The 70213-nt window shown below is 39.5% G+C and overlaps 6 protein-coding genes across 22 annotated transcripts in view; 3 read left to right on the top strand and 3 right to left on the bottom strand.

Annotated features, from left to right (window-relative positions):
* Positions 1-3906, bottom strand: part of LOC110961692 (ATP-binding cassette sub-family C member 4-like) — an 82587-nt gene extending 78681 nt beyond the window's left edge. For all 10 annotated transcript variants that reach the window (XR_007939455.1, XR_007939451.1, XR_007939453.1 and 7 more), the window contains exons 1-2: positions 3666-3906; positions 2765-2875 (exon numbers count right to left, since the gene is read on the bottom strand). Coding sequence is in view for 2 of the 10 variants with exons in the window: in XM_051943290.1 (XP_051799250.1) it covers positions 2765-2875; positions 3666-3739 (185 nt within the window). In the remaining 8 variants the exon portion in view is untranslated. The remainder of the gene's footprint in view (positions 1-2764; positions 2876-3665) is intronic.
* A 10501-nt stretch (positions 3907-14407) lies between these two features.
* cldn10a (claudin 10a) lies at positions 14408-18814 on the top strand. The gene is made up of 5 exons (XM_051943445.1): positions 14408-15301; positions 16475-16636; positions 16727-16808; positions 16878-16982; positions 18156-18814. The coding sequence occupies exons 1-5, from the start codon at positions 15082-15084 to the stop codon at positions 18283-18285; spliced, it is 699 nt and encodes a 232-aa protein (XP_051799405.1). The 5' UTR covers positions 14408-15081; the 3' UTR covers positions 18286-18814.
* Positions 18815-24285: 5471 nt separating this feature from the next.
* cldn10d (claudin 10d) lies at positions 24286-30314 on the bottom strand. Of its 3 annotated transcripts, none has more exons than XM_051943382.1 (7): positions 30199-30314; positions 30019-30093; positions 28517-28989; positions 26414-26575; positions 25972-26053; positions 25776-25883; positions 24286-25663 (listed from the first exon to the last, which is right to left on the bottom strand). In XM_051943382.1, the coding sequence occupies exons 3-7, from the start codon at positions 28746-28748 to the stop codon at positions 25477-25479; spliced, it is 771 nt and encodes a 256-aa protein (XP_051799342.1). In that variant the 5' UTR covers positions 28749-28989; positions 30019-30093; positions 30199-30314; the 3' UTR covers positions 24286-25476. The 3 variants fall into 3 exon arrangements, with proteins under 3 accessions (XP_051799342.1, XP_051799343.1, XP_051799341.1); XM_051943383.1 differs by having other exon boundaries at positions 28517-28938; XM_051943381.1 differs by having other exon boundaries at positions 28517-30093.
* Positions 30213-34728, top strand: cldn10e (claudin 10e). The gene is made up of 5 exons (XM_051943444.1): positions 30213-30444; positions 30543-30704; positions 31852-31933; positions 32784-32897; positions 34126-34728. The coding sequence occupies exons 1-5, from the start codon at positions 30213-30215 to the stop codon at positions 34532-34534; spliced, it is 999 nt and encodes a 332-aa protein (XP_051799404.1). The 3' UTR covers positions 34535-34728.
* Positions 34729-35918: 1190 nt separating this feature from the next.
* Positions 35919-45618, top strand: LOC110961679 (claudin-10-like). Of its 2 annotated transcripts, XM_051943385.1 has the most exons (6): positions 35919-36032; positions 41489-41684; positions 43524-43685; positions 43849-43930; positions 44019-44126; positions 44239-45618. In XM_051943385.1, the coding sequence occupies exons 2-6, from the start codon at positions 41522-41524 to the stop codon at positions 44423-44425; spliced, it is 702 nt and encodes a 233-aa protein (XP_051799345.1). In that variant the 5' UTR covers positions 35919-36032; positions 41489-41521; the 3' UTR covers positions 44426-45618. The 2 variants fall into 2 exon arrangements, with proteins under 2 accessions (XP_051799345.1, XP_051799344.1); XM_051943384.1 differs by lacking the exon at positions 35919-36032 and having other exon boundaries at positions 41206-41684.
* A 2143-nt stretch (positions 45619-47761) lies between these two features.
* On the bottom strand, positions 47762-62381 carry dzip1 (DAZ interacting zinc finger protein 1). Of its 5 annotated transcripts, none has more exons than XM_022209389.2 (19): positions 62249-62381; positions 61632-61749; positions 60884-61477; positions 59170-59254; positions 58898-59013; positions 57718-57876; positions 57495-57632; positions 57348-57410; positions 56101-56229; positions 55750-55798; positions 53950-54000; positions 53676-53735; positions 53081-53256; positions 52775-52979; positions 52363-52534; positions 50431-50804; positions 49607-49728; positions 49346-49505; positions 47762-48224 (listed from the first exon to the last, which is right to left on the bottom strand). In XM_022209389.2, the coding sequence occupies exons 2-19, from the start codon at positions 61632-61634 to the stop codon at positions 48127-48129; spliced, it is 2754 nt and encodes a 917-aa protein (XP_022065081.2). In that variant the 5' UTR covers positions 61635-61749; positions 62249-62381; the 3' UTR covers positions 47762-48126. The 5 variants fall into 5 exon arrangements, with proteins under 5 accessions (XP_022065081.2, XP_022065083.2, XP_022065084.2 ...); XM_022209391.2 differs by having other exon boundaries at positions 50437-50804; XM_022209392.2 differs by having other exon boundaries at positions 59170-59209; positions 62249-62380.
* Between the last annotated feature and the right edge of the window lie 7832 nt (positions 62382-70213).

Here is a 70213-nt window from a genome sequence, read left to right as displayed (position 1 = left end):
GTTCTTTAGTTTCGGCTGATACATTTGGTCATCGTGAACAGGGTTTGTCCATGGCATTGTCCATTTCTTTAAACTTTTTAGCCACCTTCACCACCGTAGAAAATAGGGCTGGACCGAATATCCCAATATTCGTTCGCTACGGCGGTATCCAGATATTAATTTTGGTATCCGAATATTCGGTGCTACTGTCTTCCCTCCGCCTTCGGCTCATATCGGCTCATCCCGTCATGTGATCACATAAACATATACACACATGTCTATGTGATCACCCCTTCCTTCCCCCAGACGAAAATATTCGGAGCTCGTCTCTTCCCTTCGCCTTCGGCCCACTTCGGCTCATCCCGTCGTGTTCGGCTCATCCATTCGTGTTTTTTACCACCACCCGAATGGCCGGTTGGCTGCCGACTCCGACGTCACGCTTCACTTTGTTGTATAAACACAAGACAAGATGCTGAAGACCTCCGCTGTTTGGACGAATGGATCGGAATATTCGGGACGTTACGGGGCAGAACGAATCTTCGGATATTCGTCTTTAATAGGGCCCGAATATCCGGAGACCAGAAACCACTATTCAGGCCAGCCCTAATAGAAAAGTCAAGTGGAATCCTGTTTGGGTGACCTGCATTAAATTTATCTGTTATCTTTTGATACATCCATCCTTAGACGAATCAGTCCAACAAAGCTACATTTAATCTGTGGAGGCAAAAAATATATAGTTAATGAGATTTCCTATGGTGACATTTTCATCTGCCCAGAGACTACAGTTGGAAATTAGCTTTATAGCTAAAACTGGTACATTTACAGAAATGTTAATTAATGTGCACTGTCCCTGTTCAAATAAACTAATAAAATAAAAATAAAATAAATGTGCTCAGATTTTAGGGACACGCTGTATATATAATTTCTAAACAGGACTATGGACATTTTGTGTTTATCAAATAGTCTGAAAAACACAAACTCGTTGCCTTTACTGTCTGCTGACGGCTAACTTTCCACCAGCGGTCGATTCAGAGCCCAGAAAAAGCTAATGGCCTGTCAAATATGTCCGACTTTTTGGTCTGGAGATTGGCTGACTGCAGGAATCACGGCAGAAAACAAGAAACATTCATGTAATGCTTCTTCCTGAACCACTGAAAACCTCAATCTCTTTACAAATCACTTAAATAAAACAAGGGATAAACACGTGTCATATGGAGGGAGTGCAGATCGAATGCAAGAAGAGAAAAGTTTAGAAACCTCTGGTCTAATCCACCCATTACTTTTTTTAGCAGCCATAAAGACAAGACAATGACAGATAAAATATATGCTGGATTACAACTGTCTGGTAAAAACAAAGAACAATGTCTCCAAATACTTTATAATGGCCAAAAACACTTTGAAGCACCACACTGACAAACATGACTTTCTGTTGGTAGGTCACTGTATTTTAAATGCTCTTAAAGCTCTCTGATCATCATGTTTGGAAGGAGCTGGAAGTGACTTGGCCAGATGTTCCACAGATCACTGATCCCATCACCAATAATAGGTTACATCTGATTGGTACAACCAGCCCACAGCGTTTCTGATTGTAAAATAACTTAGACGGATATTCAAGCCTGTCACAGTTACATATTTAGGGGATATTTGGCCTTACAGTCATACGACCTAACAAGTGTCAGTAAAATTCATAGTGTGTCATTACATTTATATTCTGCTCAAATAGTTCATGTTAAAATTTTAGGAGAAAGAAGGACCCTGCACATTTTCTAAGGTTCTTCAAGGGAACTTTGGAAGAAAACTAGTCTGAAAATGTTTTGAATCTTCTAAAACATGTCTGGAAATGGGAGTAGTAGGGATGTGAGCGGCAGATGGGCTGTAAAGTGATATCAGTTCACTACTGAGAAACACGCGATTGTTAGAGTTATCTATTGACAGATGATTAAGAGATACGCCAACAGTGTTAAACGACGGCTTGTTCTGAACTACTTTTAACATATATGGATAGTGTCAAGGCTGCATTTTCATATACTGTGTTTGAGGTTACATTTTCAAACATATCAAAACAGAATAAAATAGGCAATAAATCACTAAAGTCTGTTTAATACGCAGTTATGCTGCAGGGTTATGAGAGCTCAGCTGCCCTAGTAACAACACACAGCACAGCTTGAGAGTTTTTCAGGCAACCAGCAGTGGGAAACGAAACGACTGTCAAAGGAAAGCGGCTCTAAACTTCATGTGATCGACCCAAGAAAACCCTTACTTTTAAACACCGACTCGAGGTCTACAGCTTGATTTTAATTACATTTAGTTCAGCTGTATTCATTCAGAACCAAATCGCAGCGTGTGCCATCTAACAACACTCCTGTTCCCTCGGACACGTAAAAACAGTCCACGACCTTTCAGATCTGATTATGTTTGACTGTGGCGGCCTGTTGGATCAGAGCAGCTCAAGGTTGTCATCCTTCAGGACCAGCTTCGGATTCTCTTTGAACAAGCGCTTGGCAACAGTGGGGAGAAATAACTCCGACTCACCAGGAAGGAAAAAATGAAGCAAAGCCAGGCTCAGAGAGGGTATGCCATCTGCATCATTTTAACTGGTACCAAGTCAACAATAAACACACTGAAAACTGTTGGCATCACAAATTAATTAGTGAAATGAACTCAGTCTTCCTACAAGCAGTATTCTGATTCTATGATGCCAGTCGTTTCCAGCACCTACAGTTCATACGTCATTTCTGTCTGTGGACATGTAGACAATGACAGATGATGTTAAAGACCTCTGTACCTCTGCAGGTCCTGCCCCAGTCTGTCCGACCTGTCCTCCGGCAGCACTTCGTACATGTCATCTTCCTCCAGCCGGCGCTTGTGCCCAGTGGTGAACAACGGGTTGAGCCACCTGAGGACACAGGTGTAAGACGAGGTTGTAAAGATAAAAACACAGGCACAGTGCATCTATTCATCATTTAATTAATCCATTTTAAACAGGTGTTTTAGAGCAGAATGCAGCCAGGAACATGACTTTAGACATGAAGAGAGAAACGTGGAGCTGATCAAATGGAGCTGTAAAAACACAACTAAGAAAGGCACAAGACCACAAAGAGGGTACAACCTGCCACTTTGTAGTCATTTAAAGCCCGTTCAGAGCCATTTCTCTGCGCTTCTTTTGACTTTCCAAGAACATATTTTTAGTCACAGTGGTCAGAAGCTGTGGACCCAGGATCAGGCAGTTTGTTTCTAATGCATAAAAAGCACAGGTGTGTTATTTATGGCTGATTTGAGGGCGAACATTAATTCCCCAAATGTACTAATAATAAGTAAAACTACTGTTTGACTTGTTATATAATGCATTGGACCGAACTTTTCAAATAATCCGCGATGATGAAACCAAATGATTCAGCGTTGGAAAGTGCAGCATAAAGACGCACCAGAAGCGTCTGATCTTCATTAAAGCCTCTAATCAAACTGAAACAACAAACTGTGAAGTCACATTTTAACAAACTCCCTCCCACAAGTAGCACTTCTAGTTCCTGTTAACTTCCAGGTTTTACTGTACCACTGAAAGGTCCGTGTCTCCCTGAAGTAATAAAACAAACCCACGTTTCTGGACGGTCGGGTTCAACATCTTTTTAAAAAAAAATAAAAATCTCCCGCTAAGCTAACACAGTTTAAATTCAGGGGCGACTTACCAGAAAAACACCTTGGACAAAAGGCTCGCCGTCGCTGCCGGGTTAGTCTTAGCATCTTTAGTGACTTTTTCCATGGTCTCCCGGTCTCACACGGTGGCTTCCCTTCCTCTGTCCCTGTCTTTAGACCTGCTGCTCCACGCTACGTGTTGTAACTTGGGGGCAGACACATGCTACACGGAGGTCAGCAGTCCCCACAGTGTGTTATGTACTCGCTAAGGTACAGTAACAGGCGGCACGGAAAGACATAACAAAAAAAAAAAAACACCTATGGTGACCCCGCCCCCAAGAACCCGATTGGTTGAAATCATGTTTGCTCAACGCTATTGGCTGCGTAGCCACAGTGCGCTGGTTCATAACACTGACAGCGCAAGTCATTGGCTGTGTAAACTGCAGAAGTCAAGATCAATCAGATCGTCTTTGCTTTCACTCTCATGTCGTCCTGCGGAAAAAAACATATTTTCACAGTGAAACTTCTGATGTCCACATTTTCAATATTTTTGGGAAATTTTTGAAAAAATTTTTTGGGAAAAAAAGCAATGTTAAAAAAAATGCTTCTTTAAGAACATTCATTTAAAAAAAATCAACCCAAATCTGGCGAAATTCACTGGATTTGGGTTGATTTTTTAATAAATGCTCTTAATGAAAATATGAGAAGTTTTTCTGATATATATGTAATCACTTTATATATTTTTAGGATTTCTTTTTAGATTTTTACTTATTTTTTAAAAATATTAAGAATTTTCTTGCCAAATTTGGGCGATTTTTAAAAAAATATTTCTGGAGTAGTTTTGGACAAATTTTAACTTGTTTTACAAGCTATTTTCGACAGATTTTGGTCACTATTGGCAATTTTTAATTGGTTTGGACAAATTCAGTGACTGTCAATAAATTTTGAGTTTTTTGGGACTTGTTCAGGGTTATTTGGGACTTCTTCTGGGTCATTTACGAGAAGATTTAACAACTTTTGGTCATAGTTTGAGTCATTTTGTATGATTTTAAACATGCTTTGGGAAATTTTGGGTAGTTTTGAACAGGTTTCGAGTCATTTTGGACTAATTTCAACTTGTTTTACAAGTTATTTTGGACATTTTTTGAGTCATTATTGCCAATTTTGAATTCAAATTGAGTCATCTGAAGAATCTAAAATATAAAACACGTTCGATTTCGCACTTTTTTGTTTACTACATAATTCCATCTGTGTTCATTCATAGTTTGATGCCGTCAATGAGAATCTACAATGTAAATAGTGTCATAACCCGGCTCCAAGGCCATGACAAAAGGACAGGAGGAGTGGTTTTTCAAAATAATCAAGCAATTTATTACAAATTAAAGTAAAATAAACAAAGGATAACTGTAAGCATGGAGTGTGTCTGGTCTGTAGTATCAGTAGTGTGTATGTGGCTGTGTGGAAATGATGTGATGCAAGGTGTTGAAAGGTGCACTAACAAAAGAAGCTAAATAAATGGTGCATGTGGCTCAGGCGACTGGAACCGGGAGCAGAGAGAGCCCAGAGCCAAGACAGATCACAGGAAGTGGAGGTGGAGCAGCGGGCCCAGGCGCTCCACATGTCAACGATTACACCTGGCCAATCCCAGCACCTTAAAGAGAACAGATGTCATTAGTTCACCTCATAGACGGACACACGGGGGCCATCATAGTCATGAAAATAAATATTAAACTAGAAGGTGTGTCCATCTATCTAAACATCAACCCCAAATATTTGAAAATACACACAAAACAACATTCAGTGTAAGTTTAGTGTGAAGATATAAACTTGCCCGTTTCTGTCTTTCATGTCTAACAGCAAACGCAACTTCACAGTTGCATCATTTCACTACCAGATGGACAAGTTTCAATACGAGTTCCTGAGCTTATGTAATACAGGTTTCTAAGTATTATGTGGAATGATCTAAAGGGAATGTTGGTTTTATTAAAGCGGCAAAATCGCTATCATTTTGGTAGTTAGTGAGTAAGGTCAGTTATCAGTCAAGGCTGTCATGTTCAGTGTCACTTTTCCAAATGTTCCGTACTCAGAGGAGATCAGAAAGGTCCAAGAAAACTTCCCATGAGTCATCTGCTGCAGCCTAACCACAGCTACTCAGCAAATACTCCCAGTTCCTCATCTTTATTTCACATGTGGTTTTCAGCTTGTACAGTCACGCAGTGTCACTGACTGTCTTCAAACTAAGTGGTGATAACAGAGTAAAAGCGTGCGTGGGAATCTTGGTATACAAGGCCCGGCTTGAGCAGTTTCTAATCTGAATTTTCCATGATAAAGTTTGTTTGTGTGCTCAGTGACACAAAGAGGATTTCCTATAAATAAAGAGCTGCTGTGGATGAGAGATGCCCCCAACACTCTACAGGTGTTTCCTGAGCAAAAATAAAAGACATGAGAGAAAGCAGAGACTCCTAAACTCCTCCCTCCCCTCCTCCTCCTCCTACTATTACACTGATCCACTCACATGCAACTTAGGTAAACTATGAAGTCAGAGTAATGATAACAGAAGGGACTGGATGTGGCTGCAGACCTCACACGTGAGCGCTCTGTTGATGTTTATATAGCGCTGACTGGGAGAAGGGCTAAAGGAGAGAAGCCAGCAGGAGATTATTACAAGCAGCTGAACTCAACCCAATAACATTCATCTGCAGGGGATCAGCGCTCCTTTCCCATGCTATCACTGCCCTGTGATCGGCCTGCTTCATTCCTCACAAACTCCCAGGTTCTGTTCTTTAGCCAGCACAAAAGAAGAGGCGCTGTAATTACAGTCCAGAAGATCGACGGCGCGTGTCTTATCATTTTGGTTCAGGTAGAGGAAAACCGCTGGGGAGCAGCGGCTGAAAACGTCAGAGATTTTACCTGAAGAACAAGTCAAACTCTTCTATATAGTGCATTTAAAAACAACATGAGTTTATCAAACTGGGGTTTATAAGTGGTGTCAGAGAGGGAAGACTGAACGACAGACAAATAACACATATGATGAGAGAGAAAAGAGTCTGAGAGGCCTGCACTGCAAAAACTGTAAATCTTACCAAGTCATGCTTCTCTTTCTTTTAGTCAAAACATCTCATCCCACTTGATTTAAGATAAATTCACTCAACAAATGACATCTCAGCAGATGGAGGGACTTGTTTTAAGACAATGCCTCTTAAATATCTTGTTAAGTCAAACAATCTTGAAATCATCTTGTTTTAACCCTCGCGTCGTCCTGTGGGTCAAATTAACCTGTTTTAAAGTTTAAAAATGTGGAAAAAAATATATTTTCACAGTAATAACTTCCACATTTTTAAATTTTTTGGGGAAATTTTTGAACATTTTTTGGTGGAAATAAAGAAATATTGAGAAAAAAGTTTTTTTTTTCTGAGTGTTCTTAAAGAAAATAGAAGCTTTACTAATATATATGTAATCACTTTAGATATTTTTCGGATTTTTTGGAAGATTCTTATTGACTTTTGAAAATATTTATAACTTTTATATTATTCTAATTTTTATATCTTGCCAAATTTGGGGATTTTTTTAAAAAAAATATATTTTTAAGGGAATTTTTTAAGGAATTTTCTTCCTGAAGATTTTGCAGTTTTTTTAAAATAAATTTGTGGAATTTTTTTGCTGAATTTTTGATTTTTTTCAGACAAGGAAACAATGTTTTTTGGTGCCGTAAATGAGGACAACTGGAGGGATAAGACACTTAAGCTGGACAATCCTGGTAAAATAGAGCTTAAAATAAGTTTTCCCAGCTAATTTTGAGATTTTAATTTTCTAAATATCGTATCTTATTTCTAGAAATCTTACCAAGCCATTTTTTCACTTGTTCTATTGGCAGATTTTTTTCACTTATTTCAAGGTAAAAGTTCCTTGAAATAAGATTATTTTTCCTTGTTTGGAGAGGGGCATTTTTTCCAGTGAGGCACAGTGGGCTGCTAAGATCTGAGATGAAGGCTGCTGCCAAACCAGACACCGCTTTATAAACGAAGAAAACAAAGCTTAAAATCAACTTTATGCTGAGGGAGGTCAGTTCAGGGGAGAGATGAAGGCTCACTGCTGCTCTGAACCACCTGCTGGACAGAATGGGAATTACAAGACTCTAATGCAGAGGTGTCAAACTTATCTTAGTTTAGGGGCCAAATTCAGCCCAGTGTGATCTCCAGTGACCAGTAAAATCACAGCATAGTAACCACAACTCCTAATGTTTCCTCTGTTTTAGTGCAAAAAAGTCCATTCTGAAAATGTTCACATTAAAGGAATTATCTTTTTACAAAACATCATGAACAACCTGAAATGTTTTAAGGAAAATAAGGTCAGTTTTAGCAATATGAGGCCTCTAGATCACAGTGTCTATACAAAGGAACACAACATTTATTCACAGATATCTGGAACTAATTGATAGAGTGTTTTACTTTATGATCAAAACTAAAAAAGTCAGACAAAAAAGAAAAAAAAACCAACAAAAACAAGACAAAATATTACAAAAATCCAACACAAAAAGACAAAATACGAGACAAATGACACAAGAAAAAACAAAAACGAGACATAAAAATTACACACATGACACAGAAAGACAAAACGATACAAAACATTGAATAAAGCAAAACACAAAATGACAAAAGTCAGACAAAAAAAACAACAAAAACAAGACAAAATATTACAAAAATCCAACATAAAAAGACAAAATACGAGACTAATGACACAAGAAAAAACAAAAACGAGACATAAAAATTACACACATGACACAGAAAGACAAAAACGATACAAAACATTGAATAAAGCAAAACACAAAATGACAAAAGTCAGACAAAAAAAACAACAAACACAAGACAAAATATGACAAAAATGTGAGGACTTTACAAAGGCCGAATAGGGCGGCATGTTTGACACCCCTGCTCTATGTAATGAGAGCTGCAGGAGCTCAGACTTGAGGTAATGGCAGATCTTCAAAATGATCCTCAACAGAGCGGGGGTGTCCAACATGAGGCCCGCGGGCCAAAATCGGTCCTCCAGAGGGTCCAATTAACTGCTGATTGTCAATTTGTAAAACTGAAAATTTTAAATCCTTTCTAGATCTTGACAAGTTGTATAAAGACAATAATGCTTTATTATCTAATGTTATGTTAAAAGGAAAGTTTCAGAAGGTACTTTTTTTTACACTAAAAGGAAAAAATGTGGAGTTACTGGTCCACCTGAGATTAAACTGGTCTGTGTGGCCTCTGAGCTGAAATCAGTTTGTTCTAGACTGTTCTAATTCACAATAAGCTGATAACAGATGATGCTGTGGTTCTCCAGTTACTAGTCAGTGGTAAAGTCATGTCTGAAACCAGATTATCACTGGGAGAGAGCTGCAATCTCTATAAAGAAAACAAAGAAGGAATGAGCTACAAATTCATGTCCAACTGTTTTAACCCTTACAGGGCCGTGTTTCTGGAGAAGTACATAAACTAAAACCACCTAATCCATAAAAATATCGATCAAGTCTTGCGAGGTCGCACTGTCGTAAATGTTCGTCATGTTGAATTTCGGCCGGTACGTGGCCCCGGTAAGAGCTTCGTAATTGCGGCTTCGTTATAACGGCTCATACGCAGAGGTGGACAGAGTAGCCAAAAAATCGTACTCAAGTAAGAGTAATGTTACTTCAGAATAATATTGCTCAAGTAGAAGTAAAAAGTAGTCATTGAAAAATTACTCAAGTAAGAGTAAAAAGTATTTGGTGGAAAGACTCAAGTAGTGAAAGTCCTGAGTAACTGTTTGACTGGCTGTATGCTATGAAAAACCAAGATTTGGAAATTTGTGTTTCTTGTGCCTGAACTCGTCATTTTTTAAAGATGTTATTTAATTTTGCTATTTTTTATTTTATTATTTGGAAACACCAGAATTTGCACATTATTTTAAATTTCTGTCTGTCTGATCACATCATTTCTAAAGATATAAATCAGACATTACAGTCAAACAGTTACTCAGTACTTTCAGTACTTCAGTAGTCTTTCCACCAAATACTTTTTACTCTTACTTGAGTAATTTTTTGAATGACTACTTTTTACTTCTACTTGAGCAATATTATTCTGAAGTAACATTACTCTTACTTGAGTACGATTTTTTGGCTACTCTGTCCACCTCTGCTCATACGGCTTTGAAATAAGCAAATTTGGGGCCAATGTTTGTATCTTACCAAACATACGGGTGTGTGCATATTTTATGGTAATTAGCAATCATAAACAAGTCACACGTGTTGAGCCGAGAATGTTCGGTTTCGGCTGTGTGAATGAGTAAGCGTGAACGAGTGTACTCGGTCCCGGCTTTTTAAGGGTTAAAGTTCCAGTGGTCACAGATAGAAGATTATCAAAAAGCACCAGGAGTTCTACACTGTGAATTATCTCAATGGTTGAAGCCAATGGTACAACCTGCATCAGCAAGAGAGGCCAAGAAGTGAGTCTGGACAGAAGGATGAAAGAAAGACGGTGTTCCTGGTCGTCTCCAGAACACCATCCTCACAGTTAAACATGATGATGGGAATATAGTGCTTTGGTTTAATGTTTTCTGGCCAAGTAAACAACATCACGAGAAAAGAAGATGACATGAAGATTGTGGAGGACAACTTGGTCAGCACCGGACCTTCCCGCAAGACAAGGATCTGAAACTACTTCAAAGCAGTGAAGAAATGGTCCACAGAAAACAACACCCACAGTTTGGAGTCCATCCCACCCAGAATCTGTGGAGGAACTGAAAGCCAGAGTCATGGTGACACGACGTCTTTTATCTGTTTGTCACTGAGTTAGCTAAGTTTTAGTCAGAAGAAACCTTTTGGTCAAATAAAAATGAAGTAAAAAGCTAAATTTGGCATGGCTGTGAGTATTTGGTTGTTAACTAGAATGTAATCCAGGATCCAGGGACATTTGTTACTAACATCAGAACGATTTGGTAAAACAGAAAGACCCTAACAAAACAAATGATACGGCCTGTTTTACTTTTCAGCTTTACTAACAGCATGAAAACAGATTGCTTAATAAAGAGAAGTCATGAATTATCACAAACTCACTGTTTTGGTCCTGTTTTTTCAAGTTTTACGTAGGTCCTGGCTTGTTTTGGGGATAAAATACTTGCACTACTGTTCAAAAGTTTGGGTTCATCCAGATAATTCCATGTTTTCCAGATAAACTCCCCCTTTTATCCATGTTCTAACATAACTGTACAAGGGTTTTCTAATCATCAATGAGCCTTTCAGCACCATTAGCTAACACAACGTAGCATTAGAACACAGGAGTGATGGTTGCTGGAAATGTTCCTCTGTACCCCTATGGAGATATTCCATGAAACATTTCCAGCCAGAATAGTCAAGTCAAGAAGTCAAGAAATCTTTATTGTCCCCGTGGGGCAATTTTTGGTGCAGCCAGCAGCAAAAACAACAAACAATCCAGCACAATAAAATGCGATACGCAACAGTAAAAGACACAACAGAAACAACAAGAACAAGAAGTTTTACCAAACTTGGACCGCCCGGCGACAAAGATGACCCCTGTGACCTTGAAACTGAGGTCAAGGTCACCAAATGCGAACTTGACCTGTGTCTTGTTATGGTACACCTGTGTACCAAAAATGGTGAGGCTACATCAATATTTTATGGAGTTATCACGCGGAAACCAAAGTGTTATAGACAAACGAGCAAGCAAGACCATGCAGCTGAAAACAATACCTTCCAGAAAACGCAGTTTTGCCAGGTGGTAATAACAGTAATCAATTAAAATGCAATAAGATACAGAGATAAAGATGAAACCCAAGCAAAGTTAAAATGACCACAAAGCAAAGTGCATTATAAAAACTGTGTTAAAAACCGTTCATTATTAAGAAGGCCAATGGGACCCGGGATTATTTAAATCTGTCTGTCCTACATCTAGGCACCTGGAACCTACATCTAGATGGAAGCACCCTGAATTCAGAAGCAAGAAGGTGACCAGGGTCAAACAGGACCAAGATCTAGTTTTATAGGACAGACATATGTGTCAGTGGAGTGCCAACAATTTTGCTGCACATTTTGACGATGCCTTGGAGTCTGTTTCGGTTTTTAAGGTTAACCATTTACCACATTAACAATGTCTACACTGGATTTTTTTATATCTGTCTGTCTGTCTGTCTATCCGTATAAACTTTGAAATTGCCCTTTTTTCCAGCCAGGTCAAAGGCTATGTGAGATGACTGAGCAGGTTAACACAGAAAACAGCCTGCTCCAGCTGCTCCTCTTCCATTAGCAGGTTACAGGATTAGGGTTCCCTCTGAGATCGCCCAGCAACAGCAGCCATGGAAACGCAACAGAACAGCTTCAGCTATCAAGAGAACACATGACAGCACTTTGAGCATCTCGTGTCTGTGTACAGTGAGACTCCTGGGTCTAGTTTTCCTGGGATGCCTGCTGTGGCAGCGAGAACCTGAGCTTGTTTTACGACTCCAGAAACTGTCCCGACAGAAGTGGGGCAAATTACAGCACAAACAGGAGTGTTCCGGTTTCCACAGAATGTCTCTGGGAAATAAATCCCGGAAACAATCCCTCTTTCTCCGACTGCGGCTAATCTTTTATTGGTAATCCCTGTAATAAAACAATTAACCCAAAAAACAGGCTGAGATTAACAGGATCATTCATAATCACCTGATTCATGATCTTTTTACTTCTTTCAACATGTCATATTTTTTTTGTTCTGCCTTTTCAACAACACTTTCATTTTCTTTCACCATTCTGTTTTTTCTGCTGACTCACCCTCTCCCCTCCCTGACTCATCGTTCAAAGTTCATCCTGTCCTTAAAACAGCTGCTCTGAGACACAAAGGAAACCATTTAGCATCCAATTAGCTCGTCTGTCCAGGAAAGGATTTTTCTATCTTCCAGGAAGGCGTGTTTTTGTTCAGTGTTTTCCTGCTTCAGCCTGTTTGCTGTGAAAGGATATTTATGACAGCATATTGCATCATCCTACAGTAACGGCTAAGCCACGCCCACTGGATTACAAAGCTCATGATCTGAACCAAAACAGTAAGTGAGAAGATAAAGGGCTCCAATACCAATTTAAAAACACATTCAATTTTAAAAAGTTAGAAAGTGAGACACATGGAAGTAAAGGCTGAATAAATAATGATTCATAAAATAGAAGACAGGATTAGGCAGCAGTAGATTAGAAGTACAATTCCAGTTACAGCTACTTTACTACATTTCAGACCAAAAAAATCCACTTTTCTCACATTTGTTTTTGCATAATAGTTGACAGAGATGATGATGAAGAAGGCAGGAAATATGGAGGTAGACAAATAACATTTTGATCGGATGGTGCTGCTGGATGGCAAACAGAGGGATCATGCACAATAATCACAACATTTATGGCAATTCATCCAAAAGGTCTGAGATATTTCAGTCTGGACCAATAAGCCGGCATTTAAATCCAGTGTCACACAACCCAATGCCCAATGTGTGTCAGTGAAAAAAAGGAAGAAAGTCACATCATGATTCTCCTCATCAGTTCAGCAGAGGAAGGAGAAAAGGTCTGAATGTGTTTCTCTTTTCTGTCACTTGGTGGAGCTAAAAGAACGTCTGGTCAGCTCCTCATCTGACGACCATCCAGACCTCACAATGTCTTTTCTGTCACATTCTCACATCCAGACAAAGCAGAAGATTTCACATTTTTAACAAACTGTGTCCCGTTTGCAACTAAATCATCATTTCACATATTTATTGTACATTTTTCTGTAGATTTTCTGCTTTTGCAATGTGAGTCTGTGGACAGGAAAGAACATTTTCATCTGTGGAGTGTTTACTTGTAGTGATTTTCTTACATCAGCTATGAAGGCACATTATGAACGAATGACAGAGAAGATGTTGAACATTACGCAGTAGAATGTCAGTCAGCAGCTTTAGGCTTGCTTGAACCCTATCGTTGATGCTCTGCCACAACTTTAACATATTTTTATGTATAAATGTTATATAAATAAACCTCCTTCCTTAATAGTCCCCATTTTATTTTGTGTGTTGTGGTGGTTAAGTTGTTTTGATCACAAAGTAAACCTAAACTGTTTCTCATTTCTGCCTCCTGATGGCGCTATAATGCTGCAAAGCAACAGATTATATGAATCAAACTCAGAAAAGGAGCATTAACCGAAAAATATCGTTTCCTTGTCTGAAAAAAAATTAAAAAAATTTTGCAAAAAAAAATCCCCAAATTTCAGAAAATTTGCAAAATCTTCAGCAAGAAAATTCCAGCAATTCCTTAAAAATTTACCCTCAAAGTTTTATTTAAAAAAAAATAACCCAAATGTAGCAAGAAAATTCTTGTCAAAATATCATCAAAAAAATGAGTATAGACCTTCCCCAAAAAAATCCTAAAAATACCTAAAGTGATTATATATATGTCGGTAAAACTAATATTTTCTTGATGAACATTCACAAAAAAATCAACCAAAATCCAGAGAAATTGACTTCTTTGTGAATGATGATGTATCTGAGAAAAGACATTGCATGCAGCTTGTAAATATTGGTGTAGAGGGGGTGGGAGCTTAATAAGTTTTACTTCTCCCCACTCCCTTTCGAGCTTTTTGTTTTTCTTTTTTGTGTGGGATTTCTTCTTTTTTTTTTTTTTTCTTTTTTTTTCTTTTTGTATAACATGTTTGATATGTTTATGCTGATCAAAGAAATTGTATCAACACATCTTGAAATAGTAGAAAAACTGCCAAAGTACTGTTCACAACACGTATAAACTTTACCTTGTAAAAGCTCGAAATAAACTCAAAAAAAAAACTCAATGTTCTTAAGAAACATTTTGAACATTTCTTTTTTTTCCACCTAAAAATGTTCAAAGATTTCCCAGAAATGTTGAAAATGTGGACATCAGAAGTTTCCCTGTGAAAATATTTCTTTTTCTCCACATTTTCAAACTTTAAAACGGGTCGGTTTGACCTGCGGGATGACACGAGGGTTCATTTTAGGATTGAAAACTGAGATCAAACTTCGTGTACAGGACTGTAATCAGCTGCTACAAACTGAAACCTTTTTGAACTGAGCTACAGTGAACATCAGCACCAAACCCTTCATTCCTTCATCCTGTCCATCAGACTTCTCCTCTATCTCTGCTCCTCATCTTGTGGAGAGAGACTTTTCAGATCCTTTCAATTAAAGACTTCCTCCTGCTGCAGACCCTGAACACACCGTGTGGAGTGATGTCTTGTGTGTGCACCTGACACCCAGCCGACCACCGCTGACCGTCATCGGTGAATGGTGTGTCTTTGAGAGCTCTGCTTCCCAGACGTGGACGTTTGAACACTGAGCAGGTGAAGCAGAGGCTAAACTCTGCAGACCTGCCAACGCTGACGCACCTGCCTGTCCTGGACCGACCCTCCCACCTCCTGACGGAAAGATCTGTCCTCCGTCCCATTCCAGACCTCCGAGCCTCAAGGGAGAATGGGCAACATGGCAACAGAGATCGTAGCGTTCCTCCTGACCGTCTCCGGGTGGATCCTGGTGTCGTCCACTCTGCCGACAGACTACTGGAAGGTGTCCTCTGTGGATGGGACGGTCATCACCACGGCCACCTTCTGGTCCAACCTGTGGAAAACGTGTGTGACCGATTCCACCGGCGTGTCCAACTGCAAGGACTTTCCATCGATGCTGGCTCTGGACGGTGAGTGTGATGTGTGAGACAGGAGGATGTTGACGGTGTGTTTCTGAGGATTCGTGCACCTGTTGTTCTTGGATGAATGACCACCATTGTAAAAAAAATAAATGCATTTGGAACTTGATATTTCCTCCTCTGACTCTGGCTTCAGGCCACAAACAACCACCACATTAAAGCTAAAGGCCAGGAAAGACGCATTTTAGGAAAAGAGCTCCTAATGTGTCCCAATGAAGCAATCTGAGAAAGTCACACAGTCAGAGGTCGCTTCCCTTCACCGGTTTGTCACGGAGGAGACGGCACCAGTCCTCAGCTGTTGTTTTCCTCCTGATCTTTGGTTTGAAGCAGCAGTTTTCATTTTGGAGGTCGGAACCCTGAAAAGACAACTCTGAGGTGTAAAACTCGAGGGTTCTGTTGAGCTCACCAGCAGCAAATACGCAGCAAGGTCAGATTTTCTGATCTAAAACAGATCTGAGGCAAATTTGCAGTCGATATACTGGACTTATTCTGTGGAAAACTGCTGATTTTCAATTCAACTTTCTGCTCAACTTTAACCAACGTTGAGCAACTTTGACTGACAGAGCAACTTTAATATAGAGCAACTTCAACCCCTTACAGCAACTTTAATATAGAGCAACTTTAGCTAATCTAGCGCAACTTCAACTCCTTTAGAGCAACTTTAACTAATATAGAGCAACTTCAATTCATGAGCACGACCATTCAAACGTTTATGGTCACTTAGAAATGTCCTTTTTTTGTAAGAAAGGCAGTTTTTTTTCAATGAAGATAGCATTAAATGAATGATAAATCCAGTGTAGACATAGTTAATGTGGTAAATGACTATTCTATCTGGAAATGTTTAATGGAATATCTCCATAGGGGTACAGAGGAACATTTCCAGCAACCATCACTCCTGTGTTCTAATGCTACATTGTGTTAGCTAACGGTGTTGAAAGGCTCATTGATGGTTAGAAAACCCTTGTACAGTTATGTTAGCACATGGATAGAAGTGGGAGTTTTCATGGAAAATAAAAAGTATAACTGCATGTTGTCAGGAAGTCACCGTTCCATCTAGAATATTGGATTTTTCACCTCTTCGGGCGTCAGACGTTCTACAGAATGAACCACTGCTCTCGTTAAAGGCCAAACAGTCGGTTTAAAGCTCTCTGACGTCTCCTCTAGCCTACATCCAGGTGTGTCGGGGGCTGATGATTGCTGCCGTCTGTCTGGGTTTCTTCGGCGCTGTCCTGGCCTTAGTAGGAATGAAGTGCACAAAGATAGGAGGCTCAGAGACCACCAAGGCCCGTCTGACCGTGCTGTCGGGCTTCCACTTCATCCTCTGTGGTAACGTTGAGCTGCATGTTGGGACTTTAGGTCTCATTGTGGGATGAATTTCTCTTGTTGTGAGGTAGAAACGTTTGTTCTGATCCACAGGCTTCTGCTGCTTGACTGCCTGCTCCATTTACGCTCACAGGATCACCACGGACTTCTTCGACCCGCTCTTTGTTGCTCAGAAGTAAGTATTTGGGATTAAAAGCAGATTGAGACTAAAGAAAGTGCAGCCATGGGTGTGGTTTCTCTGCAGGTTTGAGCTGGGGGCGGCTCTCTTCATCGGCTGGGCTGGATCCGTGCTCTGCATCTTAGGAGGCCTCATCTTCTGCCTCTCCCTGTCCGAAGGCTTCAGCATCAGGCAGGTGATCCCACATCAGTCATCAGCAACAAGGGCCGAGCGCGAATCTGATCTGGATGGACTCTAAACTGCACTGAGCTGCTAACTCCATCAGGCAATTTAAATAATGACTTTAACCGCCATGGAGAGGCCAATCCAGTCCAGAACATGCAATAATCTCTCTCAACATCTTGTCTCATAATTGCTGAACCCACCGGCTAAATTGTACGAGAGTTATTTTGATTAGTTAGCGTGACTGAATGTTTTCTTTGTTACGGTCGCATAAGGAGGAGGTGAAACAAAGTCACCTTGGCTGAGGGCAGATATAGGAAAGGGTGGCATCATTTGGGCAAAGAAAGAAAGAAAGAAAGAAAGAAAGAAAGAAAGAAAGAAGTCAGATAATTCCACGTTTTCCATGAAAACTCCCTGTTATCCATGTGCTAACATAACTGCACAACGGTTTTCTAATCATCAGTCAGCACATTTCTAAGTGACCCCAAACTTTTGAATGATACTGTGATAAAATACAGCAAAATACAGTAAAAATAGAGTACAAATACATTAAAATGGCTGTAAAAATATAAAAATAAATATAGCAAAAAAATATAGCAAAAGATATTAAAATATAAAAATGTAAAAGCAAAAAAATATTAAAATATAAAAAATACAGTAAAATATTGTTTAAAATATAGTAAAAAAAATAAATTAAAATGGCTGTACAAATATAAAACAAAAATATAGCAAAAAAACATTAAAAATTTAAAAATTCCAAAAAAATTCTAAAATATAAAAAATATAGAAAAATACAGTAAAATATTGTAAAAAAAATATAGTGAAAATATTGTAAAAATACAGTAAAAATGTAAAAAAATATATTGTAAAAATACAGTAAAAATATTGTAAAAATATAGTGAAAATTAAAAAAAAACAATAAAAATATCATAAAAATAGAGGAAAAATATAGTACAAATACAGTAAAAATGCAGTAAAAAAACTTAGCAAAATACAGTAAAAATGTAGTAAAAATAAAGTCAAAACATAGCAAAAATACACAAAAACTAAACATGAATAAAAGTGGTAGTTTTCATGGAAACATGGAATTGAATGGTCGTGTATGACGGTGCCTGATTTAAACAGGGATAGTATGAAGTGTTTTTGTTTTTTACGGCTAAACTTCTCGTCTGTTTTCTGCAGGGCTGCGTACTCTTACAGCGGAGCCACGTCATTCGTGACGACACGCAACAAACACGGCAAGCCGACCAACAACCTGCACAAGGAGGCACGAGAGCCGCCGAGGCAGTTTGGAAGAAACGCCTACGTGTGAACCCGGACTCTTTAAACCTGAACTGATGGTGGAATCCATCATAATAGTTTGTGATCTTCAGAAAGACAGCATTCACTTTAAAGTACTGGAAAATCTCCTCTGTGTGACAGTTTACATGTGATTTTAAGTGGCTAAATTCCTCTTTAAATACGACTGCTGCTGTGGTCCTTTCTGTCAATAACAATAATAAATAATAAAAGATAAGCTTGTCGCTCTTTTAGGGCAGGAAATTTGATTTGGCACAAAACAAAGTGTGCGGTCACCTTCAACAGGCCGGCCTTTCCTGTCCACAGAGACACAATTCATCTCTGTTTCATAACTGTGGAGTCAAAGGACAGCTGGACATCAGGACTTAAAGCAGATTTTAAACCCGTTTTCTGACATGTTTGAGGCCAGTGCTCCTGCTCCTGTTATATGAAGAAGATGATATGTTTTAAGAAGGACATGCACTTTTCTACTTTCCTTTTTAAAGGTCACATCTTTTGTTTTCACAGAATTACAGATTCTAGTGGGTTTGTATCATTAGGCATGCTGGAAGCTGTTGAAAAAAACAAACTGTGCATTAAATGAGTCTCTAAAAATCTAAAACTAGATTACTTTTTGCTGTGAGGTCAGAGGCACCAAATTCATCTTAGTCCAGGTTCCACATTCAGCCCAATTTGATCTTCAGTGAGCAGTAAAATCACAGCAGAATAACCTAGAAATAACCACAACTCCACATTTTAGTGTAAAAAAAGTACATTCTGAAAATGTTCACAATTAACCAACTATCTTTTTTTTTTTATAAAATATTAAGAACAACCTGAAAGTTCTTAAGAAAAAATTATTTCAATTTCATCAACATTCATCCTCAGTTTATCATTTCCACATTACAACTTCCAGATCAGAGTGTGTACAAAGGAACACAACATTTAGTCACCTGGAACTGAATGATACAGTATGTTAGTTTAATAATGATCAAAAAACAAAAAAAAATGACAAAATATTACAAATACTTTAACACACAAACAACAAACTGATAAACAAAATAACAAAACAAAAAAGAGACAAAAACTTTGGCAAAAAAGTGACAAAATGACACAAAAATGGACAAACGAGACAAAAAAATGACAAAACCGTGAAACAAAACAACAAAAATGTCACACAAACGATAAAGGCCAGACAAGAAAACAACAACAGCAAGACAAAACATGACAAAAATAAGACAAACGACACAAAACAAAACAAAAAAGAGCCAAAAAGGAACCACAAAATGACAAAAACATGAGATAAAAAATGACAAAAGCTCGACAGAAAAACAACAAAATCAAGACAAAATATGACAAAAATTAGACAAACGACATGAAACAAAACAAAAAAAGAGACAAAAAGGAACCACAAAATGTCAAAAACGAGAAAAAAACAACAAAAATGTGACACAAACAATAAACGTCAGACAAAAAAAGACAAAAAACAACAAAAACAAAGACAAAATCTTACAAAAATAAGACACAAAAACAATGAACAATCCAGTATTTTACTTTCTGATCCAAACAGCTTGTCATGGTCTAGAAATAATGTTAAATTTATAGTTTTATAATTTACAATCTGCAGTTAATGTCTTCTCTGTAGTTTTTCCACTTTGAGGGCCGGATTGGACCCTCTGGAGGACCACTTTAGGACCACGGGCCTCATGTTGGACACCCCTGGTGTAGGTGGTTAATATTTCTGAAGGTTCACACAAAGACCTTTCTAGTCGTCCCGTCTAGACCGGTCGACCTCCAGGGGTCACCGGGTCACATCTGACCCCAGAGACGTCTGCGTAGCGGCCGGAGGCTTCCCCTGCTATCAGCCATCCATCTCCACCTCATTATTACCAGGAGGAACCCCAGGCTATGTTACGCAAAACCTCTTGGCCCAGAGGTTGAAGCAGCTGGCAGAGAGCAGCAGCTCTGTGCTTTCCACCGCCTCGCATCCGTAAACAAGCATCAGGTGTCCTGGGCTCTGAAAACGGCAGCATTGTGCTGTCTAATGTCTGCAGAGAGTGCTGTTAGCTTACGTTTGGAACAGCGCTAGCTTTCATATTCTGTTTTTGTTGTTGGGTTTTGGAGCTGTAAATACATTTGCCAGTTTATCACAGAAGTAAAATGTAACCTATCATTTGTCCTCCATCTCCTCCTGTCTACACCTTCAGTAAAGAGAAGGACTTTATAAAGGGCTGCTATTTTCTAACAGTCATTAGAATCCCCCTTAGATCATGCAGGACATTTTCAGTTTGAAACCATTCACCTTTAGATGCAGAAGTGGGTTGTTTTCCTGCAATATCTTTGTAATGAACAGTTTTATCATTTCATTTTCTAGCTATTCCTAAGAAAACATGTTTTTTATATCATTCCATTTTAAAATGTTTGAGTTACCTTTTATACTTTTAAAGAAATTGTGGTACTTGTATTACCATCCAAAGCTCTTTATCTGGAAGCTGTAATGGGGAAATGATAAACTGAGGCTGAATGTTGTTGAGATTAAACTGATTTTTATGAAGAAATTTTTGGTTGTTCAGAATATTTTATTTTAAAAAAATAATTTTTAATGTTAAAAAAACCAACTTGTTTTTACACTAAAATTAGGAGTTGTGGTTATTTATAGGTTATTATGCTGAGATTTTACTGGTCACTGGAGGTCAAATTGGACTGAATGTGGAACCAGATTTAGAAGAGTTTGACGTCGCTGATCTACAGGATAAAGTGGTGTACAGGTAATGGATGGATGTAACGTTCTGTAAAGCAGACAGAAGGACTGAAGCTAATAAAACATGACAGGGTCTATCGAGAAGACATTGTTTTATATTAAGGGTCTCGTAAACAACACGGGTTGGGAATGACTGATGTGTCTGATGAGCCCCAATGGGACATTTCAGCAGAAAAACAAAGAGGGATGAGGCACAGAGCCCCATTCTGATCCTCTACAGACCAACATTCATGCACATTTAATGGTTCATCCAGATAAAGGTACTTCAGAGCATGTAAGAGCTCAACTATCGAGAGCAGATGAGGCAAATTTATCAACAAGTCTCTGTCAGGTTGGTGTCACATGAGCGTTTATTTTTAGTGTCATGCTACTTAACACTAATTTAAGCCACTCTTACCAGATGAAGTACAGTTGCCCAGCGCTCCACCTATATCTCCCTACCACGACCAATAACTTTGTCATAAGCCGAGAGGACTCAGAAACAAAGAGGCGCTCTTTCAACCCCGCCCAAAGAACATTCATCACTCCCAGGAACTCTCATTACCTCAGGTTTACCTCTAATTAGAACGGCACAAAGACGTTACACTGTAATTATGAGACCCACAGCACAGCGAGTTCCTGGTAAAATTCCAAATAACCAGCAGCTTAAAGCCCGAGGCAAAGTCGAGGACGATGCTTCCAGAGCGGCCGTGTTATTACATATTTCATGGAACACGTAAAGGTCAACAACGCAGGAATATTCACTGTTTCTGCTCCGATCTTTAGGAGTGTGATAGATGTGGACAATCATCATTAAATGAGGAAAAAAGAGAAGCATTTGTGATGTGCTATTTCATTTTGCAGATTGTTTACAGGTAGATGCTGTGAAAGGAAACTGACCCAGACATGATCCATCTCAGCTCTACTCTTTGGTCACGACTGGTTTAGTTGGAAGGCCCACCAGACTTACCTTCACAAACACTCTCCAGGAAACATGTGGGTGGTTTCACAAGAGGATTCGCCCATCTTCAGACACAGCGGATGAGCCAAGACATGCAAAGACGTGACGCAAACTCCTGCTGGAACCAAACTCGCCCACATATCCTGTTTCCCTCCCAGGATGCATTAACTCTACTTTCACCGTTCAAGTTGGAGAGAAAAAGACTCGTGATTGTTCCCACCTCGGGGCTCTTCTTGAACAGGAAGTGTGCATCATGAAAGATTACAATTAACAGGTACAGGTAGTGGAAGGAAGGAGGATTTTGACTTGCAGGGCCCAGCGCGAAAATTCAGAATCTGGAAAATCGAGGCCTCTGCTGCTTCAGGTTCGACTCATTTCCTTTAAACTGGTCTCTTGTGAGTCTCCAGTTCTGTGATACTGTAGTAGGAACATCACTGGAAAACCCTTTAATTACGCATTTCTTCATATTCTTTGAGTAAAAGTAGGGCTGGCCTGAATAGTGGTTTATGGTCTCCGGATATTCGGGCCCTATTAAAGACGAATATCCGAATATTTGTTCTGCCCTGTAACGTCCGACTGGGGGCGGGGCTTGTGGTGGAGATGGCCCGAATATTCGGATCCGTTCGTCGGGTCCCCGGGTCCAAATTTTGCCCTCGTTTTGTCTTCAGTTAAACTGAAGAATTCCCAAACAGTGGAGGTCTTCAGCATCTTGTTTTGTGTTTATGCAACGAAGTGAAGCGTGACGTCAGAGTCAGTAGCCACCCGGCCATTCGGGTGGTGGTAAGAATATATATTGGACATATTCTTTCCGCCCGGTAACGTCCGACGGGGGTGGGGGTGGTGGTGGTGGTGGGGGCGAATATTCAGATACCACAATAAATATCTGGATACCGTCGTAACGAACAACTATTCGGATATTCGGGTCCAGCCCTAAGCAAAAGTTTACATTCTTTAGTTTTACTATATGGTGGACTAAAAAGTAGAAAACTTCTAAACCTACTGATGCTATGAACAGATTCTCCTCCTTTAAACTGCATATCAGTGACAGTACAGAGAGATCTAATGGGGGCATGTCGTCTCCAGTAACCTGAGATACGAGCTGAGGTGAGCACTTTCCGTCCACATTCATGCTTGACAACCGTCACCTGTGACTCATGGGAACCTGAACAACCGTCGTCTCTCACCCACATGTACAGGAACACCTGGAAAACTACTCTACACCTCTGCTGGGTACCTGACATCCACCAGTCCTCTCCTGGACGGCAGGACGCCACTTCCACATCAGTCTGATTCCAGATGAAAACAGCCTCTGTGTGAGTGAAGGACGGACAGAACAAAGAAGGAAATGATCTAAGCTGGACCGTGGATGAGCGATCCAGGATAAAAATCTAAACTTGTGGAGGAATCTACTCACAGAGAGGCTCTGAGATGAAGATCCGAGTGGTCCAGATCTGGGGGTTCCTGATGACGGTGCTGGGCTGGATCTTCGTGGCCTGCACTATGGCCATGGAGGGATGGAAAATCTCCTCCATCGGGGGCATGGGGGGCTCGTCCATCATCAAGGTGGCCTGGTACTGGTCCAGCCTGTGGAGGTCCTGCTTCACAGACTCCACTGCTGTCAGTAACTGCTATGATTACAACAACGCAGGAATATTCACTGTTTCTGCTCCGATCTTTAGGAGTGTGATAGATGTGGACAATTATCATAAAGTGAGGAAAAAAGAGAAGCATTCGAGATGTACCATTTCATTTTGCAGATTGTTTACAGGTAGATGCTGTGAAAGGAAACTGACCCAGACATGATCCATCTCAGCTCTACTCTTTGGTCACGACTGGTTTAGTTGGAAGGCCCACCAGATTGACCTTCACAAACACCCTCTGGTCTGTGGAGGGTGAGAGGAGAAAGCTTGCCTTGTATTTTCTAGTTGAAGCTCTTCATCACACCCAGCATCATTCATAAACACCTTTCTGTCCTTCTGTGCGGCTTCAGGACACATCCAGATCGTACGAGGCCTGCTGATGGCCGCTCTGTCTCTGGGCATGCTGGGCTTTGTCCTCAGTCTGATCCAAAGCATATTTTGGTGACACAAAACAAAACATTCTTGCTATTATTTGGCAAATTGGTTTTGAGTGACATCTTATAGTACCTCAAAACAAGTACAGGGCTCTGTGTGGAAGCCAGAGAAGAAAGAAAAGTCCATCCATTATCTATACTCAGTCTTCATTAGGGTCATGGAGGGGTGGAGTCTATCTCAGCTGACTTGGGTTGAAGGGAGGGGACACCTGGACAGGTCAGCAGTCTGTCGCAGGGCTACACAGACAGACACACAACAGAGAGAAAAACCACCTTTATAAATACAAAAATACTAAACAGGAAAATTCAACCAGTTTAGTTGTTTTTTTTTTTTTACTGAATTCACAAAAATCATGAAAACATTCCACAAAATGACCAAACAGAAATACACCAAATTTACATCAAAAATACAAGTGAGAGGACTGATTTCATGCAGCACAAAGGACGCCATCCATCTGTCAAAATGTAGAAAAGTACAAGTACAACAAACTTCAGGAGCTTTAAAGTCATAAATAAGAGATTATCCAGATCCAAGTCTGACGTTGGTTTTTTAATTAAACTAAATAAGGAGTCAGATCTGAAGTGTAGATTTGCTCTCAAAGAACTGTATAAATGTAAAAGATGTAGTGGCGAATATTACTTTTACATTAATGTCATACATTTCTGTGTTTACCAGTTGTTGAAAGGTTTTAAAAAATGTGATTTTCATGCCGTTAGTATATTTAGTTTAATTAACAGAACAGCTCAGTTGAATGTAAGAAAACCAGATGTAACACCGCCCTGGTGAAGGCGACACACCTGAGCAGTGTTACCTGGTCAGGTTTTGATCAACAGATTTGTAAACAAGTATTAAGTGTTGTTATACTCATGTTCTTTTTTTGTACTAAACCTCAGTGAGCATCTAAAGAACAAAGCAAACCCACAAAAAAAGATTTAAAGCCCTCAATAGACAACGGATGCTTCCTGATAAAAGACAAAACGGCTCTTAAATTCAAACAGCAGTTATTGTTGAGAAGAATTTATATATATTATTTATGAAAAGATCGATACCGCTCTGATAACTCTCTGTCCAGTAGACCAGGACTGTCAGACTCATTCAAGTTCAGCAGGAACATTTCCAGCAACCATCACTCCTGTGTTCTAATGCTACACTGTGTTAACTAATGGTGCTGAAAGGCTCATTGATGGTTAGAAAACCCTTGTGCAGTTATGTTAGCCCATGGATAAAAGTGGGAGTTTAATGGAGAACATGGAATTATCTGAATGACCCCAAACTATTGAGCCCTAGTGTACGTTGCAATATTTATGCTAAGCTAAGCTAACTGGCTGCTGTTGCTAATCAGCTCCGTATTGACATGACAGTGGTACCAATCTCGGTCAGAAAGCAAGTCAACATGTGTCCCAGAAATGTCAGTCCAGTCTCTTCCTCAGCTCTGAGTTCCGGTCCAGCTCAGACGAAGCTGTCCCCGCTGAAGGTTCGACCGGTCTTCGTTGTCGCTCTGGTTGCTCGGCTCTTCCTGCCTTCATAGAACAGTGGTGGCACCAGAGTCACTCTAGAGGACGATGCCGGCAGCATGTAGGTCCGTCTGGTTCTGGCAGTGGCGTAAGAAATCGGCCTCCGTGGCCGATCTGATGAGCTGATGGAAGAGGAAATACAACATGAACTTACTGTACCACTCAGGTTTGTTGGCCGTGTTACTGCTGACATTCTGAGATTAGACGACTTTTAAAGAGCAGCTTTCTGTTCACCTGGATGGTAGACCTTCTTTTCCAGCGAAGGTCGTCAACACCGTCCCTCCTGCGATGAGCAGGATGGAGCCTCCCCAGCCGACAAAAACAGCAGCTCCAAGTTCAAATCTGAGCAGCACATGTGGAGGTATATCTGTTAGTGTGGTTCCCTGTCTTGGACTTCATAATAATGTTCATTTCCCTTTGAAGAACTTACTTCTGTGCCCTGAAATTTGGGTCCACAAACTCACTGATGATTCTGTTGGCCCACCACGAGTAGGTGATCATACCACAGAATCCTACCAAGAAAAAGTCGGTACGGTAAACATCTGGAATTTACCTCAGCATTAATAAAGTATCTATCTATCTATCCATCCAACCATCATCCATCCATCCATCCAACCATCATCCATCCATCCATCCAACCATCCTCCATCCATCCATCCATCCATCCATCCAACCATCCATCCAACCATCCATCCATCCATCCATCCATCCAACCATCCGTCCATCCAACCATCCATCCATCCATCCAACCATCCATCCAACCATCCATCCATCCATCCAACATCCATCCAACCATCCGTCCATCCAACCATCCATCCATCCATCCATCCATCATTTGATATAAAACCATGAACATGTTCGGACATGTTTACCTGACACCAGGTAGGTTATCCCTCCAGCAAACGTCACCCTGGCGTTGGCGATGTCTGAGCCTCCTATTTTGGTGCATTTCATCCCTATCAGCGTGACGACGCCTCCGAAGAAGCCGGTGATGACGGCGCAGACGGCCAGCGCTCTGCAGGCGTGGAGGTACACTGCAAGGAAACAGGTATGACGGAAATGCAGCAAACACTAAAGACAGAAAACCAACCATCGGAGCACTTAGTACCATTTTGGATCTTCCTATTGTTCATGTCAACAGGAAGTCTTTGTTAGCTGGAGCCACATTCAGTCAGGGCCTGTGTGAAAACTCTTCCTTCTGTTGTTTGACTGTTATTGGTGTTGGTGGCAGATATTTATCAGTACTTACATCACAAATATACACTACTGGACACACTTTCTCATTCAGTGGTTTTTATTTAATTATGTTCTTGTAGATTATTGTTATATTATATTGTAGATTTCTTGTACATTAAATCTATAGAAGAATACATGAGGAATTATGTTTTAAACAAAAAAGTGTTAATATTCAGTGTTAATCTACGATGTAAAAAATAATACAGATCAATAAAAAGCATTGATGTGTCCAAACTTTTGACTGGTAATATATTTATACTATTTATTTATATTATTTATTATGTGTTATTTATAACACATATCATTTGTGTGTGACACAAAGTCCGCCACCAAAGACAGAAAAGTCTCGACCTCTTCATTCGCTCACAGTACAGGTCTGGTTGTCTTATTCAAATTCTCCCCAGTCCCATGAGCAGCAATGTGCACCGGCACTGCTGGCAGTTTTTTTTTTTTTTTAAATGGAGGTTTGGTTTTGGTGAAGGAGTCGCTCTCATGTGTCATCACTCCCTGTCCAATCAGAGGCCTGCCCTCTGTCGTAGGGCAGGACCCGAATATCCGAATATTCGTTAGCTACAACGGTATCCGGATATTAATTTTGGTATCCGAACATTCGCCCCCCCGGTCGGACGTTACCAGGCGGAAAGAATATTCGGTGTTACTGTCTTCCCTCCTCCTTCGGCCCACATCAACACACATCGGCTCATCTCGTCCTGTGATCACATAAACATATACACATATGTCTATGTGATCACCCCCTCCTCCCCCCAGACGAAAATATTCAGAGCTTGTCTCTTCCCTTCGGCCCACTTCGGCTCATCCCGTCGTGTTCAGCTCATCTCGTGACTTATTGTTCTTTTATTGCTACCTTTTGTTCTTTTATTGTGACCTTTTGTTCTTTTATTGTGAAATTGTCCTTTTATTGTGATTTATTGTCCTTTTATCGTGAAATTGTCCTTTTATTGTGACTAATTGTCCTTTTATTGTGACTTATTGTCCTTTTATTGTGACTTATTGTCCTTTTATTGTGACTAATTGTCCTTTTATTGTGACTTATTGTCCTTTTATTGTGACTTATTGTCCTTTTATTGTGACTTATTGTCCTTTTATTGTGACCTTTTGTTCTATGTTTCACTGCTATGTTTTCTTTGTGTACTTTTTGTGACGTGCTTTTATTGTGAACTATTTTCTTTTGTGTTTTTTTTTTACCTGCCTGGGGACTGTGGAGGTAAACTAGCATTGTTGCTACAATCCAGCATATTTTCTGCTGTTCACGAATGTGCACTGTCCCTATCAAATAAAGAAATAAACAAGAAGTTTTACCAAACTTGGACCGCCCGGTGACCAAGATGACCCCTGTGACCTTGAAAATGAGGTCACGGTCACCAAATTCGAACTTGACCTGTGTCTTATTATGGTACAGCTGTGTACCAAATATGGTGAGGCTACATCAATATTTTATCGAGTTATCACGCGGAAACCAAATTGTTACAGACAAACAAGCAACCAACCAACCAACCAAGACCATGCAGCTCAAAACAATACCTTCCGGAAAACGCAGTTTTGCCGGGCGGTAATAATCGTTCTGGAGCTGATTAAGAAAATTCTGAGTTAGAGAAGGAATAAAGTATTAAAAATCCCTCAGATATGTTTTCCTACACCCATTGCATCCCAGTGATTCTTACATTTCCCCTAAACCTGATCAGCAGAGCCGTAAAACATGAAAATAAAGATGATCCTACCTGGCAGCGCCAACATGGAGGGGTAATCCTTGCAGTCGGACACCCCCGTGGTGTCGGAGATGCAGTCCCTCCACAGGTTGGAGTAGTAGTTGGAGGTGGTCAACACGATGCTGCCCACCTCGGAGAAGGTCCAGTACTCTGTGGGAAGAGTGGAACACACCAGGATCCATCCACACAGGCAGGACACGAAGCAGCCGATCTCCATGTACATCACCACCGTCCTGTACGTCATGGTGAGCGCTGATCCTCCACTCAGACACTCAGAGGTGAATGAAGCTAACGAGCTGTGGCTGTGGGAAGTGATCTGTCCCTCTGAAGCAGCACAGCGGACGTTTGGTTCTCATCTTATCTCTGAGATGGTTTTGTCCAGTAAGCATCCTTCATGTTCCAACACAAGGATGACATCACACCAGATCGTCCTGCTGTTCACGTAAAACACGTGTTACACGGACTTTAATGCCACGTGCATTAATCTATAAAGTCAATTGAAAAAAGACAAAAACGTTGAACCTTTAGCACTTTTTAAGCTCATTAAAACTCACTAAGTAAAAATGCAGAGTGCAGATATGACCATAAATCATTGTTTTTGTACAGCAGAAGCAGAAATTTCTGCTTTTTTTTGATTGCACAAAATTCAGGTATCAATAAAGGTTATTTTTGATGAATGAAACGTTTTAGTTTTTCCTATAAAGTGTCCAACTTTACAATAAAAAACACATATGCTGAAGTGTTTTTTTATTCAAACAAACCTCTCGTTTTTCACTTTATTGCAGAAAGTTATAGTTTTGTTTCTCGCTTTTGTCAGTTTTTGTCTGACATTTTTCGTCATTTGTTGTCTCATTCTTGTCAGTTGTTCATTGTTTTGTCGCTGTGTAACTTTTGGTCTCATGATTTGTCTCTTTTTAGTTTTGTTTCGTGTCGTTTGTCTCATTTTTTGCCATTTTGTTTCTCACTTTTGTCGTTTTGCGCCTCATTTTGTGATATTTTGTCTTGTTTTTTCGAGTTTTTGTCGTTTTTCTCGTTTTGTGTTTCCTTTTTGGATCACTTCTTGTCTTGTTTTTTTGTCATTTCGTTTCTCGCTTTTGTCATTTGCCCATTTTTTAATCCCTTTTTTGTCTCATCTTTGTCTCTTTTTTCTTTTGTTTCGTCTCCTTTGTCTCTTTAGTTTTACTCTATGGTGGACGTAGAAGGCCAGGGATTTCATAAGTAATCAGAAACACCACAAAATAATTTGAGAATATTTAGAAGAAGAAAACTACTAAACCTACTGATGCTATGAACAGATTCTCCTCCTTTAAACTGCATATCAGTGACAGTACAGAGAGATCTAATGGGGGCATGTCGTCTCCAGTAACCTGAGATACGAGCTGAGGTGAGCACTTTCCGTCCACATTCATGCTTGACAACCGTCACCTGTGACTCATGGGAACCTGAACAACCGTCGTCTCTCACCCACATGTACAGGAACACCTGGAAAACTACTCTACACCTCTGCTGGGTACCTGACATCCACCAGTCCTCTCCTGGACGGCAGGACGCCACTTCCACATCAGTCTGATTCCAGATGAAAACAGCCTCTGTGTGAGTGAAGGACGGACAGAACAAAGAAGGAAATGATCTAAGCTGGACCGTGGATGAGCGATCCAGGATAAAAATCTAAACTTGTGGAGGAATCTACTCACAGAGAGGCTCTGAGATGAAGATCCGAGTGGTCCAGATCTGGGGGTTCCTGATGACGGTGCTGGGCTGGATCTTCGTGGCCTGCACTATGGCCATGGAGGGATGGAAAATCTCCTCCATCGGGGGCATGGGGGGCTCGTCCATCATCAAGGTGGCCTGGTACTGGTCCAGCCTGTGGAGGTCCTGCTTCACAGACTCCACTGCTGTCAGTAACTGCTATGATTACCCCGTGCTCTGGTCTGTGGAGGGTGAGAGGAGAAAGCTTGCCTTGTATTTTCTAGTTGAAGCTCTTCATCACACCCAGCATCATTCATAAACACCTTTCTGTCCTTCTGTGCGGCTTCAGGACACATCCAGATCGTACGAGGCCTGCTGATGGCCGCTCTGTCCCTGGGCATGCTGGGCTTTGTCCTCAGTCTGATGGGGATGGAGTGCACCTTCATCGGGGGAAAAGACCGTTCCAAGTACAAGAAGATCTACGCCGGTGGATGGTGCCACGTCATCAGCGGTAAACATCTGCTTTTAACAACACAAATGCAGCTATAGTATACAATTCAGACATTCAGCATTCATATTAAACTCTTAAATTCACACATTTATGACCTGAAATCATCCAGTTGGTATCTGAAAACTGAAACGGATGTCTAAACTGGATTTCTGATCCATTTAATGTTATCTTCATTGAATAAAACTGCTTTTCTTTCAAATTTAAGGACATTTCTAGTTGACTCCAAGCTTTTAAATGGTTGTGTATGTAGAAAATGTTTCAACAAAAGCATAATATACATATTTGTAATAAAATACTAAACAATAAATATCTGAGAAAGGAGGCTACTCTTAGTGGTTTGATGCAAAATATCCCTGTAACATATCAACAGGGAAGTTAGGCTTAACTTTACATCATTAACAGACAGAAATGGCAAAAAATAAATCCCAAAAACAGCAAAAATAACATTTCCATCAGCTTCAACTGCTCTTTGTGACATTTCTTTAATATCAAACTAAGATGGATAAGGTGGTGCCGGTTCATAAGGATGTCAGCAGTTTCCTTGTTGACATGTAAACATGTAAACATCTCACTCAGCACTGCTTTATCTGACAGGGAATCAGCTCACAGACTTACAGCTGCTCATAGTAAATCCTAACAATAACTACATTTAACATCGAGCAAAAATGAAAAATAAAACTGGACAGATTGCCTGTGAAGATGTAAAATGAAGAACTTTAGAATTACATTATTTCTTTCATGTCTCTTGTAATTGTCGGAACATTTTTTAATCAACATAATATTTTAAATAACTATTATGACCTGCTAGCACAAACCTGTTGATCTTATTTTTGTCATTTTCTGTATTGTTTTTGTCATTTTCTGTCTTGTTTTTGTCGTTTTGTGTCTTGTTTTTGTCGTTTTGTGTCTTATTTTGTCGTTTTGTGTCATATTTTTGTTATTTTCTGCCTTTTTTGTCATTTTCTGTCTCGTTTTTGTCATTTTTTGTCTTGTTTTTGACATTTTGTGTCACATTTTTATCGTTTTGTGTCTTATTTTTGTCGTTTTGTGTCTTGTTTTTGTTATTTTCTGTCTCGTTGTTGTCGTATTATGTCTCATCAGAGTAACTTCAGGTTTTTCTCTGACTCTCAACATGATTTACCTTCAGGTTTGTTGGCTTCATCTGGATATGCAGTTTACGCCCAGTACGTCTCAGTAGAATACTTCGACCCTAACTTCGACGGACTGCAGTAAGTTAACAGGCTTAAATGTAGACTGTCCAAAAACAAAGCTGCACGCTCTAATATTTTAAGTCAGGACTTTGGGGAGACCTTCATTCCTGCCTGATGGAACCATTTCTTTACCACGTCTGATGTGTGTTTGGACTCATCGTCTGGTTGAAACATCCAACTGTGTCCAAGATCAACCTTCTGCTGATGGTTTTAGGTTTTCCTGAAGAACATGGAGGTAATCCTCCTTCTTCATTATTCCATTTACTTTGTGTAAAGCTCCAGTTCCACAGAGCGTGATACTGCCACCACCATGCTTGGTGGTAGGTTTGGTGTTCTTGTGGTTAAAAAAATGTCCAAGACCTGCCTAAGACAGTCTGAAACCAGTCCTCAAAAAGTCTTAAACCAGAACCAAAATCAAACCTAAACTACTCCTAAATAAGTCCAAGACATTGTAAAACCAGTCCTAAACCAGTCCTTAAAAGATCTAAAACCAGGACCAAAATCACTCCTCAACTACTCCTAAAAAAGTCCAAGACATTGTGAAACCTTTCCTAAACCAGTCCTGAAAAGATCTAAAACCGGGACCAAAAGCAAACCTAAACCAGTCCAAAAAACTGTTCAGAACCAGTCAGATTACAGTCTGAAACCAGACCTAAAAAAGTCAAAACCAGCACAAAGTCGGGACCAAACCAACCTAAACTACTGCCCCCATCACTCTGGAACATCGCAGAAGATGACGATTCTCCAATGGACGGTTTTTATCTATTTGCTTTGTTAAATGCAGGTGGTGACTTTTTTTCTGGACAGGCGGTGTAACTACAGTTAACTGAAATCTTTAAACCTCTCTCTCTCGGTGTGACGCCTACAGGTATGACCTCGGCACCCCGCTGTTCCTCGGCTGGGTGGGCGCTGCCTTTCACTCCACCGGCGGTTTCTTCTATCTGTGGTCGGTGTGCAAGCCGCTCTGTGGAGGAGAGGCCACGTGAGTCCAGACACATGATGTTGTTGTTGCTGCCGCCAGAGGAAGTGAATAAATAACTCCACTTCCTCTATAAATACCAGCACCCTGCTGCTCAGAGGGGAGTGACTCATTCTCCACAGGGCTGTTAAAGCCGAGCTGCTTTTAAAGGTGGGAGTGTGCAGGTGTCACTCCGTCTCACCATGCAGCATAACCTCAGGCTGTGGGTGTAAATAAAGACGGCTCTGCTGTTTTTCAAGCCGTTCTCGTTAAATGAGGAGAGAACACATGTCACTGTGGAGCACTTGAAACACTAGAGGGCGCTCAAAGAACACAAATGTTGACAACTGTTTGCACACATGGAAACATCACTTTATTCTCCTTTTTCTGAAGGATGTCCGGATGTTTACTGCCATTCAAAAGTTTGGAGTCATCCAGATAATTCCATGTTCTCCATTAAACTCCCACTTTTATCCATGTGCTAGCATAACTGAACAAGGGTTTTCTAATCATCAATGAGCCTTTCAGCACCATTAGCTAACACAATGTAGCATTAGAACACAGGAGTGATGGTTGCTGGAAATGTTCCTCTGTACCCCTATGGAGATATTCCATGAAACATTTACAGCTACAACAGTCATTTACCACATTAACTATGTCTACACTGGATTTATCATTCATTTCATGTTAATGTTTCTTTCAAAAATGATGACATTTCTCAGTGACCCAAACTTTTGATTGGTAGAATACATCTCACAGGTGAGAAATGTCATCTCCTACTTGACTTGAGTGTGCCATGTCCTATTTTTCAGTCCTAAAGCTCTGATCTTTCTTGTTTAAGGTGTTGACAGGCAGGTTTCATTAAACCTGCAAGCAGCTAGTCAACAAAATGGAGAATGACTAAAGAGTTAAACATTTCCCCTGAGGAAGCTGGAAGACAGCAAACCAGAACTAAAATAATACATAAATTACCACTCTAAAGTTTTTGGCCACTTAGAAATGTCCTTTTTCAAAGAAAAGCATGTTTTTGCTGACATTTCCTAGACAGTCGCACAGGTGACGGTTGGGATATTTTGGGATTTTCCTCGTGGGACAAGATCATCATGAAGCGAGTCTCAGGGCTTTAAAAATAATCCTAAGGATGAACTTTTTAACAAATCAAAAACATGCAAACTGTTCATAGCAAAAGGGGTTCTGGAACCTCTTCAGATTTAACAGCGCGTACGTCTCTCTCTGTTTTTTTTTTTTTTAGAATAATCAAAGTTCAAGCTCTGCCGGACCCAGAGGAAACCAAGTCCACTACAGCTCTGTCTTCGGTGTCCAAGATCACCTCCAAGACCAAAGTGTCGTCCATTTCTGAGCTGTCGTCCAGGTCTGAGCGCTCAGATGTGTCTGTCATCTCCTCCAGATCAGGACGCACGTCCAAATCTGGCCGCACGTCGAAGTCGGGGCGTTCATCGAAGACGGGGCGAACGACGAGGTCTGCGGGGTCGAGCTCAGCGTCCCGATCCGGATCAGGGTCCGGCTCGGTGTCCGAGATCTCGTCAAGATCCAGCATATCGACCCTATCTGAGTCGAGGAGCAGCAGCCGGACAGCGTCGTCACTGTCAGGCAGCTCGAGGAGCGAAACTACACCGTTCATCAAAAACTCTTATATCTGAGCGACGTGAGACAGATAATAATGAATGTGATGAACACCATGTCTTTCTGTTTAACCTTCCTGTCGTCCTGCGGGTCAAAACTGACCCGTTTTAAAGTTTGAAAATGTAGAAAACCATACAGATTTTCACAGTAAAACTTCTGATGTCCACATTTTAAACATTTTTGGGAAATCTTTGAACATTTTTTGGTGGAAAAGGAAATGTTAAAAATGTTTCTTTAGAACATTCACAAAAAAATCAACCAAAATCCAGCGAAATTCACTGGATTTTGGTTGATTTTTTGTGAATGTTCTTAAGGTGGTAGTCTACCCTAATTTATTAAACAACTTATTTTGTTCTAATTTCTAAACAATGCAACCAATCAACACAAAACTCGGCACAAAGAAAGATAGATTTAGTAGAAGCGTTTTACATTTAGCTAAAGTCTGCCACATTTTATAGTTTCCATAGCAACAGATTTGGCGAGATAGAAACTATCTTGTGGAACAAATATCTTCAGAAGGAAAATAGCTACCAACACCAGATTCAGTGTGCTGACTCCTTACGTTATTATGAATGTTTTAAGTCGACAGATTTTTCCTATTTTTGTATACTTGAATGATAACCATGAAAAGAGTCCTTTTTTCTATTCGAGCAGAAATATTAGATGAAGTAAAAATCTGTCTACTTAAAACATTCATAATAACATAAAGAGTCAGCACACTGAATCTGGTGTTGATAGCTATTTTCCTTCTGAAGATATTTTGTATCTCGTCAAATCTGTTGCTATGGAAACTATAAAATGTGGCAGACTTTAGCTACATGTAAAATGCTTCTACTAAATCTAGCTTTCTTTGTGCCAAGTTTTGTGTTGACTGGTTGTTTAGAAATTAGAACAAAGTTGTTTAATAAATTAGGGTAGACTAGAACCTTAAGAGAATATTAGAAGTTCGATTAGAAGAAGTAAATGAAGATAGCAGGAGGGTTAATTTGTGAATATGTGGTAAAAGCACACTTATAGGTATGTTTTGTAATATTTAAATCTTTGATATATGAATGTTTTTCCACTAAAGGGATTTGTGTAAAGCTTCTGCTGCCTGTTGTTCATGTTTATCATCTCCAGTGTGTTTGAACGCGTCTTCCAGTAGAACTGTCGGTCTTTTGTAACCTTTCAGACAACAAATAAAACTCTGTCAGCCTGATCAGGTCTGGTTGACAGTAAACAGAGTCGGCTCTGCTGTTATTCAAACCTCCACCCAAACACACGAGCAACAGCAGCAGGAAGACCTCATCTCTACGAACAGACTGAACTACACACCGAGACGTTGTGTTTTTAGGGGAATTAGCTCAGAAACTAACTCACAACTGCAGTTTGAGGCACATTTAAAGCTCTACAGCGAAGGTTCTTCTGCTTACCAGACGGTAGGATGTGGAGGAGGGCGGCTCAGATGGCGGCTCTGCTGTTCTGCATTCTGGGCTGGGGTTTGGTGGGCTGCACTCTGGCCATGGACCACTGGAGGTAGGCAAAGAAACACACACAGCAATTCATTCTGGTGTCTCAATGAGAATGATATCTGATGTGAAATGCACCAAAGCAACAAAAAAAGCATTCAGAGAGCGCAGTGCTGGTGTGATTTCTGACGGACGAAATCTTCAAAAAATGTGTCACCAAATCTATATTACACCACAGAGATTGCATAAATATGAACCTGAGCTTTCAGACACATATTTCAGAGGTAGTACAGAGGAGGTCTTGTTTTTGGTCACGTATGAAGTTTAGTCGTTTTGATGACAAAACCTGCAGGATTTGCCTTCCCATTGGACCCACACATTTGCCTACTGGTGTTCTTTACAACCAATAAAGCACATTTGAAGAACTCCCAGAGGAGACTTTTTGAAGTAGTTTGCGATAACAAGGAAGTCTGACTCCCATCTCTCCATAACTAGATGGGTAATGGAAATGAACAGTTACCTTATGTTCTATTTACTTTTTCTCCCATTACTTTGACTGTTATCGGCTTGTTTTGAATGAGGTACTTGTTTAGTTTGTGTTTGTACGGGAGGTGAGGGGTGTTCGGTTTTGTTAAATTGGAAAATTTAAAAAAGTTAAAAAAAATTGTGTTCTGCAGCGGTGGATTTGTAGTCAAATCGCAATGAAGTGATCGTCAGCAGGCAGCTTGTTGTCATGGTTACAGTGAGTAAAGGTGGGTGGATCAATCCAAATATCAATAATACCGATACCAGCGTTGGAATTGATATTGAACGATACTTTAGTTTCAGTTTCTCTCCTGTCTGTCGACTACAAAGGCTAGCTCTGTCTGAGCAGCACCAGTCTGAACTGTGAGGCGTTCAGGGAACATCGGTAAATGTAGCGTCTGTCGATAAGCAGATGTTCAGCTAGTGAGGAGTTTCACCTGTAACCAGGTGGGACCAGGTGGGTGTGACGAACTGACAATGTCTGTCACGCTTTATTATCAACAACGATAACCATAGGAGAAGAGAAATGTGTGCGGCAGCGGCGGCGGCGCAGCGACTTCCAATCGCTGGGCCGTTTAAAATCGTCTTTAACAAGCTATCGTTAACGTCGGTACCATCTCACGGGAGTATCAGCGACAATAAAGTGTTCAAACTTCAAATGAAATCGGCGGATCCGCAGAAAATTCCCATCCCTGGACTCTACACTTCACGGTGATTCGATTACAGTACTGTACATGACTGCTCTCACTGAGTGGCAGCTAGCATTCAGCGCGGTGGATATTAGCAGCCGTTCGATATTACGACTCGCCGACCATAAACGTACCTCACCCACCAAAAAAATTTTCTCCTCGAATTTAGACGATTCACAAGAATGACCCTGGCAATGATGAAATCCACGGAATTCCATGGATCCGCGGAAAATTCTCATCCCTGTAGTCTGATTCTTAGATCCTGTTAGCATTTACAGCCCCATCTTCATTCCATGTGGACGATCAAATACAGCCTCAAACCTTTGTTCTAAACCTACCAACTACTGAAAAAGTTAGTCTGCAGTATTGTATTAGTGATAGAGCCCTGTGTTTACTTGGTATCAGATCGCACATCACTAACAGTGATGCCGTGTTGCGATCTCGCAATGATACAGAAATATTAAACTAATCCGTGGATCCAGACTATAAGCCGCATCACTGCCAAAATCTGATCAGATGGTCCTTGTGTCATTTCTGACCTTCCCTGAAAATTTCAACCAAATCGGTTGTTCTGTTTTTCAGTAATGTTTTTAACAGACAGACAGATGGTGATCGTCACATAACTCCACAATTCCTTGGAGTAATTCAGCATAACTTTAAGGCCTAATACAATTTAAAAAGGTGAGTTATATCAAAATTCAGCCCGTATGTTGGTCATGAATGTGGACATTAGCTACAGACACCAGAACAGTTTATTTTACCAGGCTGTAAACATGTTTACTTCTGCTGTAAAGTTGGACATTTTAGTATGGGAGTATAGGGGCTTTGAGAGCCTCTAGTGGACGTTTGAGGAACTGCAGTTTTTTTTTTTTTTTTTGCACTCGCCGTTCATCTGGTGGAAGAACAGGACTGTGAAAACCTGAATCGATATTCTGTTCTGATTCTATTGGTCGTATGTCTGTTCTTATTGGAGGGTGGCCCAGCTGGGGGGTCAGGGAGGTTCCTCTGTGGTGGAGATCTCCTGGTTCTGGTCGGACCTCTGGAAGGACTGCTATGAAGACTCCACCGCTCTGGTGAACTGTGTTGACTTCGGGGTTCTGTGGACCGTCAAACGTATGTAAACTTCACTGATCAACGACCACTTCAGCAGCACAAGAGCAGAAAGATGATTTTTTAACCCTCCTGTTGTCCTCATTTACAGGCACAAAAAATACTGTTTCCTTGTCTGAAAAAAAATCCAAAAATTCCACAAAAAAATTCCCTAAATTTCTGAAAATGTGCAAAACCTACAGGAAGAAAATTCCAAGAATTCCTTAAAAGTTTCCCTTAAAAGTTTTATTTAAAAAAAAAAAATTGTCTTGTAAATATTTTCAAAAAATGAGTAAAAATCTTTAAAAAAAAATCCAAAAAATATTTAAAGTGATTACATACGTATCAGTAAAACTTTTAATATTTTCTTTAAGAACATTCGCAAAAAAATCAACTAAAATGCAGTGAATTTTGCTGGATTTTGGTTGACTTTATGTGAATGTGCTTAAGAAACATTTTTAACATTTCTACTTTTCTGCCAAAAAAATGTTCAAAGATTTCCTAAAAATGTTGGAAATGTGGACATCAGAAGTTTCACTGTTAAAATAGATATTTTTCCCACATTTTCAAACTTCAAAACGGGTCAATATGACCTTCAGGACGACAGGAGGGTTAAAGCCTTGGATGTGTCTTCATGTCACCAGCGTACATCCAGGCGGTCAGGGGGCTCCTCATCACCGGCCTCTGCCTCGGTTTGATCGGTGCAACCCTCATGTTTTTTGGAATGGAGTGCACACGCATCGGTGGAGACCAGAGGAGTAAAAACAGGACGTTAATAACAGCGTCTGCTTTCCATGTGTTGGGCTGTGAGTACGATTTGTTTGTTGTTTGTGCACAGAAAGCTTCAGGTGTTCTCATGACGCCCACTCGACGGTCGGTCTTGTTTTTTTTCCCATGTTTCCTCGATGCTCCCTCATGCAGGCGTGTCCGACGTGGCCGGGTATTGTTTGTATGTAAACACGGTGGCTGCAGCTTTTCTACACAGCAAAGCAGATCCATCCAAACTGAGGTAACGTGTGGCTCGTAAACAACCCGCATAAAGAAGTAAATGAAAGAAAAATAAGCCTTGTTTTTAACTGCTGTCTCCCTCAGCTATGAAATCGGACCTCCTCTGTACGTCGGCCTGGTGGGGAGTTGCGTAATCCTCCTGGGTTGTACGGTTCAATGTGCATCTGTATGCAGAGTTCAGCACCAAAAGAGGTTTGTTCACCTTGTTTTTAATTGCATAAACTATAATGTGAGCTTCCACATTTTAAAGTATTGTCATGCAGTAAACTGTTTACTGTCTCTGCAGCAGACATGCCATTGTTGCTTCCATCAGAGAGAAAGAAGAAGGTTCGATCCGACGACAAAAACACACACCTGGGTCGTCAAAAAGGTCGAGCATTTCTCTGTACAAACTGGCCTCTGTCGTGATCGTGTAACAGATGAACTTTGATTGTTTAAAGCAGAGGTGTAAAACCCATTTTAGTTCACAATCAGGACAATTTGATCTCAAGTGAGCAATAAAATCACAGCATATTGATCATATCCACACTTTCCCCTTTGTTTTAGTGTAAAAAAGTACATTCTGAAAAATGTTCACGGATAATGAATTATCTTTTGCAAAACATTAAGAACAACCTGGAGTTTGCTAAGAAGAATAAATTCAATTTCACCAACATCCAGCCTCAGTTTGTCATTTCCACATTACAACTTCCAGATCAGAGTGTCTCCTTTATGATCCAAACGACAAAAGTCAGACCAAAAAAAAGAAAAAATGAGACACAAAACGACAAAAATGAGACAAACGACACAAAACAAAACAAAAAAAGAGACAGAAAGTTAGACCAAGAGTTACAAAGGGACAAAACAATGGAAAAATGACAAAAATGAGAGAAGAAATGACACAAACAAGACAAAAAATGATAGAAGCGAGAAACTACAAAAACATGCGACAAACGACAAAAAGACAAACGACAAAACAAGACAAAATATTATGAAAATGAGACAAAACAACAAAAAAGAAACGACAAAAACAAGACAAAATATTATAAAAATGAGACAAAATGACAAAAAAGACAAACAACAAAAACAAGACAAAATATTATAAAATGAGACAAAATGACAAAAATGAGACAAACGACACAAAACAAAACAAAAAAGAGACAAAAAGTTAGACCAAGAGTTACAATGGGACAAAACAACGGACAAACGACAAAAAAGACAAACGACAAAAACAAGACAAAATATTATGAAAATGAGACAAAACAACAAAAAAGAAACGACAAAAACAAGACAAAATATTATAAAAATGAGACAAAATGACAAAAATGAGACAAAAATGAGACAAACGACACAAAACAAAACAAAAAAAGAGACAAAAAGTTAGACCAAGAGTTACAATGGGACAAAACAACGGACAAACGACAAAAAAGACAAACATCAAAAACAAGACAAAATATTATAAAATGAGACAAAATGACGAAAATGAGATGTAAAACGACAAAAACATGATGTGAACAACAAATGTCAGACAAAAAACGACAAAAACAAGACAAAATAATTCAAAAATGAGACACAAAATGAAAAAAACAGCCCCTAAAACATGACTGTTTTTCTATAAAAAGAAAAAGAAAAACAGGTTTTTTTCAAGAAAAAACACTTAAGCGTTTGTTTTTTATGTTCTGGTAAATTATGAGGGGAAATCGGACGCTTTACAGGCAAAACACAACAATCATTTCATTAATCAAAAGTAATCTCTATTACAGTTCTACCTGAATTTGTGTGAATCAAAAAACTGAAATTTCTGCTTCTGCTGTAAAAAAACAATGATTTATGGTCATATCTGCACTCTGGATGGTTTTTACTTGCTGGGTTTTAAAGCGCTCGAAAAGACGTAAAAGTTCTACGTTTTTGTATTTTCTTCAATGAACTTTCTATATTTTGACACAAATGTCCTTAAAGTGTGTGGGAAGCAGAGCTAACAACAAAAGGTTACCTAACAGCAGGACGACCCACTGTGATGTAATCCTTGTGTGAACTCGAAGGATGTTTGTTTCTCATCTCAATGATAAGAAGAGAAACAAACGTCCCCTCTGCTGCTTCACGTCAACAACAACACAGAGGGACAGATCACTTCCCACAGCCACAGCTCTGTTAGCTTCATTCATCTCTGAGTGTCTCTGGAGGAGGATCAGCGCTCACCATGAAGTACAGGATGAAGGTGATGTACCTGGAGATCGGCTGCTTCGTGTCCTGCCTGTGTGGATGGATGCTGGTGTGTTCCACTCTTCCCACAGAGTACTGGAGCTATTCTGATAGTCTCACTGTGCTGACCACCTCCAACTTCTACTCCAACCTGTGGAGGGACTGCGTCTCCGATGACACGGGGGTGTCCGACTGCAAGGATTACCCCTCCATGTTGGCGCTGCCAGGTAGGACCATCTCAGAATTTCATCACCTTTTCTTCATGTTTTGCTGCTCTGTTTAAAGGGAAATGTAAGAATCATTAGGATGAAACGGGCGCATAAAAACACCTCTCAGGGATTCTCAATACTCCTTTCCTTCTCTAACTTAGAAACAAATAGATTAAAATAAAATATTTACAGAAAATACAGTGATATTCCAGCTACATTAATTTTTAATCAGCTACAGAATTGCAGCAGTTCTGAGTTTGTAGGTAATTATTGAAGTAAATTCATATCATGCATAATATCTAAAGAATTAATATTTACACACCATTCAAAAGTTTGAGGTCATCCAGATAATTCCATGTTTTCCATAATTCATTCAACATTTCTAACACCCATATTGGCTTTTTTTTTTTTTTTTTTTTTTTTACCAATATCGACACGCCGATATTGTCCAACTCTCAATTTACGATTCCGATATCAACCGACACATGTGGGCTATTTAACTAATTTTAGGTAACATCACATATCTCCTGTTGTGGAATTAACACATCGAGCCCAATTTTATTGGGTGCATTCTCAAATGCAGCAAGGCTTTCAAATGTAAACATCGTCGGTGGAAAATAAGAAAACTACTTCAATTTCAGTTATGGAAAAAATTAAGAATTTATGCTTTTTTAAAATTTTAATTCTCTCAAACAACGGTTCACATTCTCCCTCCCTCTATGAGTCAGTAAATGCCGGCGCAATCCATTCATTATTTTAGTGGTTTTCATGATAGGTAAAAAAAAAAAAAAAAAAGACAACGATATTGACCGATATTACATTTTTATGCCAATATCGGGCCAATAATATTGGACGTCCCTACTTTCAACACCATTATCTAACACAATGTAGGATTAGAACACAGGAGTGATGGTTGCTGGAAATGTTCCTCTGTACCCCAATGGAGATATTCCATTAAACATTTCCAGCTAGAACAGTCATTTACCACATTAACTATGTCTACACTGGATTTATCATTCATTTGATGCTATCTTCAATGAAAAAAAATACTGCTTTTCTCTCATAAAAATAAGGACATTTCTAAGTGACCACAAACTTTTGAACAGTAGTGTTTGTTATTCAGGTAAAGCTGTATGATAATTCCACCGGTCTGATACTAAATATTCAGACTTGTCAGATAAATGTGTCTAATAAACATTTGTAGCGTCGTAGCCTGAATGGTGGAAACATCTCTGATACAAAATGTGACGGAAAACAGTATTCAAGATAATCTGTGTATATAGGGGCTTAACACAAATATAAATAAAGTATATAAATATATACCACATATCATTGTTGGGTCTTAAACTCAATACTTATCAGGTACATTAGAATAATTCATATCGGGGGATCTTAACCTTAATATTCAAATTAGTTCTGTAAATGTTTGTAATAAGTAACTGCAGGGTCTTATCTTATTTAAAGTAGCCAGGTTCAGCTTTTATTATAAAGAATACAGTAAAGTCTTAACCTTAATATTCAAGTTTTGGGGTAATCACATATAATACATTAATCTTATTTCTCTGCTGACACTCCCGAGTCAACATCTGTTCTCAATGTGTTACATAAAGAACGGTGACTTTACTAGACGTCTCTGGTTACTGATAAATATCTGCCACCCAACACCAATAACACTCAAACAACAAAACAACAGAAGGAAGAGTTTTCACACAGGCCCTGACTGAATGTGGCTCCAGCTAACAAAGACTTCCTGTTGACATGAACAACAGGAGGATCCAAAATGGTTCTAAGTGCTCCGATGGTTGGTTTTCTGTCTTTAGTGTTTGCTGCATTTCAGTCATACCTGTTTCCTTGCAGCGTACCTCCACGCCTGCAGAGCGCTGGCCATCTGCGCCGTCATCACCGGCTTCTTCGGAGGCGTCCTCACGCTGATAGGGATGAAATGCACCAAAATAGGAGGCTCAGAGATCGTCAACGCCAGGGTGACGTTTGCTGGAGGGATAACCTACCTGGTGTCAGGTAAACATGTCCGAACATGTTCATGGTTTTATATCAAATGATGGATGGATGGATAGATGGATGGATGGAGGATGGTTGGATGGATAGATGGATAGATAGATAGATACTTTATTAATGCTGAGGTAAATTCCAGATGTTTACCGTATCGACTTTTTCTTGGTAGGATTCTGTGGTATGATCACCTACTCGTGGTGGGCCAACAGAATCATCACTGAGTTTGTGGATCCAAATTTTGTGTCACAGAAGTAAGTTCTTCGAAGTTACATGAGCATTATTATAAAGTCCAAGACAGGGAACCACACTAACAGATATACCTCCACATGTGCTGCTCAGATATGAACTTGGAGCTGCTCTTTTCGTCGGCTGGGGAGGTTCCATCCTGCTCATCGCAGGAGGGACGGTGTTGACGACCTTCGCTGGAAAAGAAGGTCTACCATCAAGGTGAACAGAAAGCTGCTCTTTAAAAGTCGTCTAATCTCAGAATGTCAGCAGTAACACGGCCAACAAACCTGAGTGGTACAGTAAGTTCATGTTGTATTTCCTCTTCCATCAGCTCATCAGATCGGCCACGGAGGCCGATTTCTTTCGCCACTGCCAGAACCAGACGGACCTACGTGCTGCCGACCTCATCCTCTAGAGTGACTCTGGTGCCACCGCTGTTCTATGAAGGCAGGAAGAGCCGAGCAACCAGAGCGACAACGAAGACCGGTCGAACCTTCAGTGGGGACAGGTTCGTCTGAGCTGGACCGGAACTCAGAGCTGAGGGACTGACATTTCTGGGACACATGTTGACTTGCTCTCTGACCGAGATTGGTACCACTGTCATGTCAATATGGAGTTGATTAGCTTAGCTTAGCATAAATACTGAAACGTACGGGTCTAACAGTATGTGGAAACAGTTAAATTGACTGTCAGATGGCTTTTCTTTCCTTTGTTTCTGGTCTTAATGCTAAGCTATGCTAACTATCAACTGCAGGGGTGTCAAACGTAAGGCCCATGGGCCAAAACCGGCCCGTCAGAGGGTCCAATCCGGCCCAAGGGACGACAACGCAAAGTATAAAAATGACCGAGGTGAAAATGAATCCCTACTGTGAAACACTGTGTTGTATAATGTCAGTCAGCACTGAGTTCTGTTTGGTGGAACCCTATTTCTCATGCACTGCTACAACTTATACACATTTTTTATGTACAAATTTATGCATTTACAAGGTAGGGGAACAACTTGACCTTTTCCTCAGCAGTTCCCACTTTAGTTTGTGTCGTGTCAGGATGACTACTACGTGGAAATGAATGTAAATTTAATGTGATTTCTACATCTTGACAAGTTGTAAAATATTCTATTGTTCAGTTCCAGATACCTGCGACTAAATGTTTTGAGCCACTGTCTCCGTTTTCGTGCTTGTTTGTCATCTTGTGATTGTAATGCTGCTCTGTAATTGTTTTACGTGTCTTTGCTGTGATTTTCTGCATCATTGTGGTTGTTTTCTGTCTTCTTGTGGTTGTTTTCTGTCTCTTTGTGGTTGTTTTCTGTCTCTTTGTGGTTGTTTTCTGTCTTCTTGTGGTTGTTTTCTGTCTCTTTGTGGTTGTTTTGTGTCTTCTTGTAGTTGTTTTCTGTCTTCTTGTGGTTGTTTTCTGTCTCTGTGGTTGTTTTCTGTCTTCTTGTGGTTGTTTTCTGTCTCTTTGTGGTTGTTTTCTGTCTTCTTGTAGTTGTTTTCTGTCTCTTTGTGGTTGTTTTCTGTCTCTTTGTGGTTAGACACACTGTGATCTGTAAGTTTTCATGTGTAAATGATAAACTGAGGCGTAATGTTGTGAAAATTTCACTTATTTTTCTAAAGAAACTTCAGGTTGTTCATAATGCTCTGTCAAAAGATAATTCATTGAAGGTGAAAATTTTAAGATTGTACTTTTTTGAAATAAAACAAAGGGGAAAATTTGGAGTTGTGGTTATTTACAGGTTATTATGTTCTGATATTTGGCACATTTGAGATCAAATAGGTCTGAATGTGGTCCCTTAATTAAAATTAAGTTGACAGTCCTGCAATACTGATGGAGAGTTATCAGAGAGGAACTGATCTTTTCATCCAATTTGCAGCAAGAAAGCAAATAAGTGAGCTTTTCATAAATAATATAAATGCAGTGTGCGCCAATGACGTCGGACCATCGGTCAAATCCGATTTGTGTACCAAAAGTCCGTTAAAACTTACTACATTACTGGTCTCATGTCCGGTGTAATTTTTTTCCTGTAACCCCGAAGTTCCACATAATGCGATCGCGAAGCGCCGCCGTCTTGCTCCGAAAGTCAAAGCACACAGCAAGCGCAGCGGCGCGCCGTCCGGATGGGGAGGGCTGCTCCTCAGAGAGGCTCTCGTGTGAACAGCGATATCACGCGATAAAAACACATGATATGAACAGAAAATAAATAAACCACACCTCATTTCGCTTCTACAAGGTCGCTCTGCTTGACCCAGCCACATTGCTCTGTGATTTATGTTTTGATCTCAAATGAGTGCTTTTCTTTATCCAATAGTTAATTTTGTATGGTTTATTCTATATAAAAACGGTAATTTCTCTTCGCCCATGGCGTCGTGTTGTATCTGGGACATAATTAATAAAGTAGTAAATTTGTATAACAATTGTTAAAATTAAATTATACATCAACTTTTGGTACATTTGTGCATAAAATATTCGGTCCAGTAAAAACTGTTTCGGTCCAGTAAAAAATTACTGTTTACTGGTCCACGGTCCAGTAATAAATTGTGCCCATTCACGCAGACTGAAATATACGTAAAATCTCATTTAGTTTCTTTTTTTTTTTAAATTTGAAAACGTCCGGCGGTATCCGGATACCGCCGTAGCGAATGAATATTCGGATATTCGGCATATTCGGGTCCAGCCCGAATGAGCAGTCCAGTTATAACACATGACTCATGATTCCTTGTCGTTGCTACTTTAAGCTGCTGTCCGGAGTTTGAATCGCAGCGTCTCCCAAAACACTGTTGGTCCCTCCCTCTGATTTCACCCCTTTATTTGTGCACGCGTGCAGTACATGAGAGAAGTGCCCGGAGTGCTGCAGCATCTCGCCTGTTTTGCTGTTTTCCACTCTTCTACATTTAGTACATTTAGTAAATAATAAAGGAATTACGTTAGAATGCTGCATTGAGTCTAACTTGTCCTAATACCAAAATAACATGAATCTGCTAGGACGAACTAGTAAAGTTTCAATATGTGATTACACTCGTGTATCCCTCTGGATGACGTTGTTTATCAAACTTAGTGCATTTACGCGTGTATATGTGTTACATTGTTTATTTATTTCTATCTAGAGTTCAGAATTGCATGACTCCTCTGACGAAGAGTATGTCCCAGACGCCCCAACATCTTCCTCCAGAGGTCGGGCATCTAAACGAAGCCGTCAGGCGGGCTATGGAGGCCGTGGTCGGGGAGCGACGCGAGCACCTCGAGCCAAAAAACGTCCTGCAGTCTCTTGGCCTGACAAGCCGTGGGATTGGTAACTTTTCTGGAAGTTGCTGAGCCCTGATGCTCTCTCCTCCACAAGCAAAACAAATGTGCGCGCGGTTGCGTAGTGCGTAGCTCGCCCACCTCTGCATGGGCTTGCTTGCTGTGCGCGTAACCGTTGATTGACAGCATGACAAAGCTGAAGCTCGAACTTGATTGGTCGGCAGCGACTGGCGCTTTTTGGAATAACATGGGGGTCTATGAGAGGAAGGCGGAGCTCAGGAATAAATTTTCATATCGCGTTTTTCTAACTTTATTTTATAGTATCGAACTAGACTAACACATTTAAGCTTTGTTAAAAAATGATACATAGATTGAAAACAAACGGAAACTCCGGACAGCAGCTTTAAGCTGGAAGTCTGCACAGCAATTAGCCGTTTTTTATCATGAAGGTTAGTCAAAAAACTGTTCTTTATCCAGACATTTTTTCTTCTCACACTAGTTCCATCTTTTCTGGTCTGCATACTATTCGTAGACTTAACTACAATTCTACTGAAGCTCTGAAACATGCACAAACTGGAAACTTCCAATCGGAAATAAATTAGTCCTTTCACGAGCAGTTTCTACAAAGAAATCTTTTATTGCTGGTATAAATATCGTCTATACAAAGTCACATAAAGGCAATATAAAATCTGACGTACAAAATTCTTCACAAACTACTCGCAGTAGCAAAAACAGTCCCTCATATGGAGCGTGGTTTATACATAAAAAAAACTACATCTACTCAAAGATGAACACTGAGGAGGCCTAAGGCAAGCAAAGAATTGGCACAAAAGGTGAGACTGAAAAGAAAGCGTATTGATCAGATGGTTTTTCTGAACCCTGAACCTGCTTTAAGTATTGCTTTTCTGTGTTTGGTAGCTTTAATGAAGTCTGTTTGTCCAGAGGAGGTGGCTGAGGTCTGTGTCTGTGCTGCATCACCTGATCAGCTGTGCTTATTGCTCATGTCCTCGGAGTCGCTGATGTCAGAGAGGGAACACAGGCTGCTCTTCAGGGTGCTGCCGGTTCCAGCTTCAGTCAGACCTGAAAGAACAAAGACCACCGCGTTTCTGTCTAAATACAGGAGAACATCATCGTCTCATCTTTATGCTCCACACTGCAAAAACTCAGTCTTACCAAGTCTGTTTTATTTTTAGTCTAAATGTCTCGTCCCGCTTGATTTAAGATAAATTCACTGAACGAGACACATTCCAGCAGATGGAGGGACTTGTTTTAGGACAATGCATCTTAAATATCTATTTAAGTCAAACAATCTGGAAATTATCTTGTTTTGAGTTGAATTTTACAAGAAAATTTAGAATAAGTTTAACCCTTGTGTCGATCAAATTGACCCGTTTTAAAGTCTGAAAATGTGGAAAGAAAATATATTTTCAGGTTTTTGGGAAATCTTTGAACATTTTTTGGTGGAAAGAAGAAATGTAAAAAGCATTTCTTAAGAACATTCACATAAAAATCAACCAAAATCCAGCGAAATTCGCTGGATTTTGGTTGATTTTTACGTGAATGTTCTTAAAGAAAATATCAGAAGTTTTACTGACATACATGGAATTACTTTGGATATTTTTAGGATTTTTTGGAAGATTTTTACTCATTTTTTGAAAATATTTACAAGAATTTTATTGCCAAATTTGGGGGATTTAAAAAAAAAAAACTTTCAAGGAATTATTGGAATTTTCTTCCAGAAGGTTTTACAAATTTTTAGAAATTTGTTGAATTTTTTTGCTGAGTTTTTGGATTTTTTTAGACAAGGAAACAATATTTTTTGGTGCCTGAAAATGAGGACAACAGGAGGGTTAAAGCATCTCACATTAGGAGGTTACATGAAAATCTATTTTTAGGTGAAAAACTGCTTTTCTTCAGCATGTCTGGCTTATTTTAAGACACCTTATCTTAATCCTGGTTAAATAAAGCTTAAAATAAGTTTAACCAGCTCATTTTAAGATCACAATGCTCTAAATATGTCTTACTTCATGAAATCTTACCAAGACATTTTTCATTTGTTCTATAGTCAGATTTTTTTCACTGATTTCAAGGTAAAAGTTCCTTGAAATAAATTGTTTTTCTTGTTTTGAGAGGAGCTTTTTTTCCCAGTGAACATGTCCTGCTATGAAGGTCAGAAAACACATTTAAAAACACATGCTGACCTGATCTGGGAGCTTTTCCTGTGGAGGTTCCCCAGACGCTGGTGCTGGGGGAGTCCAGACTCTTCCTCAGCAGGACGGAGCTCTGGACCGGTTTGGACACTTCTAGTCTTTCCTCTAATGAGGAGACCATCCACTCACTGCTCTCCTCCAGGTCTGTGTACTGTCACCACATACAGAAATCTAACGTTATTCACCACCTGCTGCCATCATTTACACAAATAAAGTGTACCAAAGCTCTCTACAGAGGTCTGGTCCTTTTACCGTCAGCTCCTGGATCTCATCCTTCCTCTCTGGTAAGATGCTCACGCCCCCTGCTGGTTTCTTCACCACTCTGTCTGCAAACTGCTTCTCCATTTTCCTGGCAAGGTCGTTGATTTTGTTCTCTACAAGAAACAAATCATCCATAAAATATGTTAAAAGTGGCAGAATAATGACCAAACTCTGACAGCTGGAAGGAATGAAGTGCAAAGAGGTGACACGTTTGAGCTCACTTTAACAACAGTTAATCTGACATGCCGTCATGATGATGTTGGAGGTAAAACCAGTCATAAAACGCTGCCTTTAAATAATACCACCACATTGACAACAACAATAAAGAAAAAATCACAAAGCAAACCTGCAAAACAAACTAACAAGCAAGAAAACAAACAGCTGAACTCCAGTGAAATCTAAAGAACATCAAATATTTTATGCAGATAACTGGTTTGTAGCGCAACATCAACACAAAGACCAACTCTGATAAAAAGTAGAAAAGATCGCAAAACCTTCAGGAAGAAAATTCCAATAATTCCTTAAAAGTTTCCCCTAAAAGTTTTGCTTTAAAAAAAAAATCCCCCAAGTTTGGCAAGAAAATCCCTTTTGCTGGATTTTGGTTGATTTTTTGTGAATGTTCTTCAGAAACATTTTTAACATTTCTTTTTTCCACCAAAAAATGTTGAAAATGTGGACATCAGAAGTTCTGCTATAAAAATATGTTCTTTTTTCCACATTTTCAAACTTTAAACTGGGTCAGGATTAACTGTAACCACTGAACACAGACAGATTATTTTATTCTATCCTGTGAGCTAGCAGCTTTAAAAACTAACCTTTACCGTGGTTTCTCTTGTCCACGTTGCCGTTCTGGTCTTTGTAGCTCTGCAGCTGTCTGGGGTCGATCTCCTGCAGCTCGCTGATTTCTGACCACTCATCCTCCTCTTCATCGCTCTCCATCTTCGTAACTGCTGTCTTGGTCGCTCCACCCGCCGACGTCCGGGCCTGCTGGGCGATGGAGGTGGACGACTGTCTGACCGCAGCCTGCCTGGTCAGGACCGGACTGGCTCTGCTGGCTCTGATCTGGACTGGGGCGGCCTGGTTCAGTCTGGGCTGTGGTGATTTGCCCTTTGGGAGTGTCAGAGGCAGTTCCTCCTCCATGTCTGTGTCCTCTTCCTCAGAGTCCTCGTCTGAACTGAAGGGAGGGGTCCTGAAGAGTCACACAAACATGACGGCTTTTACTAATGTATGCTTAGTATATTTTTACTGTATTTTATTACACTACCATTCAAAAGTCTGGAGTCACTTAGAAATGTCCTTATTGTTGAAAGAAAAGCTTTTTTTTCAATGAAGATGACATTAAATGAATGATAAATCCAGTGTAGACATAGTTAATGTGGTAAATGACTATTGTAGCTGTAAATGTTTAATGGAATATCTCCATAGGGGTACAGAGGAACATTTCCAGCAACCATCACTCCTGTGTTCTAATGCTACATTGTGTTAGATAATGGTGCTGAAAGGCTCATTGATGGTTAGAAAACTCTTGTGCAGTTATGTTAGCACATGGATAAAAGAGGGAGTTTAATGGAAAACATGGAATTGTCTGGATGACCTCAAAATTTTGAACAGTAGTGTATATTTTTACTGTATTTTTAATATATTTTGTTATATATTAAGGTATTTTGACTATTTTAACTACATTTTTACTGTATTTTTGCGATATTGTTACTATATTTTGACTGTATTTTTACTTTATTTTTATTATATTTTTGCGATATTTTTAGTATATTTTGACCGTATTTTTATTATATTTTTGCGATATTTTTAGTATATTTTGACTGTATTTTTACTTTATTTTTCCTGAATTTTGCTTTATTTTTACCATATTTTTGCGATATTTTTCCTGTATTTTTACTATATTTTTACCGTATTTTTGCGATTTTTTATATTTTGACTGTATTTTTACTTTATTTTTACCGTATTTTTGCGATTTTTTATATTTTTACTGTATTTTTACCTAATTTTTCCTAAATTTTACTTTATTTTTACCATATTTTTGCGATATTTTTACTATATTTTGACTGTATTTTTACTTTATTTTTGCGATATTTTTACTATATTTTGACTGTATTTTCACTTTATTTTTACCATATTTTTGCGATATTTTTACTATATTTTGACTGTATTTTTACCATATTTTTGCGATATTTTTACTATATTTTGACTGTATTTTTACCGTATTTTTACTGTATATTGACTACATTTCGACTGTATTTTTACCGTATTGTTTCCATATTTTTACTATATTTTGACTGTATTTTTACTTTATTTTTGCGATATTTTTACTATATTTTGACTGTATTTTCACTTTATTTTTACCATATTTTTGCGATATTTTTACTACATTTTGACTGTATTTTTACTGTATTTTTACTGTATATTGACTACATTTCGACTGTATTTTTACCGTATTGTTTCCATATTTTTACTATATTTTGACTGTATTTTTACTTTATTTTTACTGTATTTTTACTGTATATTGACTACATTTTGACTGTATTTTTACCGTATTGTTTCCATATTTTTACTATAGTTGGGAACAGTTGTCAGCTGTCGTATTTTGTTGCCATGTTTGCCAAAAACACTTTTTAGGGTATCTTTCCCGTTCTGTTCTCACTAAGTTCTGCAGTGATTCAGTTAAACAGCACTAATATTGATAAGAACTGAACTTCAGGGGACAAACTGAGCAGCTGTTGTTTCCATACTTGCTTGTGAGGACCTTTAAAGCAGTCTTGGCGTTGGGTGTAGACGTCTTCGGTTGGGTGGTGGTCGTCCTCGTTCTTGGTGCCGGTTGGGGGGTTTTAGGCTGTTTGACTCCAGATACCACCTGACTGGCTCTGGAAGGAAGGCTGCTGGACCGAGGCCGAATCTGGACCACTACACACACACAAAACAGACAAGTTCCACACAATGAGCAGCTCAGTGACTGTCAGCATGTCAAAGCTTAAATCAGTTTATGTGGCAGCCTTAGTGTTGTTCTAAGACGGGTTACAAAAACAGCGTGGCTCACAATCAGCTAGTTGATGCTATTAAAGCAGACTGTCCTGTTTACTGGTCATCTGGGGGCAGATTAAGATTCTGAAAAGATGACCTCATGAGCTCAGTCCTGGTACGTACCTTGAACAGTGTTTCTGGATCTGATCTGTGGCTGTGGAGCCGGATCGCTGCCTCTCCTCTCACCACCCAACTTCTGCTCCACAGCGCTGGTTATCTCCTCCCGATGCAGCCAGTAGTCCGCCTTGTCCTTTGCAAAGCTCTCCCGGCTTGAATGCACCTTGGCCAGGATGGAAGTGAGCTCCTTGTTCTTCAGCCCTTTCTGATCCTGTGAGGAGTGAAAGGGAACAGAATCGACGTTAGCGTAGACTGTGTGCTGTAAAAGATGTGACAAAGTTCTTGAGGTGTAATCAGGAGTGTTCCACACACAGGCTTGATGCCCAGCTTCTCCAGCTTCTTGAGGACAGCCTGTTCTAGCTCTGGTCGCATCTCTTTCTTGATGTTGGGGTTCCTCTTCAGAGCGCTGCTGTTCACCCTCTGCTTCTTCTCTGGTGCAGGTTCTGGCTTCTTCTCCACTGGTTTTCTCTCAGAGATGCTGCTGGATTCTGGAAATAAAACCTCACTCAGTCAATCTTTCAGAGAATTAGGAGGAAACTGAAGGCAGCAGAGGCCAAAAAGAAAAACAAAACGAGCATGCATTTGTAGGTAGATGGCTGTAACTATGGCGGAGCAGGCAGAAGACGAGAAGGTCTTTAAGTTCCTTTGCCACAATCAAGGCAACACGATGACAGATGGACAGAGTGATGATCAGCAGTGCTGACAGGACATCACAGACTGTTTCACAGACGATGAGCTGGACTTCCAAGAAGCTTCTTTACACTGAGGTCATCTTAATGCCTTCATGCCAGAACAGAATACGATGATCTCAGTCCAGACACACTCAAAGAAAAGCAGCTCAGGACAGACCGATGCATCCATGCAGCAGCATGCAGTCGACCGGCTCTGCTGCTTTCAGCCGTTTTACCTTTCTCCTCTTCTGACAGCTCCTGTATAGGATCCAGCTTAAGAGCAGAGACTGGCTCTTCTAATTGGACACCACATGAGGTCAACAGTCATTGGAGGTCAGGGAGTCACATAGAATGGGCATTAAAGAGGAGGACGATAACGTGGGGACAGCACTGCTTTTATAGGAGTGTTCTGTCAGAAACAGCATCAGGTAAATCCTTCATGCACAGGAGCACATGCTCAGCCTCTCTGGGAGTGACAATGTCTGAAAGTTCTAATTCTCTTCTACTTACCGAGTACAACTCTCTTTTGTTTAGGCTCCGGTGCTGGTGCACTCACAATGACTGGAAAACAGAGGAAGACACACACATTAGGATGAATGGACTTGCTCTTATATAGCGCTTTACTACTCATCAGAGTACTCAAAGTGCTTATACAACAATTGCTTCCATTCAACCATACGCTCACACATTCTCACTCTGGGGCGGACGGAAGCGTGGCTGCCAATCCGCGCCTACGGCCCCTCCGACCACCACTAACATTCACACGCATTCATACACCAGTGAAGAGCACTGGAGGCAAGTTGGGTTAAGTGTCTTGCCCAAGGACACAACAGCACATGACTAGGCGAGAGCGGGAATCGAACCGCCGACCCTTCGATCATTGGACGACCCACTCTACCACCTGATCCACAGCCACCCCATCCGCCCAGGATCATAAAACCAGTTTCCTTCAATGGTAACAGACAGAGAAAGTACAGAGGATCCTAATGCTGCACATCACTCACAGATCTGTTGTTTTATATTTTATGAGCACACATCGATCAGGCGTAACACTACGAGCACCTGTCTAACACTGTGCTGGTCCCTGAACCATCGAGGCCTGGACTCCGTCAGACCCCTGAAGGTGTGCTGTGGCATCTGGCACCAAGATGTTAGCAGCAGATCCTTCAAGTCCTGGAAGCTGTGAGGTGGGCATCTGTACATGTCAAAGTAAGGTCCACACAGATGGTAGGAGCCAAGGTTTCCCAGCAGAACATTGGCCAAAGCATCACACTGCCTCTGTCAGACACACCCGGTCATCCACGTGAGGTAAAGGAAAACATGATCCATCAGACCAGGCCACCTCTTCCATTCCTCCATGGTCCATTCTCATGTTTGTGTGTCCATTGTTGGTCTTTCTGTGGTGCACAGGGATCAGCATGGACACCCTGACTGACCCATAAACAAACTGTGATGCTCTGTGTATTCTGACACCTTTCTATCAGAACCAGCGGTAACTTCTTCAGCAGTCTGAACAGTAACTCGTCTGTTGGATCAGACCTCTTGGACCAGCCTTCCTCCCCCACATGCATCAGTGATTCTTGGCCGTTCATGACCCTACTGCTGGTTCACCACTGTTCCATCCTTGGACCACTTCTGACAGATGCTGACCAATGCAGATCAGGAGTACTGAACAATAGCTGCAGTTCTGGAGATGCTCTGATCCAGTCGCTCAATTCCTTGCCCATTTTCCTGCTTCTAACATCACCTTTGAAGACAAAACATTCATTTTCTCCCTGATATGTCCAGCCCACTACCAGGTGCTGTGATGAACAGACAATCAGTGTTGTTCACGTCACCTGTCACCATCAGAATGTTACGCCTGATCGGTTTATAAACACATTTACAACATTCATCTGAACACCTTGAACATTTACTGTGCATGTGATCAGTCTTCTCCAAATTCTTTCCTCACTTTATTGTCTATTAGGTCAGACTGTAAGGAATAGAGTTATGAAGCAGCAGTCAGCTGGTAGCAGCTGGCAAATAACTGCTGACAGGGTGATCTGGACTCCAAAGTGGAAGCTCTGTTTACTAGCTGTAAGTTAAGAAGCTTTAAGATCCACTTCTGTGCACACCTCACGTACAAAATCTAAACAGAAGACTGATCTATTTCTACGTTTGCAGCGTTGATCTCCTGGAGGCAGAGGCGACTCTGACATGCCACGTGCCTGGTGTCGTCGTTTTTATTGATTACGGAGGAAACAGGGATGCAGCAGCTCCTCCACATTCAGAAACAGGACGATCATCAGAGAAGGAGTTCATACATACCTGGTGATTCCACTACTTTGGGGGGTGGATGTGTGGAAATCGTCCTCATCTGTGGCAGAATAAAATGCCACTTATTTATTATATCCCGTAGACAAGGCAAAAAAAAAGATTGTAAGGTTTTCTCAGCTAAACTACCTTCTCCTTTGGAAACACAACCTCATAAGAGACGACCAAAATCCATTCACAGCTTATCTAAAAATGTGGAGCTATTACAGGAAAGGCATTAGCAGCTTCCTGTCAGTACAGTATCATCAGACGTTAGCAGCAAATACAGGACATCCTGAACAAGAGCTGACCCTCCGCTTCCCTTCCTGTCCTGACCTAGTAGCTCTGGTGTGGATGCTTGCTAACCTGCTCCCTCTGAGCCCTGATGGTCTGCTCCTTCTCCTGCAGCCTCCTGCTCATCTCCTGCTGCATCTTCTGGCTGCGCTCCTGCTGCTCCGACAACGACGACTGCACCCTGCTCAGTTCATTCAGCCACTAGAGGCAACAGAAGGAGGAGGAATTTTACGACTGTTATTTTTAAATCAAAAGCTTCATGAACACAGCATTTACAGAGGGGGGGGGGGGGCAAACATGAGGCCCGCGGGCCAAAACCGGCCCTCCAGAGGGTCCAATTGGTCCGTAGACGACTTTGTAAAGTGTTAAAACTACAGAGAAGACATTCAATGCAGATTGTAAAGTTGTCATAAAGTTGTAAGTTTAAAATAATTTCTAGACCATGACAAGTTGTTTTGATCATAAAGTAAAATATGAGATTGCTGATTGTTCTTTTGTTTCCCATTTTTGGAATGTTTTGTCTTGTTTTTGTTTATTTCGTCTGACTTTTGTCTCATGTTTTTGTCGTTTTGTGTTTCCTTCTTGTCTCTCGCGTTTTTTGTCGTATTTTTATCATTTTGTGTTTCGCTTTATTTGTTGTTTTTTATCTAATTTTTGTTGTTTTGTGTCTTTTTTTGCCTTGTTTGTCCATTTTTTGTTGCTTTGTGTCTCGTTTTTGGAATGTTTTGTCTTGTTTTTGTTTATTTCGACTGACTTTTGTCATTTGTCTCATGTTTTTGTCGTTTTGTGTTTCCTTTCTGTCACACTTGTGTCTTTTATTCTTTTTTTTATCATTTTGTGTTTCGCTGTATACATTTTTTGTCTCATTTTTGTTGTGTGTTGTCTTTTTTGCCTTGTTTGTCCATTTTTTGTCCTGTTTTTGTCGGTTTTTTGTCTTTTTTGTCTGACTTTTGTCGTTTTATGATCAAGTAAAATCTCATTCAGTTCCAGGTGACTAAATGTTGTGTTTCTTTGTAGACACTCTGATCTGGAAGTTGTGATGTCGAAATGACAAACTGACGCTGAATGCTGCTGAAATTTAATTTAATTTTATTCATAAATTTCAGGTTGTTCCTGATGTTCTGTAAAAACATAATTCCTTAAATGTGAACATTTTCAGAGCACATCATTTTTGCACTAAAACAAAAGAAAAATGTGTAGTTGTGGTTACTTATCGGTTACTATGCTGTGGTTTAACAGGTCACTGGAGATCAAACTGGACTGAATGCTGAACCTGAACTACCCCTTGACATCCTGCTTTAATGAACTCTAAAACGTACCTGATTCTTCTCAGACTCGTGCTGAGCGTTAATGTCTTGCAGTCTGGATTCCCATTTTTTATCCTAAGAGAGAACGTTGTGAGTATTTTAGGCTGAACTTAAAATCACATCAGGTTCTACAACACGACCTCCCCTCTTCATATTTACCTGTTTCTTTATTTGGTGTTCCAGCTTCTGGATGGCTTGTATCTGCATCTCTTTGTAGATGTCCACATCTCTCTCTGGCTGCGGCTGCACAGGACTGACGGATTTTTCCTGCTTGGCTGTTTGATTCTGATTCACTTCCTATAAATAGTAAAAGGTGTGAGTAAAAACATGCTGAAGCTCAAATGAAGGGACTATAAAAGAGATCCCAAAATTCTGTTCTTACATTAAGAGCCTGAATGTTTCGGTTGTAAAGAAACTCCATTTCCTTGCGCATGCCGTCCCTGCTGTCTTCTATCTTCCTGTCCATGCGAGCCATCTCCTCAGCCTTAAAACGATCCAGTTCTCTCAGCAGGTCTTTGTGCATGGACTGCTGCTCTTTTTCCTGGAATCACAAAACGAGCTTCAGGAGCGGCAACAAAACAGAAAATAACTGGAGTTCTAAAGCGTTTTTAATCTGTCATCTGCAACTGCACTTAAAGTAGGTCAAGATGAAGCAGCAGCACAGCAGGAGTCTGTTTTATAAACATGTTGGTCAGGGGACCAGAAACCTTTGTCTAACATTTAGAATCAGGTGGAAAGTCATAAAAAGACATTATAGCAGATCAGTAGGTTCACTTTGTCTAAATAAGGATGTCTAGTGTGAACTTTTTCAACAACTGGAGAGACGACACTGTGTGCACTATTAATTAGTGCTATTAATTATATGTACACCCCCTGTCAAAGGTTTTAGGACACTTTCTCATTCAAATAAAGTAGAACCTGTCCTACAACTTTTGACAGGGGGTGTATCTACCAAATGTGGTACACATATGCAGCACATCAGGCTGAAGAAAAAAGTCAGTGACAGCCACATTCCAAACCCAACAGGAAGTGAGCTATTTTGCGTTGAATGTCAGATTTTGCCCATTTTTCATGTTTTTCTAGAGTGAACTCCTCCTAGGGGGAAACTCCAATTCACCTCAAATTGGGCCAGTACATACAGGAGGCCTTAATGATCCAAAGTTATTAAAATCTTTTTCCAAAGTCAAAGGGCGTGTCCGTGGCGGCCTCTGGAATTTTGATCCTTCACCATGAAATTTCAAATGCTGTGTAAATGTCCTGAACATGCTCCAATCTGCCTGAAACTTTACATGTATGATCAGAGTCCTGCCCTGATCACATCCATATGATGAAATAAAAGTTGTAGGACAGGTTCTACTTTATTTGAATGAGACAGTGTCCTAAAACTTTTGACAGAGGGTGTTTTCTATACAGGTGAAAATCACTTTTCTGCTGCTGTCCTGGTTTAATTATTTGTCATAATCTGAACTCTTCTTATGGCTCTGATGGTGATGCATGTGACTGTGTTGTAACTAAACCATTAAGTGAATAATAAAAACCACCTTGATGCTTCGTCATCCTACCTGAGCTACTTTAGCCGCTAACGCCTGCTGCTGCTGAACGATCTGCTCCTTCAGACCACTGATCTCCAGCTTCAGACTGTCCATCTGAGATTTCTTCTCACTGTCAGACCGCAGCTCTGGAAGCACACAGCAAGAACAAAAAAAAAGATTATTTGACATTTCATTGCTCCTACAGGTCCTTCTCCTGATGCCAGAAGTTCAGCTTTTATCACCATGAATCAAACCCTCCACGCCTCTCTCTTCTCAGCTTAGTTTACGTCTGATTGACTTACGGACGTCGTATTCGTCAGGATGCCGGCGCTGCATGTGATTCTGGAGAAATGAGGAATTGAGGAAGGTTTTATCACAATGTGGACACTGAAGAAAGACAAGAAAAATATGAAGAAATTAAAAATTATTCTAAAAAACAAACATGCCTTTCATACCCATCTGTGTGTTTTGGGCTTCAGAGGATTAAAAGGTTATTCAGTTATAAACAGTTACCAGTGAAACACATACTGCAGTGTTTTAACTGTCTGCTGTTTTGCAGGTCGTCCCTAAAGTCTGGACACAGAGAAAATCTTATTATTTTGCCTCTGCAGATTAAATATGGTCATTAAATTAAATACAAGCTTGATTAATTATCAAATATATATTAAATTCAAGACATTAAAAATGAGTTTATTGAATAAAATGTTATTAAAAATGGAATTTATTCAAAATATGTATTTTTTCCTATGTGTGTCCAGACTTTAGGGACACTCTGTATTTTTGTGTTTGAGTTTCTGAATTAACTTGATGCTCCATGCAGGGCATTTAAACATTTTAAAAAGGAACAAAACATTTTTAATGTGACCAAAATATCACATTGCATATTAATATAGTCTGTGTATTAATGACAGATAACACAAGATGCTGATAATTCCAGAGATTCAAAGTGTTGTAGATCAAACTGTTGAAGCAGGTTACAGTTTCAGACTGAGCTCAGCTTCATTTCCCTCCAATCAGACGTGTTTCCTCAGACAGATAGCGTGAGTGATGCTGATTCGCTCCCTAAGGCAGACATCGCCACACTCCAGCTCACTGACACCAGCCAAACGGAATACATGTTGCCTGTTCCTCACATCATACGCTGCATTTAACACCGCCACTCTCTGTGCCTGTGACTTCATTTAACATCAAACCGACTGATTCTGACGTCCTGCTGCACCGTATGACAGCAAACATTCAAAAACAGCCACACGTCATGGAGAGGTGAGGCTCTACAACGTGCTGCAATCACATTACCAGCTTTTAATAACCGTGAAAAGTGTTAGTGAAATTAAATTAGCGTTCATAGAAAGCTCTGTGTGTTTCTGTGGAGCTACAGCAAACACCAAAGGTCCTTGAAGGACGTGAACACATGGCCTTTCTATCAATTATTGAACCCGCTCTGTTAGCTGAGCTCCTAGTGCACACCTAGCAACCACACGCTGTCATGACACACTATATGTGTTGCCGTGGCAACCGCTTGGCCAGGTCAGCAGCAGCCGTACACTTGAGAGATTTTTGATTTGTGCTATAAATAGCCTGATGGTGAACGAGCTGTGGGACCTGGCAGAGACAGAAAAATAAAGCAGCGGATTCTGAGGAACGTCTTCAGGGGAGGAGGGAGTCACACTGATTATTGCTCTATCCTTTTTGTAAGTGGATTTAAAAAAAAGACTAATTGCCACAAATTGACACCATCTGTTCTGCAGCTCTAAATCCTTTTCTTCCCGTCTGAAAACAAGGCTGATTACACTGATAGCACGCAGGTTTTACATCCAGAACAACTGTTTCTGCAGAAATCCTTCCCTTTTTCCCTCCAACGTGAGACGCACAAAGCTGGAGCTGTGAATAGACCTCAGGAACAATGACAGAGGGGCCTGAGGAGAGAGGGGGTGGGGTGGCAGAGCTCTGTATGTGAAATGTAAATGGTAGCGACCCCCCCCCCCCACGAAGCAGCATTTATCCTGTCAGCAGTACCTTCTGGCTGCTGATGATCCGTGGTGCGAGCAGGGACTGCTGGGTGCGAATAACCTTCTTCCGCTGCTTGAGCTCGGCGGTCAGCGCCTTCATCTTCTCCTCCTGCTTCTTCTGCTGAGCCAGCAGCTTCTCCCGCTCCCCGCCGGCGGCCGACAGCCTCTCCTCGGCCGCCCGCAGGTTGACGGTGAGGAACTCCTGGCAGTGGAGGAGCCACTCCACGGTGAGCTGGGCCAGCTGCAGGAGCTTGACCAGAGCCGGGTCCACGGGGTTCTGGCAGCGCTGGCACCGCTCCCCGTCCAGGCTGCAGAACGTCACGGTGCCGATGTGCTCCTGGAGGGCGTCCACGTCCAGCTGGCTCACCACCAGGTCGATGTCCACCGCATTGATCCGCCGCCAGTCCACGCTCTCCCGGCGGGGACGGAACTTGAACGGGAGAACGGCGGAGGCTCCGCTGGATGGAGTCATACCTGACGCAGCGTGTCCGTTAGCAGACTGCTGGCTGAGCGGGGAGTTCAGGAGGGAGGGGATCCCTGCTGACGAGTGGGTCCCCTGGGTGTCACTGGTGTAGGGGTAGTAGACTCTGTCATGAAATGGCTGAAACAAAGAAGCGAAAGGGATCAATTCACATCAGCATCAGAGAGGTAAACACACAGACAGACAGACAGACAGCAGGAAGGCATGAAGCAGCAGATTCCACCACAGCACATCCAGCCTCCATCTACCTCTGCCGCAGCCGTGCTCTCCTTACCATCCTCGGCTGATTCCGCCTTCACTCTCACACACAGATCGGCTGCTCTCCGGTTCCGCCTCCTCGCAGGCAGCGCTGGGCGTCCGCCACGTTACCATGGAGACGGAGACGAGCGTCCCTGGGGACAGAAGTGTTGAGAAAACACCGCAGACAATCAGTAAATGTGTCCCCGAGCTGAGCATGGCACAACACACAGGTTATGACAGGATAAAACCTCTCCTCGGTTCGTTCCCCTGACAACCACCTGAGCAGCAAAATGGTTCCCAGCTAACGGCAAATACCGCTAATCGGTCCGTATCACGTTTCCATGTCGGGGCAGGTTTTTTATCCTCCTCAACCTTAAACAATGGAGACAAGCTTGAACTTGTTCGAGCTACACTTAAGAAGTCTTTCCGGAGGCGACGTTAAAGTTCCAAACCTAAACCTTTCTCTAACAGTCCAGCAGCTAGCTAACAGACGAGTTTCAAACGCTCGTGCCTGCAGAGCTAACGGACATTTTTTCAGTGAACGTCTTGGGGCGAAAAAAAAACTTTAAAACAACCTAATTATACATCACTAACAACTATGAAAGTTAAATACTGAGTCGTACATTAAAGTATTCGACTAAAACCACTTACTGTTGAGGGTGTGTTGTTATTTTTCAGTCGTTAACGGAGTTTTCTACCGACGACACCCCAGGAGATTTGAGGGTGACGTAGCCGCTGGTCTCCACATTCCTCAGTCCGAATCCCCGAAGCAGGACAGGAAGTTACCGTTAAAGCAGGCAGAGCTTCCAGCGCGTACCTACAAAATAAAATGTTTCAATTTTTTCAGTATTTTCTGTTTTTGAAAGAAATGTTTTTTTTTGTGTTGCGAAATGACATTTTGAAAATATTATGCTATTTATATCTATACATTTTAAGTCTTCATCCTACTGCTCATGTGCACTAACTTTGTTTATATATTTATATTTTTGAGGATTTTAAATATATTTTATTACATTTTATTTGTATATAGCGTACAATTTTCTATTTTTTATCTATAGCTGGAAGTCACCAATCGAAATTTTGCTGTGTGGAAACACAATGACAATAAAGATTCTTGATTTATGTATTTTTTTATATTTGTTTGTCTTTATTTCTTTTTTCATATTATTATTTTATCTAATTTCCTCTTTTTTCTTCAGTCTTCCCATATCCACTCTTTGTTTCCTTTGTGCCTTCCATTTTCTTCCTAATATCTTTCCTTTTCCTTCTCTCCTTGTTTCTTAGCAGAGATTATTTTCCTTGCTTGCTAAATTCTTTGCATCTAAAGTTATATTTACTACATCTACACATTTTATTCTTCGTACTGGGTGTTTGTTTTTTTTTTTGCTTCTCCTACCACAATATTTACCTTTCTGACCACAGTATACTGTCAGTTTTCACTTCAAGTCTTTTAAAATCAATAGCGGCCTTATTCATCTTTAAATTAAATCATTTTAGTTGCATGAGGAAATCAAAAGAAACGGTTTGGGGGTACATTGAATAAATGAATAAATTAATGTTTTATTACGGACATGAGGGGGAAAGGCGCAAAAATATTCAAAACAACAACAAAAGAAAATAAAACACAACAAAACCCCACTTCGTAGTGATTTATGTACATAATTGCAAACAAAATGGAAAATAAGTAAACCAATTTTAATTATTCAGCACGTCAACGCCCTTCCTTCTTCCTGTCCCGTGTGAAAACCGCATTTTTCTACTGCTTTTTAAACTGTGATAGTCTGGATGCAATATTGACAGAGCAATAAAATATCTTATATAATATGTTTTTAGTCCAAGAATACACATGCAAACAGTTTTAATGTTTACATGACAGTTCTCTATTTGAGCAAAAAATAGCAAATCCTTTTACTTGTAAGTGGGAAAAATGGAAGCACATCTTCCATCAAAAGCATTTCAGGATTTTAAATGTACTTTTATAACAACAAAGCTATAGTCTGTTAAGATTTAATTGCCCTTTAAATGCGTTTACTCCACGTTCTGAAAAGTCGACCTTTATTTTGGAGGCAGTGCTCCTCGCTTCCTGTGTTATTGTGCTGATGTGACGCAGGTAGCGGGGAGGAGGGGGGAGGTTTAAACGGGGAGAAGGTAAACAGGGTGAAGGAGCTCTGGGGGAGCAGCAGGAAGAACTACAGTTAGAAATGAGTTTAAAACGCTGGAAGAGGAGCAGAAACCGGAACCAGCCGAGAACATGAGGCAGAAAAGGTTCGGAACATCTAAAGGAACATCGAAAGGAACATTTAGAGGAGAACCGACAGAGCGCCACCTGCTGGTTCACCTCAGAAACATTTGATCTCACTGGAGCTTTTCTTGCTTACTTTCTTGTTTTGCCATGAAAAGCTGTAATTTTCGAAGCTGAAAAGAAAAAAAAATGGATAAAGGACAGGGTGTGATTCTTTATTACCTTCCTGGCAGATTATTATGTTAAATGAAGGATTTGAATTCTTTTAAAAAGTTCTTGGACATGAAGGAAAGCGTTCTTCCTTAAAGACTCTGGATTTTTTAATTTATTTACTCAGTTTGATAAATGTAGAATAAATGTATCAGAATAAAAGGTGATTGAAAACTCAAGAAGTCTTTATTTCTCCTTTATCACTCCACCAAGGAACCCTAGTCTGTCTGTCTGTCTGTCTGTCAGCAGCATTACTCAAAAACAGACTAACAGATTTGAATGAAATTTTCAGGGAAGGTCAGGAATGACTCAAGGACCAAGTGATTAGATTTTGGCAGTGATGCAGCTTATAGACTGGATCCACGGATTGGTTAAAGCTTTCTGTATCATTGTGAGATAGCAACAAGGCGTCACTGTAACCATGACAACCAGTGAACACTAGACAAATAGAGGACGGACAGATGGACAGACAGAGAGAGAGAGAGAGAGAGAGAGAGACAGACAGACAGACAAAAAGGAGTGATATTTAACAAATATAAAACAAGGTTCTGGTTCAGTTGATTTCCAGTGCAGCAGCCTCGCTATGACCACCAGCAGAGGTCAGCAGAGATCTGGAATGAGCTGCTGCAGGTGTGGAGGAGTGCTGCTGTGAGAGGAGTGCTGTCAGAGGAGTGCTGCTGTCAGAGGAGTGCTGTCAGAGGAGTGCTGCAGGTGTGGAGGAGTGCTGCTGTCAGAGGAGTGCTGCTGTGATGGAGACGAGCTACAGGAGGCGACACACCCCTGGTTTAATGGAGAGCAGCTCAGCAGGGTGGATCACTGCTGGCATTCAAGGACCACGTTCTGACTGTTCTCCTGTTCAAGCACAGCATTAATTTAACATTCAGGACAGCGCTGGTGTCGGCGCAGCACTTAAAGTGAAACAAAGTGTGAAGTTGTGATGAGAGCATCTTCTTTTTTCTCTCTTTGTGTGTCGCTCACGCTGTCAGGAAACAACCTTCCACGTGCACATCCCGGCGTGTTGAACTCTCCATCAGACTCCCACCGCTGACGGAGGCCGACTGTGTGCCATTTCCCCGGCCAGTCCCCAGACAGCTTCAGTCGAGTCCTGATAAATAGAGATTTTAATTCCTCCGGACAGGACCTGTGACTGTCAGGATAGCCTGAGGCGACTCTGCTGTGTCCGGGTAAAGACAGGCAGCTCTCACCAGCCGCATCACAATGAGCCGGACAAGTTCAGCTGTAGGACAATACGATGCTAACTTTCCTTTTCCAGACGCTCACTGCAGCCTCTGGACCAGAGACTCATCTTAGTTCAGGTTCTACATCCAGCCCAGTTTGACCTCAAGTGAGCAGTAAAATCACAGCATAATAACCTAGAAATAAACACTCCTAATGGTTCCTTTGTTTTAGTGCAAAAATGTTCACATTTAAGGAATTATCTTTTTACAAAACATCATGAACAACCTGAAAACAAAAAAGAGATAAAAAGCTACAAAGCGACCACAAAAATGGACAGATGACACAAAAACAAGACACAAAGCAACAAAAGTGATACACAAAACAACAAATAAAGCAAAACAGAAAATGACAAAAAACACAAGCATGACAAAAAGGAAACACAAAACAACTAAAATAAGAAACAAACGACAAAAACATGAGACAAATGACAATTGTCAGACAAAAAAGAAAAAAAAACAAAAACAGGAGAAAATATTACAAAAACGAGACACAAACTGACAAAAGTGAGAAACAAAATGACAAAAACATGAGACAAACGACAAAAGTCAGACAATAAAACACAAAAACAAGACAAAATATTACAAAAATGAGACACAAACTGACAAAAACGAGACGCAAAATGCCTAAAAGTGAGACAAATGACACGAGACAAAACGAGACAAAAAATTTGACAGAAAAATTTACTAAGCCACAAAAGAATGGACAAACGACAAAAAAAAAGACACAAAACAACAAATGAAGCAAAACACAAAATAAAAATAAAACAAAAACACAAGTGAGACAAAAAAGAAACACAAAATGACAAAAACAAAAAGACAGAAAAGAAAAAAATGACAACAAGCAAAACAAGAGACAAAAATTGGAAAAAAAGTTACAGGGCGACAAAAAATGAGACAAATGACACAAAAAATGACAAAAACAAGACAAAATATTACAATAACCAGACACAAAACAACAAAAGAACAATCCAGTATTTTACTTTCTGATCCAAACAACTTGTCATGGTCTAGAAATGGTTTTAAATTTATAGTTTTACGAATTTACAATCTGCAGTTAATGTCTTCTCTGTAATTTTTACACTCTGAGGACTGGATTGGACCCTCTGGAGGACCACTTTTGGACCACGGGCCTCATGTTGGACACCCCCTGCTCTGGAACGTTTACTTTAAAATAAAATGCACACTTTTCTTCTGAGGGCTGGAGTCACACCAGGTGGAGGGAGAAGTTGTGGCGTTGCATTAGTCATGCAGTAAAAGGAGCAGGAGTGTGTGGAGGAAGAGCAGCGGACCTCTGAGATGAGTAAGCACAGCCCTACACTCAATTTACTGCCTGATTTATGAGTTCATTTCCTGCTCCAAGTTCTCAGCGGGGGTGAGGTGCTATATCTTTCCCACTATAGACAGCGGTGGCTCCACTTCCCAATCCCCACGGGACACACTCGCACCGCTGCAGGCCTTAGTGGGACTATAAATAATGGCTGCCCTAACAAGTACACACCGAACACGGAGAGGAGAAGATGCCCAAACATCTTTATTCATGAAGGGGCTTCTTATCTTCCCCTGCAGAGGACCAGATGGATGCATACTGAAGCTACTGTACGGCTCTCAGACCAGCATCTTGACGTATTTTTTGAATAATCGGATGACAGGAGGAGGCCTTAAAAAGTTTGTAGTAAAATATCAGTAAAAATATAATGAAAATAAAACAAAAATATAGTAAAAACACAGTAGAAATACGGTAAAAACATAGCAAAAATACAGCCAAAATACAGTAATAATATACTAAAAATACAACAAAAATATAGTAAAAAAACAAGTAAAATTGTCGTAAAAATATAGTTAAAATACAACAAAAATATAGTAAAAACACAGTAGAAATACGGTAAAAACAGAGCAAAAATACAGCAAAAAATACAGTAATAATATACTGAAAATACAACAAAAATATAGTAAAAAAAACAGTAAAATTGTCGTAAAAATATAGTTAAAATACAACAAAAATATAGTAAAAACACAGTAGAAATACGGCAAAAACATAGCAAAAATACAGAAACAATAGAGTATAAATATAACAAAAATATAGTAAAAAAAAACCTGTAAAAATACTGTAAAAAACATAGCACAAATACAGCAAAAATACAGTAAAAATACAGTAAAAATAGAGTATAAATATAACAAAAATATAGTAAAAAAACCAGTAAAAATGTCATAAAAATACAGCAAAAATATAGTAAAAATACAGTAAAAATATACTAAAAATACAACAAAATATAGTAAAAAAACAGTAAAATTGTCATAAAAACACGATAGAAATATTGTAAAAACAGAGCAAAAATACAGCCAAAATACAGTAATAACATACTAAAAATACAACAACAATATAGTAAAAAAACAGTAAAAAAGTCATAAAAATACAGCAAAAATATAGTAAAATACAGTAAAATATACTAAAAATACAACAAAATATAGTAAAAACAGTAAAAATGCCATAAAAATATAGTTAAAATACAACCAAAATATAGTAAAAAAACACAGTAGAAATACGGCAAAAACATAACAAAATACAGCAAAAATACAGAAAAAATACAGTAAAAATACTGTGAAAATATAGTTAAAATACAACAAAAATATAGTAAAAACACAGTAGAAATACGGTAAAAACATAGCAAAAATACAGCCAAAATACAGTAATAATATACTAAAAATACAACAAAAATATAGTAAAAAAACAAGTAAAATTGTCGTAAAAATATAGTTAAAATACAACAAAAATATAGTAAAAACACAGTAGAAATACGGTAAAAACAGAGCAAAAATACAGCAAAAAATACAGTAATAATATACTGAAAATACAACAAAAATATAGTAAAAAAAACAGTAAAATTGTCGTAAAAATATAGTTAAAATACAACAAAAATATAGTAAAAACACAGTAGAAATACGGCAAAAACATAGCAAAAATACAGAAACAATAGAGTATAAATATAACAAAAATATAGTAAAAAAAAACCTGTAAAAATACTGTAAAAAACATAGCACAAATACAGCAAAAATACAGTAAAAATACAGTAAAAATAGAGTATAAATATAACAAAATATAGTAAAAAACCAGTAAAAATGTCATAAAAATACAGCAAAAATATAGTAAAAATACAGTAAAATATACTAAAAATACAACAAAATATAGTAAAAAAACAGTAAAATTGTCATAAAAACACGATAGAAATATTGTAAAAACAGAGCAAAAATACAGCCAAAATACAGTAATAACATACTAAAAATACAACAACAATATAGTAAAAAAAACAGTAAAAAAGTCATAAAAATACAGCAAAAATATAGTAAAAATACAGTAAAAATATACTAAAAATACAACAAAATATAGTAAAAACAGTAAAAATGCCATAAAAATATAGTTAAAATACAACCAAAATATAGTAAAAAAACACAGTAGAAATACGGCAAAAACATAACAAAATACAGCAAAAATACAGAAAAAATACAGTAAAAATACTGTGAAAATATAGTTAAAATACAACAAAAATATAGTAAAAACACAGTAGAAATACGGTAAAAACATAGCAAAAATACAGCCAAAATACAGTAATAATATACTAAAAATACAACAAAAATATAGTAAAAAAACAAGTAAAATTGTCGTAAAAATATAGTTAAAATACAACAAAAATATAGTAAAAACACAGTAGAAATACGGTAAAAACAGAGCAAAAATACAGCAAAAAATACAGTAATAATATACTGAAAATACAACAAAAATATAGTAAAAAAAAACAGTAAAATTGTCGTAAAAATATAGTTAAAATACAACAAAAATATAGTAAAAACACAGTAGAAATACGGCAAAAACATAGCAAAAATACAGAAACAATAGAGTATAAATATAACAAAAATATAGTAAAAAAAAACCTGTAAAAATACTGTAAAAAACATAGCACAAATACAGCAAAAATACAGTAAAAATACAGTAAAAATAGAGTATAAATATAACAAAAATATAGTAAAAAAACAGTAAAAATGTCATAAAAATACAGCAAAAATATAGTAAAAATACAGTAAAAATATACTAAAAATACAACAAAATATAGTAAAAAAACAGTAAAATTGTCATAAAAACACGATAGAAATATTGTAAAAACAGAGCAAAAATACAGCCAAAATACAGTAATAACATACTAAAAATACAACAACAATATAGTAAAAAAAACAGTAAAAAAGTCATAAAAATACAGCAAAAATATAGTAAAAATACAGTAAAAATATACTAAAAATACAACAAAATATAGTAAAAAAACAGTAAAATTGTCATAAAAACACGATAGAAATATTGTAAAAACAGAGCAAAAATACAGCCAAAATACAGTAATAACATACTAAAAATACAACAACAATATAGTAAAAAAAACAGTAAAAAAGTCATAAAAATACAGCAAAAATATAGTAAAAATACAGTAAAAATATACTAAAAATACAACAAAATATAGTAAAAACAGTAAAAATGTCATAAAAATATAGTTAAAATACAACCAAAATATAGTAAAAAACACAGTAGAAATACGGCAAAAACATAACAAAATACAGCAAAAATACAGAAAAAATACAGTAAAAATACTGTGAAAATATAGTTAAAATACAACAAAAATATAGTAAAAAACGCAGTAAAATGTAAAAATACAGGAAAAATATCGTAAAATTATAGTAAAAATATAGTTAAAATAAAACAAAAATATAGTGAAAACAGTAAAAATGTCATAAAAACACAATAGAAATATTGTAAAAACATAGCAAAAATACAGCCAAAATACAGTAATAATATACTACATATACAACAAAAATATAGTAAAAAACCAGTAAAATTGTTGTAAAAATATAGTTAAAATACAACAAAAATATAGTAAAAACACAGTA

This window comes from Acanthochromis polyacanthus, chromosome 22 (assembly GCF_021347895.1).
Source record: "Acanthochromis polyacanthus isolate Apoly-LR-REF ecotype Palm Island chromosome 22, KAUST_Apoly_ChrSc, whole genome shotgun sequence".
In the NCBI taxonomy this organism is placed as follows: domain Eukaryota; kingdom Metazoa; phylum Chordata; class Actinopteri; family Pomacentridae; genus Acanthochromis; species Acanthochromis polyacanthus.
This window is presented reverse-complemented; position numbering and strand designations above follow the sequence as displayed.

Coding starts and splice junctions, on each gene's coding strand:
- cldn10a (XM_051943445.1), top strand. CDS start 15,082: ATGGGCAACATGGCAACAGAGATCGTAGCGTTCCTCCTGACCGTCTCC. Junction 16,637..16,726: donor CTTCCACTTCATCCTCTGTG/GTAACGTTGAGC, acceptor TCTGATCCACAG/GCTTCTGCTGCTTGACTGCC. Junction 16,809..16,877: donor CCGCTCTTTGTTGCTCAGAA/GTAAGTATTTGG, acceptor GTTTCTCTGCAG/GTTTGAGCTGGGGGCGGCTC.
- cldn10d (XM_051943381.1), bottom strand. CDS start 28,748: ATGACGTACAGGACGGTGGTGATGTACATGGAGATCGGCTGCTTCGTG. Junction 26,054..26,413: donor GATAACCTACCTGGTGTCAG/GTAAACATGTCC, acceptor TTTTCTTGGTAG/GATTCTGTGGTATGATCACC. Junction 25,884..25,971: donor CCAAATTTCAGGGCACAGAA/GTAAGTTCTTCA, acceptor TGTGCTGCTCAG/ATTTGAACTTGGAGCTGCTG.
- cldn10e (XM_051943444.1), top strand. CDS start 30,213: ATGAAGATCCGAGTGGTCCAGATCTGGGGGTTCCTGATGACGGTGCTG. Junction 30,445..30,542: donor CGTGCTCTGGTCTGTGGAGG/GTGAGAGGAGAA, acceptor GTGCGGCTTCAG/GACACATCCAGATCGTACGA. Junction 31,934..32,783: donor CCTAACTTCGACGGACTGCA/GTAAGTTAACAG, acceptor TGACGCCTACAG/GTATGACCTCGGCACCCCGC.
- LOC110961679 (XM_051943384.1), top strand. CDS start 41,456: ATGAAGTACAGGATGAAGGTGATGTACCTGGAGATCGGCTGCTTCGTG. Junction 41,685..43,523: donor CTCCATGTTGGCGCTGCCAG/GTAGGACCATCT, acceptor GTTTCCTTGCAG/CGTACCTCCACGCCTGCAGA. Junction 44,127..44,238: donor AAAGAAGGTCTACCATCAAG/GTGAACAGAAAG, acceptor CTCTTCCATCAG/CTCATCAGATCGGCCACGGA.
- dzip1 (XM_022209389.2), bottom strand. Junction 57,633..57,717: donor GAAACATTCAGGCTCTTAAT/GTAAGAACAGAA, acceptor TACTATTTATAG/GAAGTGAATCAGAATCAAAC. Junction 48,225..49,345: donor AGGAAAAGCTCCCAGATCAG/GTCAGCATGTGT, acceptor TTGTTCTTTCAG/GTCTGACTGAAGCTGGAACC.